Source organism: Triticum aestivum, chromosome 3A (genome assembly GCF_018294505.1).
Source record: "Triticum aestivum cultivar Chinese Spring chromosome 3A, IWGSC CS RefSeq v2.1, whole genome shotgun sequence".
Taxonomy (NCBI): Eukaryota; Viridiplantae; Streptophyta; class Magnoliopsida; order Poales; family Poaceae; genus Triticum; species Triticum aestivum.
Genome location: NC_057800.1, coordinates 648,262,444 through 648,334,532, shown reverse-complemented (window position 1 = coordinate 648,334,532; position 72,089 = coordinate 648,262,444). Strand labels below are relative to the sequence as shown.

Below are 72,089 nucleotides of genomic sequence, written 5' to 3'. Positions count from 1 at the left end.
ACGGGGACTCAGCAATCTCACACCCTCGCGATCAAGACTATTTAAGCTTATGGGAAGGAAATGGTAGTGAGGTGGAGCTACAGCAAGCACTAGCATATATGGTGGCTAACTTGAGCAAATGAGAGCGAGAAGAGGGGCAAAGCATGGTCGAGAAGCTATAAGATCAAGAAGTGATCCTAAAACTACTTGCGTTCAAGCATAACACGAGACCTAATAACCCACAAGTATAGGGGATCGCAACAGCTTTCGAGGGTAGAGTATTCAACCCAAATTTATTGATTCGACACAAGGGGAGCCAAAGAATATTCTCAAGTATTAGCAGCTGAGTTGTCAATTCAACCACACCTGGAAACTTAGTATCTGCAGCAAAGTGTTTAGTAGCAAAGTAATACGATAGTGGTGGTAGCGGCAACAAAAGTAAAGACAGCAAAAGTAATATTTTTGGGTATTTTGTAGTGATTGTAACAGTAGCAGCGGGAAAGTAAATAAGCGAGAACCAGTATATGGAAAACTCGTAGGCACCGGATCAGTGATGGATAATTGTGCCGGATGCGGTTCATCATGTAACAGTCATAACATAGGGTGACACATAACTAGCTCCAATTCATCAATGTAATGTAGGCATGTATTCCGTATATAGTCATACGTGCTTATGGAAAAGAACTTGCATGACATCTTTTGTCCTACCCTCCCGTGGCAGCGGGGTCCTATTGGAAACTAAGGGATATTAAGGCCTCCTTTTAATAGAGAACCGGAACAAAGCATTAGCACATAGTGAATACATAAACTCCTCAAACTATGGTCATCGTCGGGAGTGGTCCCGATTATTGTCACTTCGGGGTTGCCGGATCATAACGCATAGTAGGTGACTATAGACTTGCAAGATAGGATCAAGAACTCACATATATTCATGGAAACATAGTAGGTTCAGATCTGAAATCATGGCACTCGGGCCCTAGTGACAAGCATTAAGCATAGCAAAGTCATAGCAACATCAATCTTAGAACATAGTGGATACTAGGGATCAAACCCTAACAAAACTAACTCGATTACATGATAAATCTCATCCAACCCATCACCGTCCATCAAGCCTACGATGGAATTACTCACGCACGGCGGTGAGCATCATGAAATTGGTGATGGAGGATGGTTGATGATGACGACGGCGACGAATCCCCCTCTCCGGAGCCCTGAACGGATCCAGATCAGCCCTCCCGAGAGGTTTTTGGGCTTGGCGGTGGCTCTGTATCGTAAAACGCAATGATTTCTTCTCCCTGATTTTTTTCTCTCCGAAAGCAAATATATAGAGTTGGAGTTGGCGTCGGAGGGCATCTAGGGGGCCCACAAGGTAGGGGGCGCGCCCTAGGGGGGCGCCCCCCACCCTCGTGTGAAGGGTGTGGGCCCCCTGGTCTTCATCTTTGGCGAGGATTTTTTATTATTTTTTCGAAGATGTTACGTAGAGTTTCAGGTCATTCCGATTATATTTGTTTTCTGCACATAAAACAACACCATGGCAATTCTGCTGAAAACAGCGTCAGTCCGGGTTAGTTCCATTCAAATCATACAAGTTAGAGTCCAAAACAAGGGCAAAAGTGTTTGGAAAAGTAGATACGACGGAGACGTATCAAGACCGTATTCTCTTCCTGGACTCCGCCGAAAAGAGACCATCACGGCTACACACGCTGTTGATTCATTTTAAATAAGTTAAGTTTCAAGTTTTCTACAACCGGACATTAACAAATTCCCATCTGCCCATAACCGCGGGCACGGCTTTCGAAAGTTCAAAACCCTGCAGGGGTGTCCCAACTTAGCCCATCACATGCTCTCACGGTCAACGAAGGATATTCCTTCTTCCAGGAAGACCCGGTCAGACTCGGAATCCCGGTTACAAGACATCTCGACAATGGCAAAACAAGACCAGCAAAGCCGCCCGATGTGCCGACAAATCCCGATAGGACTCGCATGTATCTCGTTCTCAGGGCACACCGGATGAGACATCCTACGAGTAAAACCAAACCTCAAGTTGCCCTGAGGTGGCCCCGCAGTCTACTCGTTTCGGACCAACACTCACAGGAGCACTGGCCCGGGGGGGGGGGGTTAAAATAAAGATGACCCTTGAGTCCGCGGAACCCAAGGGAAAAAGGCTTAGGTGGAAAATGGTAAAACCAAGGTTGGGCCTTGTTGGAGGAGTTTTATTCGAGGCGAACTGTCAAGGGGTTCCCATTATAACCCAACTGCGTAAGGAACGCAAAATCAAGGAACATAACACCGGTATGACGGAAACTAGGGCGGCAAGAGTGGAACAAAACACCAGGCATAAGGCCGAGCCTTCCACCATTTACCAAGTATATAGGTGCATTAAAGTAAACAAGATATAATAATGATATCCCAACAAAAAGCATGTTCCAACAAGGAACAAACTCCAATCTTCACCTGCAACTAGCAACGCTATAAGAGGGGCTGAGGAAAGCGGTAACATAGCCAAACAACGGTTTGCTAGGACAAGGTGGGTTAGAGGTTGACATGGCAATATGGGAGGCATGATAAAGCATGTGGTAGGTATCGCGACATAGGCATAGCAATAGAGAGAGCAACTAGCAAGCAAAGATAGAAGTGATTTCGAGGGTATGGTCATCTTGCCTGCAAAGTTCTCCGAGTTGACGTAAGCTTGATCCTCGTAAGCATACTCAACGGGTTCCTCGATCACGTTCTCGTCTCCCGGCTCTACCCAAAGCAAGAACACAAGCAAAGGAAACCACAATCAACCATGGTGCGATGCGCAAGCAACATGATGCAAAACATGGCATGATATGTGAGATGTAATATGCAATGCATATGCGAGCTCCGGAAGGAAAAGATTGAACCAGGCCTCAACTTGGCAAACCAAGTGCGCCGCTGGAAAGATGAGTTGATTTCAGTCGAAATCGATATAAAGATCACCGGAATCGGATGCAGGGTTTGCAAAATGGCAAGCAAAACAATAATGGCACGATTCTGCGATTAACAGCATGATGCCATCTAAAATGCAACAAGAAACTAAGCTAATGCACTCTAACATAGCAACAAAGCACATGGTTGTAATCTACTCAATATGATAGACAAAAGATGAACACTGAGCTATAGCTAAATCACACAATAGCATGTTCAAACAAGCATGACAAAAGTGCAAAAGATATCAGCTTCACAGACTTGGTAAAAATAACAACATGTTAGGATTTAACATCAGGAAGCAATGTTTAGAGCAAGATAACAACATGCTACAGGATCAGATCATAGAAACACAAGGCATGGCATGAAACTACTCAAAGCATATAACAAAAGTCCCTTACTAACCATAAGCCAAAAGGGCACAGAAAACATGATGGCACACATGTAAACATAGCAAGTTTCGTTAACAGATTCAGACTTAGCAGAAAATTGGACATGGCATAAACAGAGTTACGTAGGCATGTTTGCAAGCTCGATGCACTCACCACAAGGCATTGCATGACAAACTAAGCATACACCCAGCAAGAAGACATGATCAAAAAGCTAAACATGGCAAGAACAATCTCATAGCATGCATAGATCAACTACAACAACCTTGGCAAAATTGAATAACATGTAAACAATCTGCCAGGAACATTTTATAGCAAAAGTAGAGCAAGATTGAGTCATGCTAGGGTACACCATAAATGAAAACAAGGACATGGATGGATAGAGCATAAACATATGCTCAAATAATCCTTACTGAACATACTCAAAAGAGGCATGGATCACTCTGTAGCAACATGAATACATGGCATAAAAATAACATCAGGGAAATGACTTAGAAGAATTCTAAGTCCCTGAAATCAGCAACATCACGAGAGCTACTTTGCATGCTTGTGCTAGTCACCACATTGATCACAAAAATACATGGCATACACGCCTGTAAATATGGCATGGCATAACCCAAAACACATGTAGGGCTCAAGTTCATAGGAGGCACACAATAATCATGGCAAAAAAGACAAATGCTCATAAACTGATAAGAATCAGGAACTAACATTTTATAGCACTCTTGCAACAGCATTTTAGGCATCAAGATGGACCCAAACAAGCATGGTGCAATGGAACAAAATGAAGAGCACATCCTAACGAACAATTTGATATATTACACGCCCAAAACAAAGCTACGGATGCAGAGTTATGATGCGATGAACATGGCTAAAAAATAACATAAAAGGACTTGAAGTATTTCGAGTCAACCCTAAACTCCAGATCTAGATCTGGCGCGCGAACCGAGGTTCATCGGGGTAGATCACCGGAGTAGAAGATGAGGCGATGGCCGGAGATGGAGAGGAGGTGGCCGGAGCTTGGGGACCTGCCGGAACCGGAGAGGAAGACGGCGCGGGCGATGGCCGGCGCCGGTGGAGGCGAACAGCGGCGCCGCGATCGCCGACGGCGAGGCGAGGCACAGGCGGCGTGGGGCGCGGGCCCGGTCGGCGGGAGCGGGAGGGCCGACCGTGGGCTTGCGGACCGGCGCGGTGGGTGGAGGCGGCGGTGACACGTGGCAGGCGGCGATAGGTCGGGCGCGGCGGCGGACGCGTCCGGCCAGATCCGGACGTGTCTGGCGGCGCGAGGAGAGGAGCTAGGGTTTATCCGCGAATTTCGGAGGGGGAGGTGTATTTATAGATTCTGGGAGCTAGGAGAGTCCAAATGAGGTGCGATTTTTAGCCACACGATCGTGATCGAACGGCCGAGAGGATGGAGGAGGTTTGGATGGGTTTTGGGCCACTTTGGAGGGGTGTTGGGCTGCAATACACACGAGGCCTTTACGGTTCCTCGGTTAACCGTTGGAGTATCAAACGAACTCCAAATGGCACGAAACTTGACAGGCGGTCTACCGGTAGCGTACCAAGGCCGCTTGGCAAGTCTCAGTCCAATCCAAGAACGTTTAACACCCGCTCACCAAAAGAGGCAAAAGGGGACGCCGGAGGACATAGGAGTGTCGGATCACAAAACGGACAACGGGGAAAATGCTCGGATGCATGAGACGAACACGTATGCAAATGTGATGCACATGATGACATGATATGAGATGCATGACATGGACAAAATGCATAACGAAGACAAAACCCAACCACGAGGGAATATCATAACTTAGAGCCGAAAATGGCAAGAGTTGGAATACAAATATGGCAAGTTACATACGGGGCGTTACACTCCCTCTTCCCCTTCCTTCTTCTCCTACTCCAACTAGGGAAGGGGGGAAACCTACTCCTACTAGGAGTAGGAATCCCCCTTGGGGAGCGCCATAGAGAGGGTCAGCCCTCCCCTCCTTCACTCCTTTATATACGGGGGAGGGGGCACACCATAGACACACAAGTTGACAGTTGTCTTAGCCGTGTGCGGTTCCCTCCTCCACAGATTTCCAACTCGGTCATATCGTTGTAGTGCTTAGACGAAGACCTGCGTCGGTAACTTCATCATCACCGTCATCACACCATCATGCTGACGAAACTCTCCCTCGGCCTCAGCTGGTTCAAGAGTACGAGGGACGTCACCGAGCTGAACGTGTGCAGATTGCGGAGGTGTCGTGCGTTCGGTACTTGGATCGGTTGGATCGTGAAGACGTTCGACTATATCAACCGCGTTACTAAACGCTTCCGCTTTCGGTCTAGGAGGGTACGTGGACACACTCTCCCCGCTCATTGTTATGCATCACCTAGATGGATCTTGCGTGTGCGTAGGATTTTTTTTGAAATTACTGCATTCCCCAACAAGAACATATGCACTTTCGATGGTACCTCCGTCTTCCAAAGGGTCTTCCACGAGCTGAAGTCTGCTTGTCCTGTTGAGGATCCCGAAGCACCATCCAGCCAGGCTTCTCTCCTTTGCCTCGTCGCCACAAGCATGTTGTAGGCCGATCGCACCGTGAATTGACCAGTTCGTTCATGTGCCCAACTCCATAAATCCTCCATGGGTGTCGTGCACAGCGGTATGCTGAGAATCACCTTGGCGTCAAAAGCGAGAAATGCAGCATCGATCTTTAGTCTATTCCATGTTGCACTGGTATGATCCATTGATTCCGCTAATGTGATTGGAGGTATATTGGCAATACAACCATACAGTCTCATCATTTCCGAACTGGTAATACCACGTCTTCTGCAACCGGAGGAGATCTTGGGTTTGATCCCTTGCTAACCGCGGTTTATTTAGGTCTACAGGCTCACGTTACAATCCACTTTTGTTGATGGTCGCAAGTGGGCCAGCCCAATCGGATATCCGCTTATGAGTGCGGCCAACGATCTGCCACAAAGAGCGGCAATGGAGCTCCCCTAGTTTTTTTAGGCAACCTCGCAAGACATTTTATTAAACCGTCACACCATTTACATGGACGAAAGGAATCTCATCCGGCTGGCCTAACCAAACATGGCGCCCAACCGACAATGAAAGTGCGTGTCTTGCTAGGTTGTGAGCATCTACATTAGATCTCCTAGATTCATATGCTATATTACATGAGGTAAAAGCTGTAGACTGCTGCTTGATTTCTTGGATGATTGCGCCATAAGATGATCCGCTCCCCACGTTTACTTCTTTCACAACTCCCTTGCAATCCGAAGCCCCCTGAACTTGATTCAGATTCAAGTCCATGCAAAGGGCTAGCCCTTCTCTGATTGCTAAAGCCTCCAAAGTAGCTGGATCTCCTATTCTGAGCACAAGAGCAGAAGCACCCAAGAAGATTCCTGTATGGTCCCTACGTACAACTCCAACAGCACCATAGCGGCCTCCACGCCCCACTGCTGCATCTACATTGAGCTTGGCATAGTTTGCTGGCGGTGCTATCCATCTCGCTGGCTGAAGTGTAGACGGAGGCCTCCCTGTAGGTTCCTCGCTGTGTGCGGGTTTTGCCATCATTTCTATCTCAGAGAGGAACGAGTTAATAAAACTGTGAATGGCATAAGGGCTCTTGTGGATATCCTCATAGATTGTTTTCCTGCGAGCACCCCACATCGCCCATAGCGACACAACAAATCTTACAAACTCATTTGTCGCAAGAGCTTTTTTCATTGCAAAAATCCACTTCTTCGGGCATTCTTCCGTATTGGCACTCAATTGGTCCAAAATTGCTTCCGAAGACAGTGCCCATGTGCTCCTGGATACTGCGCACCCCAAGAGTGCGTGCTTCCATGTGTCGTGGGCTCTGCATAAGTGGCATGTTGCCATGGTCGACATGTTTCGGTGGTTCAGCAGCTCACCCACTAGTATTGAATCCCTAGCCAATCGCCAAATAAATATTCTGATCTTCGGCGGCACCTGCAGCTTCCATATGGACTTCCATTCATCGTTGTCAAGTGTTGTGTCAGATGCTTCTTGGCGCCCCTCAAGCCAACTTTCACGGTTGTACTTGGTTCGAACCAACATGCGATATGCCGAGCTGATACTGAAGTTTCCACGTGGTTCCTCACTCCAAGCCCAGAAATCATCGATTCGCCTTGTGCATAAAGGTATATTCAGGATTGCCTCCGCATCCAGAGGTATAAACACAGTCCGGATCAGATCCTCATTCCACAAAGCGGTGGCTGTGTTGATCAATTCAGAAACCATCTGGGTGGGTTTTGGATCAAACTGTGTATCGGTCTCCGGAAGCTATCTCTAGGTAACCAGTTGTGCTCCCATATATGGGTAAGTTCACCATGCCCAACTCTCCGAATAATACCTTGAGCCATCACATCTCTGCCATCTAGCATAGCCCTCCAAATTTGAGAAGGATTAGAACCCAGCTCGGCATGTAGCAATGTGCATGATGGGTAATATATTGCCTTCAGTATCCTCGCACTCAAGGAGCCCGGCTCTTGCAGTAGCCTCCATGCTTGCCTGGCAAGGAGTGCAAGATTAAAAAGTTCTAGGTCTCGGAAACCTAGGCCCCTCATATATTTTGGTTGAGTCATAACATCCCATGCTACCCATGCTGGCTTGCGCTTCCCCCTCTTACTCCCCCACCAAAACTGTCTGATAATCGATGAAACACTTTCACATAGGCCTCTGGGAAGTCTAAAGCAAGACATAGAGTAAACAGGTATTGCCTGAGCCACACTCTTGATAAGAACCTCTTTCCCTGCTGCAGACAAAAGTTTTTCCATCCAACCTTTCACTTTCTCCCATACTCTATCTTGCAAGTATTTGAATGTGCCATTTTTTGAGTGTCCCACGTCCGTTGGCATGCCCAAATACTTATCACTGAGGGATTCATTCTGTACCTGGAGCATGTCTTTTACCTCTGTTTTTATAGTTCCGTCACATCCTTTACTGAAAAAGATGGTTGATTTTGCTGTATTCACTCGCTGACCCGATGCATTGCAATAAGTCTCCAACAGGTTTGAAACTTGCTCAACACCCTCTACACTGGCCTTGAAAAGCAACAGGTTGTCATCTGCAAACAAAAGATGGTTAACGGCCGGGGCCGTTGGTGCCACCTTAATACCTGCCAATGATGATGACTGAGAACTGGATTTTAGGAGGCACGATAGGCCCTCTGCCGCAATCAAGAAAATGTAAGGGGAAAGGGGATCTCCCTAACCTGGAAGGGTCAAAAGATTCAAGCTTTTCTCCATTAAAAAGCACTGAAAAAGAGACAGACGAAACCATGGCCATGATTGTATTTACCCATGACTCAGCAAACCCAAGTTTCTCCATAATTCCCTTCAGGTAAGGCCATTCAAGTCTGTCGTATGCCTTCATCATGTCTAGCTTTAGAGTGCAGTAACTATTGTTCCTCGATCTGTTGCGCTTCATAAAGTGGAAGCATTCACAAGCACATATAATGTTGTCCGTTATTAATCTCCCTGGCACAAAAGCCGACCATTCCTCTGATATTATATCTAGCAACACCTGTTTTAATCTGTTTGCAACCACCTTTGACGCGATCTTATATAAAACATTGCACAGACTAATCGGTCTAAACTGAGACATGTGAGTTGGATTGGTTACCTTTGGTATTAAGACAAGGATCATATCATTAGTGCATTTTGGGCTCTCTTCACCTCGGACAATTCTAAGCACGATGTTTGTGACATCCTCCCCACACACGTCCCAGTGTTTTTGATAAAACTGGGCTGGAAATCCATCGGGACCCGGCGCCTTCATGGGATACATCTGAAAAAGGGACGTTTTCACCTCCTCCCGTGTATATGGTGCACATAGATCCCTATTCATTTCCTTTGTAACTCTGATCGGTACATGCTGGAGTACTTCTGCTATGCCCTGTACTCCCTCCGGCGCATAAAGTTGTTGGTAGAAACTGTTTGCCATGGCCTTCAACTCATTTTTGTCCTCTACCATTATGCCCAATGTGTTTTGCAACGCCCGTATCATATTTTTATTCCTCCTCATACTCGCTCGGAGGTGGAAGAATTTCGTGTTTTTGTCACCTGATGACAGCCACTCGATTCTCGACCGTTGCCTCCACATTATCTCTTCCCGGTGGTATAGCTCCACCAGTCTTTCGTTGACCTTCAGTTCCACATGGCTCGGTGCTACTCTCAGTGGGTTGCCTTTCAGCTCATCCAGCTTCTTCTTTAGCTCCCTTATTTCCCGTCGCACGCTCCCGAACGACTGTCTATTCCATTTGATTAAACCCCTGGAGACTCCCGCCAGTTTTTCATGCAGCTGTTGTAACGTAACACACGGTCCTGTCGCTGCCCATTCAGTTTCTACTGTCCCCCTGAACTCTTCATGCTTCTCCCACATTGCCTCGTACCGGAAGGAACGGCTTGGTACCGTGTCTAGTGCACGCCCGAAGTCCAGTAAGATGGGCCCATGATCCGAGGTTGCAGCAGCGAGATGATCCAGTGTTGCCATTGGGTAGCGTGCCATCCAATCAGTGTTAACCAGGGCGCGGTCTAGTCTACACCTCGTGTAAATGCCGCCTGCCACTCTTTTTTTGAACGTCCAAAAACGGCCCTTGAAGCCGATATCTAGCAACATGCACACATCTGTGGCTTCTCGAAACGCTTGCATCTGGGCATTGCTACGTCTCCCAATTCCCTCGTGTTCGTTTTGACGTAACACTTCATTAAAATCCCCCATGCACACCCACGGGAGATTACTCAAAGTGCTAATGTTCTTTAGAACACTCCATGTTTGGTGCCTCAAGTGAGTTTGTGCCTCTCCATACACAACTGTCAATCTCCACTTTTCATGTCCCTGTTCCTCTACAGACACATCAAGATGATAGCAAGAGTAACCCAAAATCTCCACATTTATTTCATTATTTCAGAAAATACCAAGTCCACCACTTCTACCTTGGCTATTCACCGCATAAGATCTATCATATCCCAAAGTACCAGATAAAGCTTCTACCCTAGATCCTTCTATTTGCGTTTCAACAATACACAAAAGGGTAGGGGCAAATTTCCTCGCGAAATCGCGAAGTTCTTGGATTGTCACGGGGTTACCCACACCGCGACAGTTCCAACATAAAGAACTCATTTGGCTGGGCGGCGGTCCTCGAAGGAGCCCGCCAAATTCTTTACAACCGTGCTTGGGATATCCTTTGCTTCATCTTCTAGCCTTGTCCTCTTCGGCTCCCTATGCAGTGGTGGGCTGACCATATTATTTCCCACAGCCACAATGGCCAAGTCAGTAGCACTCGGGTGCGCATTGGACTGCACACCATCTTCCACCCGGTTCAGTCCAGGAGACGATCTATCAGCATGCTTTTTTCTTGCCTCATCAGTTGCCATATCATCTGTGACATCCAGCTCCTCCCCCCAGTTTCCTGCTCCAAGATCCTCCTTTTCAGCATCCTGACTTCCTCCAGCTCTGCCTCCTCTTCTACCTCCGCGGCGTCCCCGGTTGCCTCTAGGGCCACGCCTCGGCCGCATGGTCCAGCTAGCCCTTAGGTCCTTGAAAACCAGAGACGATGGGGGATGGACTCCATCACCGTGTTCCTTGAAAACATGTCTCAGATGCCCACAAACTGCACACCAATCCGGCAAACGCTCATATTTCACCCGATAAATTTGCCTCTTCTGATTCCTGACTAGTGAAACTGTATTTTTTAGAGGTTTGTGAACATTGACTCTGACCCACACGCGATAGAAATTTCCAGTGAAGTCAAAAGAAGGCGCCTCCGACAATAGAACTTCCCCTACTTTTGCAGCCAATGACGAGACCAGATGTGCAAACAGAGTTGGAACGTCATGGATCTAAATCCATATATCTATCGTGTCAAGCTTCACCTTAGAAGGCTGCGTCACCCCATCATAGGGGGATATGATGACTGCATGACCTCTAAAATTCCAAGGTCCCTCCTGCGTAACTCTTTCCCAATCGGCAAGGCAGTGGAATTGCATCGTGTACAGGTTTGCTTCCAGGGGCTTGAAGTTCACAGTCTGCGCTAGATCCCAAGCTGATCTCATATTCCTGAAAAACCACCCCTGACTGTAGGGTTTGTCGATGTGAACACGTGCCACTGCCGTCCATCTAGCAGCATGTTGGGGGACAGCCTCTTCATCCACCACTACATCACCCATATCTTCCTCCTGGAGACCCAGCTCCGCCATGAGTTGCTCGATCTCTGTCGCAGAAGTGGAGCCGCCGGCAGACGCCGACCCCCCAGAACCTTCCGCAGCCATATCAAAAATCCTTACCCGATCTGAATCACCGGGTATTATTTAAGCCGAAAAACCCTAGCCCCTGCCTGGGCGACGGGGGAGCAAACACAGCCCCGGTGGCAATGAAGATCGCCTGAGAGGCCAAGTCGATCCCCTGCCCAGACCGCGAGGAGGGAAGAAAGAGGAAAAGTTGTCTCAACGACGGCTGGAGGCGCCGCCGAGAGGAGAAACCCTAACTCCGTAGGAGGAGAAGGAAAAGCCCTAACCCGTTCAGAGCTCCCGTAGTTAAAGGACAATCGTCGTCAACTGGCGACACCCTCCCTTCACCTTGGGCTTGGCCCATCTATTGTGTTTTCCTCTTTCACTTGTATAAATTTGAATTTGGCCGGTTTTTCTGCATGATTTTTTCTTTTGGTTTTTTCCCAGCAGGAGTTTTGCTTGGTTTGCTCATTTATATTTTTAGGTTTTTTCATCACATTTTCCCCTTTTTTCAAATGTGTGAACATTTTCCCAATTTCGTAAACTTTTTCCCAATTTTGTGATTTTTTTCAAATTTATGAACTTCTTTCAATCTTGTGAACTTTTTAAAAATTTAAGGACTTTTTTCCAAACCTGTGAACTAGTTTTTCAAACACACAAACTGTTTTTCTAATCCACAGACTTTTTCCAATTACAAACTTCTTTTATTTTTTGTGAACTTTTTCAAGTTCATGAACTGAAGTACGAACCTTTTATCAAAATCGTTGAACTTTTTTTCAAAGTCCCTGAAATGGCGATGATTCCCCATTACAAAGTCTCGTGGAAATCGAAGATCGCTGAAACACGTTGATGTGTTGTGAGAACTAGACATTCCAAAGAAAGCCAAATCCACAAAGGCATGCGATGTCACTGCTTCTAGTATGATGGTTGTCTCTTTAGTGTGCCCTTGATACATCCCGCGCAAACCTTTTGGGGAGTTCTTCAATTGCTAATGCATCAATCAATTGAACCGAGCATACTAAAAACATTTTACCTCTCCAATAGCAAACAACCTTTCTGTATCCTGCACATTTGATTCTCTCAGATACTCTGGTCCAAACAAGTCCACCATAGCGCGGGGAAACTTCACAATGGTCATTAGGCATGTGCTCTCCCTCATTCGGACCATCTCACCAATGACATCGATGGCGGTATCAAGTGTAAGCATTCTCATAGCAGTCATACATTTCTACTTAGCAGAGAATGTGAGATGTCCATAACAATCCATGGTGAGCTTTGAAGCAGGGATCGTGTGCCTCCAGTCCCTCCACCACCGGATTGGCGCATACGGAGGGGAGGAGTGTTTTAGCGGTGTTGCGGGCTCAGTATGGCGGCAGAACAAGGGTGGCAACAGAGATAGGGCGGGTCGACTCGGACAAGAGAGAAGTGAGGAGAGGAACAAGGTCGAATCGGCAAGATCGAAGAAATTTTGTGCAATTTGTGGTGGGGTCGGCCTGTCTGGTCCGACATGACAGACGCGTCCGGACGTGCCCGAGCCTCCCCTTATCCGTCCAGATTTGAGCTCGATATGAGGGGTGTCGGTTGGTATGTTCTGCCTACATAATAGCTATGTAGAAGATCATCCACGACTGCCCTTGCCCTTCCTGGCGCCCTTGCCGTCCTTCTCGCGGAAGTAGCGGTAAAAAAGGCAGTATGGATCGAGTCGGATCTGCTCATCGCCGGAGCTGCCCGACCCGTTGTTGTCCTTCTTCTCCTCCTTGGGGGCAGTCAGGCCATGGCACAGACCGCCCAATTCTTCTCTCGGGCGAGGATGCATGTGTTCCTCCACTGCCGCTTCTTTACAATGCGGGTGCGGATGGCTTCCTCCACTGCGGTAGCGCGTGTCGTCGCATCAGTTGTCGTCATGTCTGCAGCGAGGCGGGCCTCGGTCAGCCTCATCCACTTCCCACAAGGGGCACACCGGTCCCGGTAGCACTCATACTCCAACGAACCAGTGACGGGGGAAGATTGGAAGTTTCCTGGGAGGACCGTGAATGATCCGGCCTTGGAGAATCCGAGCGCCCGATGCATCGACGCAATGAACTCGCGTCGGACAGATCTTGTCATCGGTGGGGCACAATCCTCCCAGGAGCAGCGGAGTGCAACGCGGACGGTCATTGCCCCCTCCAACCCACACTGGACGACACCCCAGTTGACGGATCCGGATTGGTCAAAGTCAGATCTGTTGCCCACCATGTCAGAGATCGATGGACGGGACTTTGGGTCATGATGCACTCCATCAAGGACTGGTGGCTCAACATGTCGGCCTCCAGCATGCCCAACCGGAAGGCGATGACCTCTCTTACTATGCTGACCTGCTGGACCATCTGGGGCGAGAGAAATACACGGGTGTCTCGTCACAAGTCCACACTTCCGTCTGTATTGCTTTCAAACATCCAAAGCGACGTCAATCTTTGGGTAATTGCGAGTGCAAAGCACTTGGGTCAGATCATGTCGGAAGAGTAGTGACCTTGTAATATTTTCTTTCGCTTTTCTTGTAAAAGCAACTCCAAACTCCTTAATTAATGGATGAGGCAAAGCTTTTGCCTCCGTTTTGAAAATGAAATAAAAATCCCATGTATATACATTTTGGTTGGAGTACACACAACACGCGCGCACTAGACGAGCTCCCTTCTACTCTTGAGATCACCCTCAACCTTATACCAAGCTTACAGGCACGACTAATCAAGCAGCTAAAGCACAAGCAAAGCTAAGCACTTCGTAACCGCGTAGGCTTGCACGTATCATTCGTATGTACTGTACTTACTACACACACCAACGCACGCTCGGTCGGATCGACGGACGTCGTCGCGGCGAGGTTGATTTGATTACATGCCGCCGATGCAGGAGAAGATCCTGGCGCTCCTGCCCCTGCGCATGGCCCCGCTGGCCGGCCACTCCGGCGCCGCGGAGCCCACCTCGCCGGCCAGCTCCTCCAGCGACCGGTGCCGCCGGTGCCCCGCCTCCCTCCCCGCGCCGTCCGCCGCCGCGGCCCGCTGCTGCTTCTGCTGCTCCCAGTCGTCGTCCTCGTCCGCCACGGCGGCGCCGCACCTGGAGTAGCTCCGGGTGCGCCGCTCCTTGATGGCCTTGTAGACGAACGGGATGAGCCCCTCCATTATCGATCGGTCGGTGGTTGGCTGGCTTTGGAATCTATCGAGCTTGGGACAGGGAGAGAGGCCTAGTCTTATAGGGGGTGCAGCTCGGCCTGCGCCCGTGCTCCGGGCGACGGCTTCTTGTAGGTTTCAGCGGTCATGCTCGTCGACAGATTAATAAAGAAAAGCCATTTGACTCGGGATTTTACCTCGCGTGTGGTGGCGTGGTGGTGTTGCAATTGGGCTTTGGTTATGGTTGCTTGTGCCCGGCTGCCAGAAAACCTCCGATGTTGACGGCTTTGTCTGGCTTCTACCTGATCGTGCTAATCAATCGGTGACCGGCCATTAGCCAACTGCGGTTGTCTGGCCAGCCGACGGCTTTGGTCGGACGGCTGTTTTGCCTTCTTGGTTTCGTGGTTAGGCAGTCCGTTCGTTGCTCATGTCAAAGCACTTGCTGGTATATGCCGGACCATATTTAGGCAATAGGTTCGTGATCTTGTTCGGAAAAGCAAACTACTTTCCGTTGGACCGTTGCGATGGGTCAAAAAAAATAAGAGCATGGGACAACTGCAAAGATCAAAAAAAATTTAACACAGTACAGACGCAAGCGCTCATACATACCCGCATATACTCATCTTTATGAACGCACACACATACATCCATACCCCTACGAGCACCTTCAAGAAACTGAGCCGGCATATCATCTTAATCATCGTAGACGTTTCGTTGTCGACGGGAATGTCTCCTTCCATTAAAAGCGCATTGCCAAAAATCCTGAAATAAATTAATAAATAATACAAGCATCGGGACTTGAACCCTTTGTTGTGTCCTCTTGATTACTTGTTGAGACGGTTTTGATGCGTGGCGAGACGAGATAACGTCTGAAAGTCAGCTCGACGTTGCCCATATAGGTTTATTTGAGGTAGGCGTGTACTACTCCGGATTGGCGCTAGACATGAAAACTCCGTCTCTCTCTATATCTTTGGACAAGTTTGACCTGTATCTCTCAGCAAAAACATGAGGCCAATGAGCATTTATTTGATCTCCAATAAAATTCCGAATCCATACAAAAATGGTAGAACCAGGAGGTGGAAAAAGGAAGACTAATAATTTAGAAAAACACGCAATTGCTGATACCTGGCATCAATGGAAATCAATTTGTTAACTAATCGTTGTATACATCACATGTTCAAAAAACAAAATCGTTGTACAGCACAGCATGGATAGCAGCAGAAGACACTTCTTAATTGGCAACACGGACAACTAACACAGGCATGGTTCCGTTTAAGAATTGCACTCGCTCATTGAAGCTGCAGCTAGTAGCAATCACGCGAAAACCGAATCAAGTACAATCGACTTGATATTACGATGATACGGTCCCGCGAATTGAATTGAAGAAAACGAGCTCTGAAGCCTCCGACCATGTCGCTGGATAAGATTGAAACACTTGATCAGGTTTAATAATGGGTCAATTGGCTATCAGCCTGTGACGTGCTGCCGAGATGGAGCCCAAGGGAGGCTTGATTCGCCACGGCAAGCCTCTGCGGCAGACACGGCGACTCCACCATGCATGACGGTTTATCTGACAGTAACACGCGGGTCTTAGAAATAGTCTGAAACTCAGAAATTCCACGAGTTATACATGTCCAGGTTGGGTTGGTTTTACCTGAAACATGAGCTCTCTGTTGAAGTTTTCACCAAGATGCCGTCAAATTTCCTCGACCCCAGAAGAGGTAAAAGAGAAACTCTCATTCTGCAGCGTGTAAGACCCTTTCTTCAGGTAATATTTGGTTTGCTCCATGGCTCTACTTTTACCACCAATTAGCCGGATCTGAGGCACAAGAATAGCACTCAAAACTGCAGTTTGGCCACATGCCCACATGCCTTTTGTTTTCTTGACCCAGTGCTCCCCACATTATCCCCAAGAGTTCTGTTTATGTGGATGCAGACACGGATACCGGATGATCCTATCCCTTCATGCAGAAGCATGTTCTCATGGGTGGCTTCGCTCTCAACCTGTCGCCGTTTCGTCATAGACAACCTGACCTGACAGGATACCTAACCCGTTGTTACCGAGAAAAACTAGTAGAGCGGCGTGCTTCCGTCGTCCTCAAATGATGAACTTTGTCTTGGGATGATGAGGACTTTTTCTTGACGAAGAGGTCAAGGTGCAAGGCCGCTCTCTCTCCGTGTGGTGTCTATCAGGAAACAGTTACAGTGATGCTAGCAAAGCGAGTTATCCTCTATGATAATCTTCATTTTTCCCAAGTGCAGTTTGCATCACTTTCCCTTGATCAACACACTTTAGTTTTCGACTGATCGGTGCAACTTGCAAAGTACCCCTCTGTAAACAAATATAAGACTTTTTGGATCACTGCTAGAGGCGGCATCATCGGATCAACCTTCCCCGGCTGTAGGCTTCGGTGGCCTTCACTGAGTAGTCTGAAGACAGGGCTGGCAGCGAGGCTTCTACCAACCAAGGTCGACCGGATAATAGGCCGAGAAGTAACCTCGTTATTATCTCGGCGACGAAGCTGCCCCTCACAGAAACAAAAATCTCGGCCATGAAGCTGCCTGGTAGATGGCCGCCCGTAACAGAACGCACGGGAATTCAATGGCAGCCCGCCGTTGCCATCCAGCAGGCGTCCGCGCTTGGTCCAACTGACCTAGATTTTCGGCTCACGCCTCTATCCGTAGCCGGTAGCCGAAGGAATACGCATACTTTTCTCATGGTTCAGTGGCCTCCTCCCGTATTTTACAAAACATTTGGGAATTTGGATGCTCTCGGTCACGATCGAGCTGGCATGCCGCCGCGCGATAGACCGGCCACCTAACACGAGCAGCTAGCAGCTAGCAGCTCATGAGACGACTAAGCCCAAGCTTGCGCCTGCATCGGCAGTTCAGCGTGTTTGCGCGGCGCAATTTTTATTGGTATCTTGACGACGAGGGACCAGCCGTCGTAGAAAGGCGCTACTGTACTGGGAACTTTGGAAGAGAATTTGCGTGCGTGGTCTGGTCTCCACTATCGAGAAGACGATCGATATTGACCGGCGGGGGGAGGAATCCGCGGTTGCCGCCGTTGTTTCGCCGCCGGCTGGTTTAGACTTAGAGCAATCCAACGCGTCGACCCAAACGGACAGTAATTTTATCAGTTTGAATCAGCCCGGCGCACACCCACATTCATTTTTGTGTTTGGGTCGGCGCATGCGCCCAATGTTAGCCCGATCCATTTTTACAGCGTGCGAAAAAATAGAACACAAAAATGAAAAAATGAAAAAATATTAATTAAATATTAATGCCGGTCATAATGGCCGGCGAGAGTTAACGCGTCCACATTTACATTAACCAGAACATTAACTAAACGTAAACAACCACAAGGCGTGCTACCCTAGGCGTCCTCCTTGTCGATGTCGGGGTCGATGAGGTCGATCAGCGTCGGCGCCGGCCCGGCCCAGGGAAATGTCGTGTTCCAGACTCTGGCGATGTCGTCCGTCGGGGGGCTGTGCCGCCGCCAGCTGGGCACGACGCGCCTCCTCCTCTGCATCGCGCTCCAGCTGCTCGAGGTACTTACCCTCGCGGCGCTCCTCGGCCAGCCTTCGCTGGCGCCATTGCTCGAGGTAGGCCGCCTCCTGCACCTTCGTCGCCCCCATCCAGATCGCCGGCGCGCTGACCCACTCACGCACCACTCCGATCCAGGAGCAGCGCTCGATGGGGGTTGACTCCGGCTCGGCCTTGGCTGAAGAGCGGGGCCAGCGGCGACACTACGCAGTCGTCGGCTGCGGATAGCGCCATGGCCTCCGCCATGCGCGCCTCGTACGACTCCTCCTCCTCCTCGCTCTTCCAAAGGATAGCCGCCAAGGCCGCCTGGTCCTCATGGCGAACAACGAGGGGCGTCGACGGGGAGCCATGTGAGACGTTGCGGACGCTGCGTTGCTTGGCCTCCTCGTGCTTGAAGGCGAACCAACGCGCCTAATAGGGCGAGTCGACGTCGTAGGCGGAGTCGCGGCTCGGCTCAGCAGGGCACGCCGGCGCCGCACCTCCTCCGTGTGTGCCCTCGCCGACCGCGGCGCCGCCGGCACTGGGATCCTCTCCGGATCCAAGTGTGAGTCGTGTGGCAGGGTGACGTCAGGGTAGGGGAGAAGGACGCAGTTCTCCCAGTGCCGCTTCGCCTGATGCACTGGGACTCTCACGTGCTGCCTTGATCGGCGGGAAGACGTCGGCGGAGGCGGGGGAGGGGGGAGAGAGGTGGTGGGGTCCTTGCCCTTGTCTTTGCTGGAGAAGAAATCCATCCTTCCGGTGGCTAGGGTTGCCGCCGACGGGGAAGCAGAGGGTGGCGAGATGAGGAAGAGGCCTTTTGGAGCGGATGAGGACCCCTCCCCCCCTCCCCGGCACGCCCGGATTGGAAAAACCGACCGTCGTCACTGACGCGTGGGTCTGAGATAGGCAGTCGTCATAAATTAAGCTGGCCGTGGTAGTTGGATGACCATCCAGTGGGGACGCGAAGCGGACGCGTTTTGCGAATGGGTAGACGCGTTGGGTCTTTATTTTTGTCCGTGCCAATTCGAACGGACGTCGAAGTACCTGCTTTGGAGTTGCTCTTTAGTATTGCGGGCTGCGACCTGCGAGTGCTCGGTAAGAAGTCAGGCTGCAAGTGGGAGTGGGACTAAGTTTTTTTTTTTGAGGGAGGGGAGTGGGACTAAGTGGGATTAGCCATCCCATCCCCACTTAAACTGTTCTAATGGGCTCCTATTGGACAAGAAGAAAATTGGGTGGGCTAGCCCTATTAGCCCATTGGAGTCCCACTTAATCCCGTCGCCAATGGTAGTGATGAGCAACAAATTCTGCTCTTCTAAAAAGAAAGCAAGAGCTTCTCGAGGCCAATGGCAGCCGCGATCTCCACCGCAGCAGTTTCGGCGTTGATCTTGTAGGCCTACCCAGTCTCGTCGGCGGCCACGGTTGGCTTGACTGGGATGTGGCCGGACGCGATGATCGGGTGGAGCACAGAGAGGTGTATGCGCGTCACCTCGCCGACGAACCCGCGGACTGCGGCGTAAGGGGAGGGGCGCGCGTCCTTGCCACAAAGGCCGACGGCGGTGACGCCGGCGAGGCTGATGAGGGAGACGAGCTGCTTTGTTGATGTTGACCTTGCTGACCAGCACCTTCACAAACGACCTCCATGGTGAGAGTGTCGATGACGCGGAGGCCGTTGCGGAACTGCGGCTCGACGCCGATGTGTTGCAGCCAGGAGTTGATCTCCAGACCGCCAACGTGCACGAGCACATGGCGCAGGCCGACGCAGGAGAGGAGGACAAGGTTGCGGATCATCGACGCCTGCAGCTCCGGCGACTTCATGGCCGCGCCGCCGTACTTCACCACCACCGTCTTGCTCTTGAACCGCTGGATGAAGGCGAGGGCCTCCGGCAGGACGTCCACGTAGTTCAGCACCGCGGCCGCGAGATGGGACGCGGACACGCGCCGCGCTGGCGCAGCGCCAGGGAGGAGGCTGAGACGCAATGTAGCTGTTGTTCTGAATACAATGTCCTGTGTTTTTATTCTTTTAGTGGGATCCCACTTCTACCCGCTTAATCCATGTGGGCAACCCAATACTTCCCACCAATTCATAGTGGGATCAGGTGGACTGAGGTGGGATGCCCACGGGCAGTCCCACCTGCAGCCTGACTGAGAAGGAAATGCGTTGTGCGTTCGCGTCGGCACGTCCGAGTGTCGGGTGTTCGGCTCGACGTGGTAGGCTCTTCTCGGACTCTCACGCTCGCAGCTTTTCTTCTTCTTTTTTTTTTTTTGAGAACTCACGCTCGCAGCTGGTTCCCTTGCAAACAGAGCACCAGCTTGCCAGGGTAGTCGGCAGGCAGTGGCCATACCGGAATGGCACGCCTCAAAGTTTCTCACACCAACCCTGCACGAAAGCAGTAAAAAAAGAAGACTGGGCGTATTGCTCTTTTTTTTTTAGAAACACTTTTTTTTAGACAAACTCGCCCGCTTTATTCATTGTTCATAATGTTTACAGGAAGAAAATCCAGGTCTCCTGGTTGGCCCAACCACACATGACGGCCATATCCTAATGACAAAGTATATTTAGCGAGATTGTGAGCCTCGAAATTCGAGCTCCTATACTATGAACTACTTTACATGAAATAAAAGACTCCACATGATGTAGGATTTCATGCACGATAGCTCCATATCCAGCTCCTGAGTTTCTCTGGACATCGCCAACCACCTTCTTGCAATCCGATGCAATCTGAACTGTTTGAGCATAAAGATCCTCAGCCAAAGCTTGGGCCTCACGTATGGCAATCGCTTCCAAGGTGCTCGCATCCGTAATGAACTTGAGTTTTAGGGCTGAGGCCTCCAAAAAGCTGCCATCATGATCACGACATACCACCCCCACAGCACCATAGTCCTCTTCCCTGGACACTGCTGCATCCGCATTCAGTTTCACATGTCCTTCAGGCGGAGCCACCCACACAGTTGGTCTGATAATGCGTCGTTGCTTCAAAGCTCCTCCATCTCTCGTTTCAGCCATCTCCAACCCCCTCAGGTACCGGTTTATAAACGAGCTAGTTGAGAAAGGACTGTCAAATATATCTTCATGTATTGCTCTTCTTCTTGATCGCCAGACCGCCCACAGGGTCACCACCATCCGTGTGAATTCCGTGTGTGACAACGAATCATGCATAGTGAAGATCCAGTTCTTTGCATCAAAGGACAAGTTGTCAAGCATTACCTCCACTATTTCCTCTGAGCAAAGTGACCATACACTTCTAGCCATTACACAATCCATTAACGCATGCTTCCAATCATCTTGCGCCGAACAGAACGCACACACACTTGAAGTTGCCATATTCCGGTGGTGTAAAACACCAGCTATTGGGATCGACTCATGGCATAACCTCCATAAGAACACTTTAAGTTTTGAGGGGACCTTGATGTGCCACAAGGCAGTCCAAGCTGCCTCTTCTATTGCCTCATTTGAGTGTCCTCCCACCGGCTGCAGCAACGCCTCCCCTTGTAATTTCAGTTTCAACAGTAATTTATACACTGACCTTACTGAAAAACTCCTCGTTCATCTTCTCCCCAAGCCCAATAATCATCAATTTTTGTAGTGCAGAGTGGTATTTTTAGTATTATGATGGCGTTCACAGGCAGAAAAACAGTACGCACCTTCTCTTCTATCCACCTTGCCTCAGTTGCATCAAGTAGCTCAGTCACATGTAGCGGTTTGTCAACAACCAAGCTCGCCATAGGTCTCATTAGGCCCGAACGTGGTAGCCAATTATGATCGCATATGTTGGTTTCTTCTCCAGTTCCAATCCTCCGTATCAGGCCTTGTTCAAGTGCTCATCTCCCCTCAATGATAGCTCTCCATATCTGAGATGGTTTGCCCCCCAATTCTGCCTCAAGGAAAGACGTAGTTGCAAAATACTTTGCTTGTAGGATTCTGGCACTTAAGGTGTTGGGTGACTGAATTAAGCGCCATGCTTGCCTTGCTAAAAGTGAGAGGTTAAAGAGATCAATATCTCTAAAACCAAGTCCTCCCAAACACTTGGACGCGTTGCAGGCTGTAGTACCTCGCCCGCATAGGCCGGCCCACAAACGCGGGTGCTGGCCTCCTAAAGAGAGCCCATGTATCGCTCAAGAAACTCAGCCTATTGACATGCACAGCCTGGCTTTCCATTCCCCTGAAAAATACGATATTTAGAAAATACTCCCTCCGTCCCAAAATATAAGAACTTTTTTTATATTATGCTAGTGTAAAAAACGTTCTTATATTTTGGGACAGAGGGAGTATTTATTTTGGTAATTTGTTATAATCATTTAATTCGTAATTAGTAAAAATAAAACAAAATGCATGGGCTGACAAAAAATATTCAAGTGTGTCAACCTAGATGGTTATGTATTTCATAAAAGCATTCATGTATTTTTTTTATGTTTTGGTATGTGCAAAAATGTCATGAGTTGCAGAAAAAAAATGCTTCTTGTATTTGATTTCGAGGGTTTCGGTAAAATACCTGCGCCACTCGTTTTGTCCTAGGTTTAGAACTCACATATGCGGAATTTATATCTGTGTCTATCAAAATAAATGTTTATGTGTTTTAGAAGAAAAAACGTGCCGGTAAAACTAATATTCATATATCTTTAAGCCAAAGGTCCATGAGTTTTTAGGCCCATATGTTCCGAAACAAATGTTCTTCTGTCTTGTAACAAAATCATGTATCTACTCCTCAACACATAAATAATAAACCTGTGAAATGGAAATGCAAAAGTTGATAGGTGAAATACGAAACAATGAAAGAGATGCAACAACAGAAGATAATAAAAACAAAAACATAAAATACCGACATAAAAATAAAAGAACAAAGTATAATAAAAGACAACTTAATGTTACTGGGCAGCGGCCCATGCATGATATTTTTAGGGAAATGCATGAAAGTACATAGGCGAGAGCTTTGTGCAACTCACAGTAAGCGAGATATAGGGTTAGCAATGCATGAGCTGGTCCATTGCACAATGGATTCATGAATGGAATTTAGTATGGGATAACTCACTGTCTCAAATCCTATATACTTAAGAAGTTCATCCTCACTACTTGATTTATCTCAACATGCAGCATATACACATCAGCATCTATTGCCCAGCATGCATTCAGTTACCAAACAATGCATGCATTATCTCTTTAAAATATGGCATGTTCTCACGTTTTTCTGGGCATAGCACCCAATTCCGTTGTGTTGCCTCTGACTCTTCGTGCGCGTGGGATGCCCAAACCAAGTCTGTGGGCTCCATAGCTGCTCCCCGTTGCCCACCCAGCATCTGCTCAGCGTTTCCACTTCGCCTCTTCATTTCCTTAAAAAAAAATTGCCTCTTAGTCGCAACAAATCAACCAAATCATCTTCTCCCCATCGACCCTTCCTCTTCATATTCTTTTCTTCCCCACGTTCGATCTTCTTCCTATCCTCAGTCTGGACTAATCTCATTTTGATGGCGTGTTGCTGCAATTTCGGTCTGATTTTTTTCTTATTTCCTCAACTAATTTTTGCTATTCATGTCTGCGCAGGTACAAATGTGATATGATTGTGTACATCGCAATTGAATATCGATGTGGCTTTGTTTGCACCCGACAAATCGGCGATGCTTACATGGGTCAAGTTTAACTACGCTGCCCGTCAGGCCATAATCTTTGTCTTCGTCCTCTCTTTGGTCTTTGGGTTCGCATGAGATCAGGGGCGAAATCAGGCCTGGGGCAATTGGGGCTATAGCCCCAGGCATGGCCCAGCTAGTACACATGCATCTATTTTGTATTTTTTTCAAAATTTGGTGTTATAGAGGCCCAGCCCCAGGCCTGCTAATCCAACCCCAAGCAAGAGCGCATGGACGTGCATTTGCTTAGCCCATTCTATCCATACCAATTGTTAAACGAAATAGAATAGCCCAACGATAAGTCCAGCTCGCCTAATCGATGAAAATCTCATCTGATTGGAAACGAATCCTGAATCACAGTTGCGTCGCATCCCCTCGTCAAAGCGGCTCGGCGCTCATCGCAGAGCAGCCCTGCGCGCCTGAGCCCTAACAATCTGATTGGCTACCTCATGTTCTGTAATTCTCAGCTGCCCACTACCAAACCCAGGTAATCATCCAACAATTTATCTTTTCTAGTATATATTTTTTAGTAAATCTGTTCCTAGTATATATCATCCAACTTATTTCTACTACGTAATTACCCAATGCCCTGAACAGGTAATTCCAAAAACGCTCCCTCGGTTTCATAAGTTTTGTCGTGGTTTTAGTTAAAAGAACTGAGGGACTGCCATCTAACTTACTTTCCCTGGTTCTTCTGTATCATGGACGAAATCAATTACTTGGTATTGTTAAATTGTACGACTTAAGTGAATTTAATTTTGTTAAACAGTACAACTTCAGTCAATTTTCTTTCATTGTCAACAGGAAATTAGAAATACAAAACGAAGCAGACTTGGTCAATTACATCCCATGTTACTACACACTTCGAGATAATGGTATATTATGTTATTATTTTCAAAAGTTATGAACAATTGACTTAGCCTATGTCCACTGTCTTGTGTAACTGAATTTTACCTTGATAGCTCCAGGTCCTTCTAGTTTTGATGAAGAAACAGTGGGATCAACTTAATCAAGCCTTCATTAATTTAGTACCAGCTTGTGCAGCAATGCACTTTGTTAAACTATTTACATATTTATATGAAATTTCTCTTGTTTTAATAATGGAGTTCATATTTCCTACGAAATACGAATATGTAGTGTATTTCTAGCATGCATTGATATATGTGGTATACTAATCTTAACTTTTTTTAGCCGCTTACTTATAGCCCTAGGCTTTGAAAAATCCTGGCTCCGCCTCTGCATGAGATTCTTCCTTCATTGGGTGTCTGATCACCGGAGAGTGTGGACTTCTCTCTGTCTGGTTAGGATGGTTCATAATGGAATAAATTTCTTTCTCCAGGTCTAATCTTCATTCATGCTGGAATTTGGTTTCCACGTACGTTTACCCAAGGTTCTATGTGTACGTTTTTTACTTAGAAGCCCCTTCAAGATTTAGGGTATTGTAGATTGACTACAAGAATTACAATAGATCCACGTTTTGCCTTATTATTATTATTTGCATTTGTGGAAAGCTGGAGTCTTTTTAGGCGAACTCATACTCCAAGGAAAATCAGACGTTGCATATGTCAACGCAGGTTTCCCTTGGCAATCCATGTCTAAAGTGAACTTGAAAATCTTTTTTTTGTCATGTTCGTATATTCCCTCTCCTTTTACTTTTACTGTTTACTCCTATTTCAATTTGAAGGTGCACCTACAATTTCTTCAAGAGCACCAAGCACAACCCAAGTACTTAATAGGTACTCTCTCCATCTCAAAATTCTTGTCTTAGATTTATCTAGATACGGATATATCTAGATACATCCATATCTCAAAATTCTTGTCTTAGATTTGTCTAGATACGGATGTATCGACCGGAATTTTGGGACGGAGGAAGTATTGTTTTTAAGCTATTGTAAACCTAAAGTGCAAGCCCCATGTTGTCATCATAATTGTAGATTAGCTATCTGTATGCAGAATACATACCAAGTTCCATAGTTTGTAAATTCTGATTTATAAATGTTGCTCTCTATATAATAGAAAAGATAAGTAAGTATCTGACAACACATCCTATAGGCAAGATACAACCTAGTGACATATATAATTTCTTTGCATCACGCTTCCTTTGAAACTTTAAGACGTAAATAGCTGGGCTGTCTACTAATGATGTCTTCGGATGCTTAAAGCATATCAGATGTTTGCACATGTCTCTCTCTTGGTGGCCTGATGCTTAGGTTTTAGTTGTGTTTTTCCTCTCCTAACGTTTCTTATCTTACATAATCATAGGAGTTGTGACACCCCCGATTCAATCGTACACTAAACATACACGCAAACGTGTACGATCAAGAACAGGGACTCACGGGAAGATATCACAACACAACTCTATAAATAAAATAAGTCATACAAGCATCATATTACAAGCCAGGGGCCTCGAGGGCTCGAATACAAGAGCTCGATTATAGACGAGTCAAAGAAAGCAACAATATCTGAGTACAGACATAAGTTAAACAAGTTTGCCTTAAGAAGGCTAACACAAACTGGGATACAAATCGAAAGAGGCGCATGCCTCCTACCTGGGATCATCCTAAACTACTCCTGGTCGTCGTCAGCAGGCTGCACGTAGTAGTAGGCACCTCCTGAGTATTATGATGACCCACAAGTATAGGGAATCTATCGTAGTCCTTTCGATAAGTAAGAGTGTCGAACCCAACGAGGAGCGGAAGGAAATGATAAGCGGTTTTCAGCAAGGTATTCTCTGCAAGTACTGAAATAAATGGTAACAGATAGTTTTGTGATAAGATAGGTTGTAACGAGCAACAAGTAACAAAAGCAAATAAAGTGCAGCAAGGTGGCCCAATCCTTTTGTAGCAAAGGACAAGCCGGAACAAACTCTTATAATAGGAAAAGCGCTCCCGAGGACACATGGGAATATCGTCAAGCTAGTTTTCATCACGTTCATATGATTCGCGTTCGATACTTTGATAATTTGATATGTGGGTGGACCGGTGCTTGGGTGATGTACTTACTTGAACAAGCATCCCACTTATGATTAACCTCTATTGCAAGCATCCGCAACTATAACAAAAGTATTAAGGTAAACCTAACCGTAGCATGAAACATATGGATCCAAATCAGCCCCTTACGAAGCAACGCATAAACTATGGTTTAAGCTTCTTTCACTCTAGCAACCCATCATTTACTTATTACTTCCCAATGCCTTCCTCTAGGCTCAAATAATGGTGAAGCGTTATGTAGTAGACGTTCACATAACACCACTAGAGGCTAGACAACATACATCTTATCAAAATATCAAATGAATACCAAATTCGCATGACTACTCATAGCAAGACTTCTCCCTTGTCCTCGGGAACGAATGTAATTACTCACAAAGCATATTCATGTTCATAATCAGAGGGGTAATAATATGCATATAGGATCTGAACATATGATCTTCCACCAATTAAACCAACTAGCATCAACTACAAGGAGTAATCAACACTACTAGCAACCTACTAGCACCAATCCCGGACTTTGAGACAAGAATTGGATGCAAGAGATGAACTAGGGTTTGGAGATGAGATGGTGCTGGTGAAGATGTTCATGGAGATTGCCCTCTCCCGATGATAGGAGCATTGGTGATGACGATGGTGATGATTTCCCCCTCCCGGAGGGAAGTATCCCCAGCAGAACAGCTCTGCCGGAGCTCTAGATTGGATCCGCCAAGGTTCTGCCTCGTGGCGGCGGAGTCTCGTCCCGAAAAGTTTCTTCTTATTTTTTTGTCATCGAAAGACCTCATATAGGAGAAGATGGGCGTCGGAGAGCCACCAGGGGGCCCATGAGGTAGGGGGCGTGCCCTAGGGGGGGCGCCCCCACCCTCGTGAGCAGGGTGTGGGCCCCTAGCCTTCATCTTTGACGAGGATTTTTCTTTATTTATTTTAAGACGTTCCATGGAGTTTCAGGACTTTTGGAGTTGCGCAGAATAGGTCTCTAATAGTTGCTCCTTTTCCAGCCCAGAATTCTAGCTGCCAGCATTCTCCCTCCTTATGTAAACCTTGTAAAATAAGAGAGAATAGCCATAAGTATTGTGACATAAAGTGAAATAACAGTCCATAATGCGATAAATATCGATATAAAAGCATGATGCAAAATGGACGTATCAACTCCCCCAAGCTTAGACCTCGCTTGTCCTCAAGCGAAAAGCCGATAACAATAAATATGTCCTCATGTTTAGAGGTAGAGGCGTCGATAAAAATAAAATACAGACATGAAGGCATCATGATTATTCTCATAACAGCAACATATATAGATTTTGTCATATGATTACTTACGTTCAAGTGATGAATTATTCACAATGCAAAAGTATAAATCATAAACCTTATTGGGCTCCGACAAACTATAATCTCAGTCATTGAAGCAATTGCAATTTATCATAACATCGGAAAGAGTCTATGTCAGAGCTAAAAAGCAAGTCCACATACTCAGCTATCATTTAGTCCTCCATAATTGCTAACACTCACGCGATACTTGTGGTTACGGAGTTTTAATCGGACACAGAGAAAGATAAGGGCTTATAGTTTTGCCCCACAACCTTTTACCTCAAGGGTAATGTCAACAATAATGGTTCATGCTCCCCTACATCCAATTAGATATATATATCATGTTCTTTCCAACATGCTGAGCTTGCCAAAGGATAAAATGAAAAAGAAAAGGTGAAGATCACCATGACTCTTGCATAAGGTAGAAGATAATAATAAAGGATAGGCCCTTCGCAGAGGTAAGCAGAGGTTGCCATGCGCTTTTAGGGTTGGATATATAAAATCTTAATGCGAAAGAATGTCACTTTATATTGCCCCTTGTGATATGAACCTTTATTATGCAGTCCGTCGCTTTTATTAGCCAAGCATTGTTGTCACCATTGTTGTCACCATTAGCCAAGCATCGTTGTCACCATTGTTGGAGGAGGGAGACGACATGATGCCTAGCCTGGAAAACCATGACAGAAAACAGCTCGAAACAAGAATAGAGGAGGTTTGCGTGATACGGGAGTCAAAACCTTTGGAAGAATATATAATGAATTTTTACCGACCAAAATACGTAACGTGCAAGAAAATGGAGTCCGGAAGGCACACGAGGTGCTCACGAGGTAGGGGCGCGCCCAGGGGGGTAGGGCGCGTCCACCACCCTCGTGGGGCCCTCGTGTCCTTCCCGGACTGCTACTTATTTTTCTATTTTTCTAAATATTCCAAAATGGAGAAATATTGCCTTAAAAATTGTTTTGGAGTCGGTTTACTTACCGTACCACATACCTATTCCTTTTCGTAGTCTGAAACGTTCCGGAAAGTGTCTCTTATGTATTCCTCTGGGGTTACGGTTTCAATAATATTGGTTTCAACATTTATGGGGTTACCTGAGATATAATGTTTGATTCTTTGACCGTTTACCACGGATTTGTGCCTTCGAAGTTGTTGATCTTTATGGCACCGGAACGATAGAACTCTTCGATAACATAGGGGCCTTCCCATTTAGAGAGAAGTTTTCCTGCAAAAAATCTTAAACGAGAGTTGTATAGCAATACATAATCACCTACATTAAACTGACACTTTTGTATCCTTTTGTCATGCCATCTTTTAACTTTTTCTTTAAACAACTTGGCATTTTCATAAGCTTGGGTTCTCCATTCATCAAGTGAGCTAATATCAAATAACCTATTTTCACCGGCAAGTTTAAAATCATAGTTGAGCTCATTAATAGCCCAATATGCCTTATGTTCTAGTTCGAGAGGTAAGTGACATGCTTTTTCATAAAACATTTTATACGGAGACATACCCATAGGATTTTTGTATGCAGTTCTATAAGTCCATAATGCATCATCAAGTTTTTGGACCAATTCTTTCTAGACCTATTAACAGTCTTTTGCAAAATTAATTTGAGCTCTCTATTGCTCAACTCTACTTGACCACTAGACCGTGGGTGATAAGGAGATGCAATTCTATGATTAACATCATATTTAGCAAGCATTTTACAAAAAGCACCATGAATAAAGTGTGAACCACCATCAGTCATTAAATATCTAGGGACTCCAAACCTCGGGAAAATAACTTCCTTAAGCATTTTAATAGAAGTGTTATGATCAGCACTACTAGTTGGAATAGCTTCTACCCACTTAGTAACGTAATCAACAGCAACTAAAATATGTGTGTATCCATTAAAGGCAGGAAAAGGTCCCATATAATCAAAGCCCCAAACATCAAATGGTTCAATAACAAGTGAATAATTCATAGGCATTTCTTGACGTCTACTAATATTACCAATTCTTTGACATTCATCACAAGACAAGACAAACTTACGGGCATCCTTGAAGAGAGTAGGCCAATAAAAACCAGATTGCAATACCTTATGTGCAATTCTATCTCCAGCGTGGTGTCCTCCATAAGACTCGGAGTGACACTTGCGCAGGATCTGTTCCTGTTCATGCTCAGGTACACAACGTCTAATAACACCATCTACTCCTTCTTTATAAAGATGTGGGTCATCCCAAAAGTAATGTCTTAAATCATAGAAAAACTTTTTCTTTTGCTGGTATGTGAAGCTAGGTGGTATGAACTTAGCAACAATATAATTAGCATAATCAGCATACCATGGAGTACTACGAGAAGTACTTATAACATTTAATTGTTCATCGGAAAAGTTATCATTAATAGGTAGTGGGTCATCAAGAATATTTTCTAACCTAGACAAGTTATCTGCAATGGGGTTCTCAGCTCCCTTTCTATCAACAATATGCAAATCAAATTCTTGTAGCAAGAGAACCCATCTAATAAGTCTAGGTTTAGCATCTTTCTTTTCCATAAGATATTTAATAGCAGCATGATCAGTTTGAATAGTTACTTTAGAATCAACAATATAAGATCTGAACTTATCACAAGCAAATACAACTGCTAAGAGTTCTTTTTCAGTAGTAGCATAATTTCTTTGAGCATTGTCTAGAGTCTTACTAGCAGAATGAATAACATTTAATTTCTTATCAACTCTTTGCCCTAGAACAACACCTATAGCATAATCACTAGCATCACACATAATTTCAAAGGGTAGGTTCCAATCAGGTGGTTGAACAACAGGTGCAGAGACTAATGCTTTCTTAAGTATTTCAAATGCTTCTACACAATCATCATCAAAGACAAATGGTATATCTTTTTGCAATAAATTAGTCAGAGGCCGAGAAATTTTGGAGAAGTCCTTAATGAACCTCCTGTAAAATCCGGCGTGACCAAGGAAAATTCTTATACCTTTGATGTCCTTGGGACATGGCTTCTTTTCAATCGCATCAACCTTGGCTTTATCAACTTCAATACCTCTTTCAGAAACTTTGTGCCCCAAGACAATACCTTCATTAACCATAAAGTGGCACTTTTCCCAATTCAAGACAAGATTAGTTTCTTCACATCTCTGCAAAACTCGATCAAGATTGCTCAAGCAATCATGAAAAGAGGAACCATAGATGGAAAAGTCATCCATGAAAACCTCACAAATCTTTTCACAAAAGTCAGAGAATATAGCCATCATGCATCTTTGAAAGGTAGCAGGTGCATTACATAAACCAAAAGGCATACGTCTATAAGCAAAAGTACCAAACGGGCATGTAAAAGTAGTCTTTAATTGATCTCTAGTCGACACAGGTATTTGAGAGAAACCAGAATAACCATCTAGAAAGCAATAGTGTGTATGTTTGCATAATCTTTCTAGCATTTGATCAATAAAAGGTAAGGGGTAATGATCTTTCTTAGTAGCTTTATTTAATTTGCGGAAATCAATTACCATCCTATAACCTGTGATAACTCTTTGTGGAATCAATTCATCTTTATCATTAGGAACAACAGCAATACCTCCCTTCTTAGGGACACAATGGACATGACTTACCCACTCACTATCAGCAACGGGATAGATTATACCTGCCTCCAGAAGCTTTAGTATTTCTTTTCTTACCACTTCTTTCATTTTAGGATTCAGACGTCATTGAGGATCACGAACTGGTTTGGCATCTGCTTCCAAATTTCTTTTATGTTGACATAGTGGGACTAATGCCCTTAAGACAATCAAGAGTATATCCAATAGCAGCATGATGCTTTTTCAGAGTTTTCAATAATCTTTCTTCTTCATGCTCTGAAAGGTTAGCACTAATAATAACAGGATATATCTTCTTTTCATCAAGATAAGCATATTTAAGATTATCAGGCAAAGGTTTAAGCTCAAACGCGGGATCACCCTTGGGTGGTGGAGGATCCCCTAAGATTTCAATAGGCAAGTTGTGATGCAAAATAGGTTCCTGTTTAAAGAATACTTCATCTATTTCCCTTCTTTCATTCATGAACATATCATTTTCATGGTCTAGCAAATAGTGTTCTAAAGGATCACTAGGAGGTACGGCAATAGAAGCAAGACCAATAATTTCATCCTTACTAGGTAATTCTTCCTCACGATTTTGTTTACTAAATTTAGAGAAATTAAACTCATGAACCATATCATCCAAACCAACAGTAACAACATTCTTTGTGCAATCTATGGTAGCATTGACAGTATTTAAGAAGGGTCTACCAAATATAATGGGACAAAAGCTATCTTGTGGAGAAGTAAGAACAAGAAAATCAGCAGGATATTTAGTTTTCCCACACAAGACTTCAACATCTCTAACAATTCCAATTGGTGAAATGGTATCTCTATTGGCAAGTTTAATTGTGACATCAATACCTTCTAACTCAGCAGGTGCAATTTCATTCTTAATTTCTTCGTATAAAGTATGCGGTATAACACTAGCACTTGCACCCATATCACATAAGCCATGATAACAATGATCTCCTATTTTAACAGAAATAACAGGCATGCCTACCACAGGTCTATGTTTATCTTTAGCACAAGGTTTAGCAATTCTAGCAGTTTCACCTTCGAACTGAATAACATGCCCATCAATATTATCAGACAAGAGATCTTTAACAATAGCAATATTAGGTTCTACTTTAACTTGCTCAGGAGGTGTATAAGTTCTAATATTGCTTTTACGAACAACAGTTGAAGCTTTAGCATGATCCTTTATTCTAACAGGGAAATGTGGTTTCTCAATATAAGAAGTAGGAACAATAGGATCATTATAAGTGACAGTATTTTATTCAACTTTAATAGGTGCAGCTACTTTTACTTCTATGGGAGGATGATATTTAAACCACTTCTCCTTAGGGAGATCAACATAAGTAGCAAAAGATTCACAGAAAGAAGCTACTATCTCAGAGTCAAGTCCATATTTAGTGCTAAACTTATGGAAAATATCGGTATCCATAAAAGATTTAACACAATCAAACTTAGGTGTCATACCTAACTCCTTACCTTCGTCGAGGTCCCAATCTTCAGAGTTGCGTTTAATTCTATCTAATAAATTCCATCTGAATTCAGTAGTCTTCATCATAAAAGAGCCAGCACAAGAAGTATCGAGCATGGTGCGATTGTTATCAGAAAGCCGAGCATATAAATTTTGAATAATCATTTCTCTTGAGAGCTCATGATTGGGGCATGAATATAACATTGATTTAAGCCTCCCCCAAGATTGAGCGATGCTTTCTCCTTCGTGAGGCCAGAAATTATATATATAATTTCGATCACGATGAACAAGATGCATAGGGTAATACTTTCGATGAAATTCCAGCTTCAATCTTTTATAGTCCCATGATCTCATATCATCACATAGCCTATACCATATCAATGCATCTCCCCTCAAAGATAAAGGGAAGACCTTCTTCTTAGCAACATCATCGGGTATACCTGCAAGCTTAAATAATCCACAAACTTCATCCACATATATTAAGTGCTCATCAGGATGCTTTGTTCCATCTCCTATAAAAGGGTTATCTAGCAGTTTTTCCATCATACCCGAAGGAAATTCAAAAGGAGTTTCATTTTCAATAGGTTCAGTAGGTTGAGGAGCAACTCTTTGCTCTACTGGACGGGGTGAAGATACCCCGAACAAGCCCCTCAGAGAATTACTTTCCATAGTAACAAGTGACAGTAAATTTCAGCACACTATATAAATTTTTCCTTACCAAATTCCACCTACCAAAGGCGCTACACTCCCCGGCAACGGCGCCAGAGAAGAGTCTTGATGACCCACAAGTATAGGGGAATCTATCATAGTCCTTTCGATAAGTAAGAGTGTTGAACCCAACGACGAGCAGAAGGAAATGATAAGCGGTTTTCAGCAAGGTATTCTCTGCAAGTACTGATATAAGTGGTAACAGATAGTTTTGTGATAAGATAGGTTGGAGCAACAAGTAACAAAAGTAAATAAAGTGCAGAAAGGTGGCCCAATCCTTTTGTAGCAAAGGACAAGCCGGAACAAACTCTTATAATAGGAAAAGCTCTCCCGAGGACACATGGGAATATCGTCAAGCTAGTTTTCATCACGTTCATATGATTCGCGTTCGATACTTTGATAATTTGATATGTGGGTGGACCGGTGCTTGGGTGCTGTTCTTACTTGAACAAGCATCCCACTTATGATTAACCTCTATTGCAAGCATCCGCAACTACAACAAAAGTATTAAGGTAAACCTAACCATAGCATGAAACATATGGATCCAAATCAGCCCCTTACGAAGCAACGCATAAACTATGGTTTAAGCTTCTGTCACTCTAGCAACCCATCATCTACTTATTACTTCCCAATGCCTTCCTCTAGGCCCAAATAATGGTGAAGTGTTATGTAGTCGACGTTCACATAACACCACTAGAGGCTAGACAACATACATCTTATCAAAATATCAAATGAATACCAAATTCACATGACTACTCATAGCAAGACTTCTCCCTTGTCCTCAGGAACGAACGTAATTACTCACAAAGCATATTCATGTTCATAGTCAGAGGGGTAATAATATGCATATAGGATTTGAACATATGATCTTCCACCAATTAAACCAACTAGCATCAACTACAAGGAGTAATCAACACTACTAGCAACCTACTAGCACCAATCCCGGACTTTGAGACAAGAATTGGATGCAAGAGGTGAACTAGGGTTTGGAGATGAGATGGTGCTGGTGAAGATGTTGATGGAGATTGCCCTCTCCTGATGAGAGGAGCGTTGGTGATGACGATGGTGATGATTCCCCCCCCCCCCCGGGAGGGAAGTATCCCCGTCAGAACAGCTCTGTCGGAGCTCTAGATTGGATCCGCCAAGGTTCCGCCTCGTGGCGGCGGAGTCTCGTCCCGAAAAGTTTCTTCTTATTTTTTTCTCATCGAAAGACCTCATATAGGAGAAGATGGGCGTCGGAGAGCCACCAGGGGGCCCATGAGGTAGGGGGGCGCATCCTAGGGGGGGCGCCCCCACCCTCGTGAGTAGGGTGTGGGCCCCCTGGCCTTCATCTTTGACGAGGATTTTTCTTTCTTTATTTTAAGACGTTCCGTGGAGTTTCAGGACTTTTGGAGTTGCGCAAAATAGGTCTCTAATAGTTGCTCCTTTTCCAGCCTAGAATTCCAGCTGCCGGCATTCTCCCTCCTTATGTAAACCTTGTAAAATAAGAGAGAATAGCCATAAGTATTGTGGCATAAAGTGAAATAATAGTCCATAATGCGATAAATATCGATATAAAAGCATGATGCAAAATGGACGTATCATAGTAGTAGTCGTCATCGACAGTGGCGTCTAGCTCCTGGGCTCCATCGTATGGTCGCAACAATCGAGTGTAGAAAGGGGGGAAAAGGGGGAGCAAAGCAACCGTGAGTACTCATCCAAAGTACTCGTAAGCAAGGAGCTACACTACATATGTATGCATTGGTATCAAATGGAATGAGGGTATCATATGTGGACTGAACTGTAGAATGCCGGAATAAGAGGGGGATAGCTAGTCCTATCGAAGACTACGCTTCTGGACACCTCCATCTTGCAGCATGTAGAAGAGAGTAGATGGTAAGTTCGCCAAGTATCATCGCATAGCATAATCCTAACCGATGATCCTCCCCTCGTCACCCTGTGAGAGAGCGATCGCCGGTTGTATCTGGCACTTGGAAGGGTGTGTTTTAATAAGTATCCGGTTCTAATTGTCATAAGGTCAAGGTACAACTCCAAGTCGTCCTGTTACCGAAGATCACGACTATTCGAATAGATTAACTTCCCTGCAGGGGTGCACCACATTTCCCAACACGCCCGATCCCCTTTGTTCGGACACACTTGTCGGCGTCATGCCCGGCCTCAGAAGATCAACACGTCGCAGCCCTACCTAGGCACAACAGAGAGGTCAGCACGCCGGTCTAAATCCTATGGCGCAGGGGTCTGGGCCCATCGCCCATTGCACACATGCACGTTGCGTACGTGGCCGGTGAGCAGACCTAGCAACCTCCATTACAAAGGAGTTACGTTACGCGGTCCAACCCGACGCGCGTCGCTCAGTTGCTGACGTCACGAAGGCTTCGGCTGATACCACGACGTCGAGTGCCCATAACTGTTCCCGCGTAGTTGGTTAGTGCGTATAGGCCAGTAGCCAGACTCAGATCAAATACCAAGATCTCGTTAAGCGTGTTATCTTGAAGTCACCACGAACGCCGACCAGGGCCAGGCCCACCTCTCATCTGGGTGGTCTCAACCTGCCCTGTCGCTCCGCCACAAAGATCCACACAGAGGGCCGTCGGGAAAGTATGTCCTTCCAGCCCCCAATTCGTGAATCAACCGCGGGTACTCAACGAGCCGACCCGACTTTAGTCACAACATATATATGTGTAGTAGGTACGATATATACACGTGATCAACACCCGACGTGATCACAGCCCGATAGTATAGCATGGCAGACAAATAAGAATGTAGGGCCACTGATGATAATCTAGCATCCTATACTAAGCATTTAGGATTGCAGGTAAGGTATCAACAGTTGTAGCAACAATGACAAGCTATGCATCAGAATAGGATTAACAGAAAGAAGTAACAGGCTACACTACTCTAATGCAAGCAGTATAGAGGAGAGTAGGCAATATCTGGTGATCAAGGGGGGGCTTGCCTGGTTGCTCTGGCAAGAGAGAGGGGTCGTCAACACCGTAGTCGTACTGGGTAGCAGCGGCGTCGGTCTCGGTGTCTAGCGAGAGAAGAGGGGGGAAGAAACAATAAATATTAAGCAAACAGATGCATAGCGATGCATGACATGACAAGTAGCGGTGCTAGGGGTGCCCTAACGCGGTAAGAGGTGGTACCAGTGAAGGGGGGAAACATCCGGGAAAATATCCCCGGTATTTCACGTTTTCAGATAGATGAACCAGAGGGGAAAGTTGTGTGTTCGCTATGCTAGGGATGTGTGGCGAATGAACGGGCTGCATATCCGGATTCGTCTCGTCGTTCTGAGCAACTTTCATGTACAAAGTTTTTTCATCCAAGTTATGGTTTATTTTATATTAATTTTTTAAATATTTAAATCATTTTAAGGATTTATTTAATTATTTAAATCAACATTATCCAGAATAGTGTTTGCTGACGTCAGCATGATGTCAGCATGACATCAGCAGTTGACCTGGTCAACCTGACAGGTGGGTCCCACCCGTCATAGACTGTTTAGTTAATTAACATTAGTTAATTAGGTTAATTAGTCATTAGGTTAATTAATCATAATTAGTTAATTTAATCAAAATTAATTAAGTTAATTAATTAATTAATTAATTAATTAATTTTATTATTTATTTATTTATTTTATTTTTATTTATCATTTTCGTTCTGGGGCACGGGCCCACTAGTCAGTGGCTCTAGGGGCTTAGCAGGCGCCGGGTTCGCGAACGGGCGCGGGTGCCAGGAGCGGGCGCCCGACAGGGGCGAGATCGGGCGCGGCGGGGGCTAGTCCGGCCGCCGGCAGTGAAGCAGCAGCAACGCTGGCGAGGCGGGGCAGCGCGCGCGGGGCGAGCGGTGGTGGCGGTTGGAGCCGGCGGACGCGGGAGTAGGGGAGCGGAGCGGGGTGCGCTGCAGCAGGGAGGTGGCGGTGCAGCGCGGGGTTGGCGGCGGCCGAACGCGGCCACGGCGGGCGTGCGCGCAGATGAGGCGGGACAGCGGGGCGGGCGCCGCGGCGGGCGTAGCCGGGCGCGGCCACCGTGCGGTGGAGCGGCGCGAGCGGCCGGCGAGGCAAGCGAAGCAGGTTCGGGCGGGCACGGCGTCGGGGAAGGGGGGCGCATGCGGGGAGGCAACTCCAGCGGGCGCGGGCGCTAGGCGACAGGGGAGTGGCGAGCAGGGAAGGCGCGGTGGAGGAGAAGAACGGGGGCTCACAGGGGTGATACGTCTCCAACGTATCTATAATTTTTGATTGCTCCATGCTATATTATCTACTGTTTTGAACTATATTGGGCTTTATTTTCCACTTTTATATTATTTTTGGGACTAACCTATTAACCGGAGGCCCAGCTCAGAATTGTTGTTGTTTTTTGCATGTTTTAGGGTTTCGAAGAAAAGGAATATCAAACGGAGTCCAAACGGAATGAAACCTTCGGAAACGTGATTTTCTCATAAGATAAGTGTTGGGTTTCGTAGTAATTTCAAAAAAATTCATATGCACACGCAAGATCATGTGATGCATAGCAACGAGAGGGGAGAGTGTTGTCTACGTACCCACGCAGACCGACTGCGGAAGCGTTGACGCAACGTAGAGGAAGTAGTCGTACGTCTTCACGATCCAACCGATCAAGCACCGAAACTATGGCACCTCCGAGTTCGAGCACACGTTCAGCTCGATGACGATCCCCGGACTCCAATCCAGCAAAGTGTCGGGGAAGAGTTCCGTCAGCACGACGGCGTGGTGACGATCTTGATGCACTACAGCAGCAGGGCTTCGCCTAAACTCCGCTACAGTATTATCGAGGACTATGGTGGCTGGGGGCACCGCACACGGCTAAGGAATATATCACGTGGATCAACTTGTGTGTTTTAGGGTGCCTCTACCTCAGTATATAAAGGACCAAAGGGGGGAGGCTGGCCGGCCACAAGGGGCGCGCCAGGAGAGTCCTACTCCCTCCGGGAGTAGGATTCCCCCCCCCCAATCCTAGTTGGAATAGGATTCCTCGGGGGGGGGAAGAGAGAGAGGGGGCCGGCCACCTCTCCTAGTCCTAATAGGACTAGGGAGGGGGGAGGCGCGCAGCCCACCTTGGGCTGCCCCTTTCTCCTTTCCACTAAAGCCCACTAAGGCCCATATGGTTCCCGGGGGGTTCCGGTAACCTCCCGGTACTCCGGTAAAATCCCGATTTCACCCGGAACACTTCCGATATCCAAACATAGGCTTCCAATATATCAATCTTTATGTCTCGACCATTTCGAGACTCCTCGTCATGTCCGTGATCACATCCGGGACTCCGAACTAACTTCGGTACATCAAAATGCATAAACTCATAATATAACTGTCATCGTAACCTTAAGCGTGCGGACCCTACGGGTTCGAGAACAATGTAGACATGACCGAGACATGTCTCCGGTCAATAACCAATAGCGGGACCTGGATGCCCATATTGGCTCCTACATATTCTACGAAGATCTTTATCGGTCAGACCGCATAACAACATACGTTGTTCCCTTTGTCATCGGTATGTTACTTGCCCGAGATTCGATCGTCGGTATCCAATACCTAGTTCAATCTCGTTACCGGCAAGTCTCTTTACTCGTTCTGTAATACATCATCCCGCAACTAACTCATTAGTTGCAATGCTTGCAAGGCTTATGTGATGTGCATTACCGAGAGGGCCCAGAGATACCTCTCCGACAATCGGAGTGACAAAACCTAATCTCGAAATACGCCAACCCAACATGTACCTTTGGAGACACCTGTAATGCTCCTTTATAATCACCCAGTTACGTTGTGACGTTTGGTAGCACCCAAAGTGTTCCTCCGGCAAACGGGAGTTGCATAATCTCATAGTTATAGGAACATGTATAAGTCATGAAGAAAGCAATAGCAACATACTAAACGATCGGGTGCTAAGCTAATGGAATGGGTCATGTCAATCAGATCATTCAACTAATGATGTGACCTCGTTAATCAAATAACAACTCATTGTTCATGGTTAGGAAACATAACCATCTTTGATTAACGAGCTAGTCAAGTAGAGGCATACTAGTGACACTTTGTTTGTCTATGTATTCACACATGTATTATGTTTCCGGTTAATACAATTCTAGCATGAATAATAAACATTTATCATGATTATAAGGAAATAAATAATAACTTTATTATTGCCTCTAGGGCATATTTCCTTCAGTCTCCCACTTGCACTAGAGTCAATAATCTAGATTACACTGTAATGATTCTAACACCCATGGAGCCTTGGTGCTGATCATGTTTTGCTCGTGGAAGAGGCTTAGTCAATGGGTCTGCAACATTCAGATCCGTATGTATCTTGCAAATCTCTATGTCTCCCACCTGGACTAGATCCCGGATGGAATTGAAGCGTCTCTTGATGTGCTTGGTTCTCTTGTGAAATCTGGATTCCTTTGCCAAGGCAATTGCACCAGTATTGTCACAAAAGATTTTCATTGGACCCGATGCACTAGGTATGACACCTAGATCGGATATGAACTCCTTCATCCAGACTCCTTCGTTCGCTGCTTCCGAAGCAGCTATGTACTCCGCTTCACATGTAGATCCCGCTACGACGCTTTGTTTAGAACTGCACCAACTGACAGCTCCACGGTTTAATGTAAACACGTATCCGGTCTGCGATTTAGAATCGTCCGGATCAGTGTCAAAGCTTGCATCAACGTAACCTTTTACGTTGAGCTCTTTGTCACCTCCATATACGAGAAACATATCCTTAGTCCTTTTCAGGTATTTCAGGATGTTCTTGACCGCTGTCCAGTGATCCACTCCTGGATTACTTTGGTACCTCCCTGCTAAACTTATAGCAAGGCACACATCAGGTCTGGTACACAGCATTGCATACATGATAGAGCCTATGGCTGAAGCATAGGGAACATCTTTCATTTTCTCTCTATCTTCTGCAGTGGTCGGGCATTGAGTCTGACTCAACTTCACACCTTGTAACACAGGCAAGAACCCTTTCTTTGCTTGATCCATTTTGAACTTCTTCAAAATCTTGTCAAGGTATGTACTTTGTGAAAGTCCAATTAAGCGTCTTGATCTATCTCTATAGATTTTATGCCTAATATGTAAGCAGCTTCACCGAGGTCTTTCATTGAAAAACTCTTATTCAAGTATCCCTTTATGCTATCCAGAAATTCTATATCATTTCCAATCAGTAATATGTCATCCACATATAATATCAGAAATGCTACAGAGCTCCCACTCACTTTCTTGTAAATACAGGCTTCTCCGAAAGTCTGTATAAAACCAAATGCTTTGATCACACTATCAAAGCGTTTATTCCAACTCCGAGAGGCTTGCACCAGTCCATAAATGGATCGCTGGAGTTTGCACACTTTGTTAGCTCCCTTTGGATCGACAAAACCTTCCGGTTGCATCATATACAACTCTTCTTCCAGAAATCCATTCAGGAATGCAGTTTTGACATCCATCTGCCAAATTTCATAATCATAAAATGCGGCTATTGCTAACATGATTCGGACAGACTTAAGCATCGCTACGGGTGAGAAGGTCTCATCGTAGTCAACCCCTTGAACTTGTCGAAAACCTTTTGCGACAAGTCGAGCTTTGTAGACAGTAACATTACCATCAGCGTCAGTCTTCTTCTTGAAGATCCATTTATTCTCAATTGCTTGCCGATCATCGGGCAAGTCAACCAAAGTCCATACTTTGTTCTCATACATGGATCCCATCTCAGATTTCATGGCTTCAAGCCACTTTGCGGAATCTGGGCTCACCATCGCTTCTTCATAGTTCGTAGGTTCATCATGATCTAGTAGCATGACTTCCAGAACAGGATTACCGTACCACTCTGGTGCGGATCTCGCTCTGGTCGATCTACGAGGTTCAGTAGTATCTTGACCTGAAGTTTCATGATCAACATCATTAGCTTCCTCACTAATTGGTATAGATGTCGCAGAAACAGTTTTCTGTGATGTACTATTTTCCAATAAGGGAGCAGGTACAGTTACCTCGTCAAGTTCTACTTTCCTCCCACTCACTTCTTTCGAGAGAAACTCCTTCTCTAGAAAGGATCCATTCTTAGCAACGAATGTCTTGCCTTCGGATCTGTGATAGAAGGTGTACCCAACAGTCTCCTTTGGGTATCCTATGAAGACACATTTCTCCGATTTGGGTTCGAGCTTATCAGGTTGAAGCTTTTTCACATAAGCATCGCAGCCCCAAACTTTAAGAAACGACAACTTTGGTTTCTTGCCAAACCATAGTTCATAAGGCGTCGTCTCAACGGATTTTGATGGTGCCCTATTTAACGTGAATGCGGCCGTCTCTAAAGCATAACCCCAAAACGATAGCGGTAAATCAGTAAGAGACATCATAGATCGCACCATATCTAGTAAAGTACGATTACGACGTTCGGACACACCATTACGCTGTGGTGTTCCGGGTGGCGTGAGTTGCGAAACTATTCCACAATTTTTCAAATGTACACCAAACTCGTAACTCAAATATTCTCCTCCACGATCAGATCGTAGAAACTTTATTTTCTTGTTACGATGATTTTCCACTTCACTCTGAAATTCTTTGAACTTTTCAAATGTTTCAGACTTATGTTTCATTAAGTAGATATATCCATATCTGCTTAAGTCATCTGTGAAGGTGAGAAAATAACGATATCCGCCACGAGCCTCAATATTCATCGGACCACATACATCGGTATGTATGATTTCCAACAAATCTGTTGCTCTCTCCATAGTACCGGAGAACGGTGTTTTGGTCATCTTGCCCATGAGGCACGGTTCGCAAGTACCAAGTGATTCATAATCAAGTGGTTCCAAAAGTCCATCAGTATGGAGTTTCTTCATGCGCTTTACACCGATATGACCTAAACGACAGTGCCACAAATAAGTTGCACTTTCATTATCAACTCTGCATCTTTTGGCTTCAACATTATGAATATGTGTATCACTACTGTCGAGATTCATCAAAAATAGACCACTCTTCAAAGGTGCATGACCATAAAAGATATTACTCATATAAATAGAACAACCATTATTCTCTGATTTAAATGAATAACCGTCTCGCATCAAACAAGATCCAGATATAATGTTCATGCTCAACGCTGGCACCAAATAACAATTATTTAGGTCTAATATTAATCCCGAAGGTAGATGTAGAGGTAGCGTGCCGACCGCGATCACATCGACTTTGGAACCGTTTCCCACGCGCATCGTCACCTCGTCCTTTGCTAGTGTCCGCTTATTCCGTAGTCCCTGTTTCGAGTTGCAAATATTAGCAACAGAACCAGTATCAAATACCCAGGTGCTACTGCGAGCTCTAGTAAGGTACACATCAATAACATGTATATCACATATACCTTTGTTCACCTTGCCATCCTTCTTATCCGCCAAATACTTGGGGCAGTTCCGCTTCCAGTGACCAGTCTGCTTGCAGTAGAAGCACTCAGTTTCAGGCTTAGGTCCAGACTTGGGTTTCTTCTCCTGAGCAGCAACTTGCTTGCCGTTCTTCTTGAAGTTCCCCTTCTTCTTCCCTTTGCCCTTTTTCTTGAAACTAGTGGTCTTGTTAACCATCAACACTTGATGCTCCTTCTTGATTTCTACCTCCGCAGCTTTCAGCATCGCGAAGAGCTCGGGAATAGTCTTGTTCATCCCTTGCATATTATAGTTCATCACGAAGCTCTTGTAGCTTGGTGGCAGTGATTGGAGAATTCTGTCAATGACGCAATCATCTGGAAGATTAACTCCCATCTGAATCAAGTGATTATTATACCCAGACATTTTGAGTATATGCTCACTGACAGAACTGTTCTCCTCCATCTTGCAGCTATAGAACTTATTGGAGACTTCATATCTCTCAATCCGGGCATTTGCTTGAAATATTAACTTCAACTCCTGGAACATCTCATATGCTCCATGACGTTCAAAACGTCGTTGAAGTCCCGATTCTAAGCCGTAAAGCATGGCACACTGAACTATCGAGTAGTCATCAGCTTTGCTCTGCCAGACGTTCATAACATCTGGTGTTGCTCCAGCAGCAGGCCTGGCACCCAGCGGTGCTTCCAGGACGTAATTCTTCTGAGCAGCAATGAGGATAATCCTCAAATTACGGACCCAGTCCGTGTAATTGCTACCATCATCTTTCAACTTTGCTTTCTCAAGGAACGCATTAAAATTCAACGGAACAACAGCACGAGCCATCTATCTACAATCAACATAAACAAGCAAGATACTATCAGGTACTAAGTTCATGATAAGTTTAAGTTCAATTAATCAAATTACTTAAGAACTCCCACTTAGATAGACATCCCTCTAATCCTCTAAGTGATCACGTGATCCAAATCAACTAAACCATAACCGATCATCACGTGAGATGGAGTAGTTTTCAATGGTGAACATCGTTATGTTGATCATATCTACTATATGATTCACGTTCGACCTTTCGGTCTCCGTGTTCCGAGGCCATATCTGCATATGCTAGGCTCGTCAAGTTTAACCTGAGTATTCTGCGTGTGCAAAACTGGCTTGCACCCGTTGTAGATGGACGTAGAGCTTATCACACCCGATCATCACGTGGTGTCTGGGCACGACGAACTTTGGCAACGGTGCATACTCAGGGAGAACACTTCTTGATAATTTAGTGAGAGATCATCTTATAATGCTACCGTCAATCAAAGCAAGATAAGATGCATAAAAGGATAAACATCACATGCAATCAATATAAGTGATATGATATGGCCATCATCATCTTGTGCTTGTGATCTCCATCTTCGAAGCACCGTCATGATCACCATCGTCACCGGCGCGACACCTTGATCTCCATCGCAGCATCGTTGTCGTCTCGCCAATCTTATGCTTCCACGACTATCACTACCGCTTAGTAATAAAGTAAAGCATTACATCGCGATTTCATTGCATACAATAAAGCGACAACCATATGGCTCCTGCCAGTTGCCGATAACTCGGTTACAAAACATGATCATCTCATACAATAAAATTCAGCATCATGTCTTGACCATATCACATCACAACATGCCCTGCAAAAACAAGTTAGACGTCCTCTACTTTGTTGTTGCAAGTTTTACGTGGCTGCTACGGGCTTAAGTAAGAACCAATCTCACCTACGCATCAAAACAACAACGATAGTTTATCAAATAGACTCCGTTTTAACCTTCGCAAGGACCGGGCGTAGCCATACTTGGTTCAACTAAAGTTGGAGAGACAGTCGCCCGCAAGCCACCTATGTGCAAAGCACGTCGGGGGAACCGGTCTCGCGTAAGCGTACGCGTAATGTTGGTCCGGGTCGTCTCGTCCAACAATGCCGCCGAACCAAAGTATGACATGCTGGTAGGCAGTATGACTTATATCGCCCACAACTCACTTGTGTTCTACTCGTGCATATAACATCAACATAAATAACCTAGGCTCGGATGCCACTGTTGGGTTTCGTAGTAATTTCAAAAAAATTCCTACGCACACGCAAGATCATGTGATGCATAGCAACGAGAGGGGAGAGTGTTGTCTACGTACCCACGCAGACCGACTGCGGAAGCGTTGACGCAACGTACAGGAAGTAGTCGTACATCTTCCCGATCCAACCGATCAAGCACCGAAACTACGGCACCTCCGAGTTCGAGCACACGTTCAGCTCGATGACGATCCCCGGACTCCGATCCAGCAAAGTGTCGGGGAAGAGTTCCGTCAGCATGACGGCGTGGTGACGATCTTGATGTACTACAGCAGCAGGGCTTCGCATAAACTCCGCTACAGTATTATCGAGGACTATGGTGGCTGGGGGCACCGCACACGGCTAAGGAATAGATCACGTGGATCAACTTGTGTGTTCTAGGGTGCCTCTACCTCAGTATATAAAGGACCAAAGGGGGGAGGCTGGCCGGCCACAAGGGGCGCGCCAGGAGAGTCCTACTCCCTCCGGGAGTAGGATTCCCCCCCCCCCAATCCTAGTTGGAATAGGATTCCTCGGGGGGTAAGAGAGAGAGGGGGCTGGCCACCTCTCCTAGTCCTAATAGGACTAGGGGAGGGGGGAGGCGCGCAGCCCACCTTGGGCTGCCCCTTTCTCCTTTCCACTAAGCCCACTAAGGCCCATATGGTTCCCGGGGGGTTCCGGTAACCTCCCGGTACTCCGGTAAAATCCCGATTTCACCCGGAACACTGCCGATATCCAAACATAGGCTTCCAATATATCAATCTTTATGTCTCGACCATTTCGAGACTCCTCGTCATGTCCGTGATCACATCCGGGACTCCGAACTAACTTCGGTACATCAAAATGCATAAACTCATAATATAACTGTCATCGTAACCTTAAGCGTGCGGACCCTACGGGTTCGAGAACAATGTAGACATGACCGAGACATGTCTCCGGTCAATAACCAATAGCGGGACCTGGATGCCCATATTGGCTCCTACATATTCTACGAAGATCTTTATCGGTCAGACCGCATAACAACATACGTTGTTCCCTTTGTCATCGGTATGTTACTTGCCCGAGATTCGATCGTCGGTATCCAATACCTAGTTCAATCTCGTTACCGGCAAGTCTCTTTACTCGTTCTGTAATACATCATCCCGCAACTAACTCATTAGTTGCAATGCTTGCAAGGCTTATGTGATGTGCATTACCGAGAGGGCCCAGAGATACCTCTCCGACAATCGGAGTGACAAAACCTAATCTCGAAATACGCCAACCCAACATGTACCTTTGGAGACACCTGTAGTACTCCTTTATAATCACCCAGTTACGTTGTGACGTTTGGTAGTACCCAAAGTGTTCCTCCGGTAAACGGGAGTTGCATAATCTCATAGTTATAGGAACATGTATAAGTCATGAAGAAAGCAATAGCAACATACTAAACGATCGGGTGCTAAGCTAATGGAATGGGTCATGTCAATCAGATCATTCAACTAATGATGTGACCTCGTTAATCAAATAACAACTCATTGTTCATGGTTAGGAAACATAACCATCTTTGATTAACGAGCTAGTCAAGTAGAGGCATACTAGTGACACTTTGTTTGTCTATGTATTCACACATGTATTATGTTTCCGGTTAATACAATTCTAGCATGAATAATAAACCTTTATCATGATTATAAGGAAATAAATAATAACTTTATTATTGCCTCTAGGGCATATTTCCTTCAATAAGATCCAGGAGACTTGGACACTCCATCAAGAAAGCCACGAGGTGGTCACGAGGGTGGAGGGCGCGCCCCACCTAGGGCGCGCCCCCTGCCTCGTGGGCCCCTCGAAGCTCCACCGACGTACTTCTTCCTCCTATATATATCCACGTACCCCCAAACGATTGGGGATGGAGCCAAAAACCTAATTCCACTGCCGCAACTTTCTGTATCCACGAGATCCCATCTTGGGGCCTGTTCCGGAGCTCCGCCGGAGGGGGCATCGATCACGGAGGGCTTCTACATCATCATCCAAGCCCCTCCGATGAAGTGTGAGTAGTTTACTTCAGACCTACGGGTCCATAGTTAGTAGCTAGATGGCTTCTTCTCTCTTTTTGGATCTCAATACAATGTTCTCCCCCTCTCTCGTGGAGATCTATTCGATGTAATCTTCTTTTTGCGGTGTGTTTGTTGAGAACGATGAATTGTGGGTTTATGATCAAGTCTATCTATGAATAATATTTGAATCTTCTCTGAATTCTTTTATGTATGATTGGTTATCTTTACAAGTCTCTTCAAATTATAAGTTTGGTTTGGCCTACTAGATTGGTTTTTCTTGCCATGGGAGAAGTGCTTAGCTTTGGGTTCGATCTTGCGGTGTCCTTTCCGAGTGACAGAAGGGGCAGCAAGGCACGTATTGTATCGTTGCCATCGAGGATAACAAGATGGGGTTTTTATCATATTGCATGAAACTATCCCTCTACATCATGTCATCTTGCTTAAGGCGTTACTCTGTTTTTTAACTTAATACTCTAGATGCATGCTGGATAGCGGTCGATGAGTGGAGTAATAGTACTAGATGTAGAATCGTTTCGGTCTACTTGTCTCGGACGTGATGCCTATATACATGATCATACCTAGATATTCTCATAACTATGCTCAATTCTGTCAATTGCTCAACAGTAATTTGTTCACCCACCGTAGAATACTTATGCTCTTGAGAGAAGCCACTAGTGAAACCTATGGCCCCCGGGTCTATTCTCATCATATCAATCTCCATCACTTTATTATTGCTTTGCTTTTACTTTATTTACTTTGCATCTCTATACCAAAAATACCAAAAATATTATTTATCATCTCTATCAGATCTCACTTTCGTAAGTGACCGTGAAGGGATTGACAACCCCTAAGCGCGTTGGTTGCGTTGAGTTATTGTTTTTGTGTAGGTACGAGGGACTCGAGCGTAGCCTCCTACTGGATTGATACCTTGGTTCTCAAAAATTGAGGGAAATACTTACGCTACTTTGCTGCATCATCCCTTCCTCTTCGGGGAAATCCAACACAGTGCTCAAGAGGTAGCAAGAAGAATTTCTGGCGCCGTTGCCGGGGAATCTGCGCAAAAGTCAACATACCAAGTACCCATCACAATCCCTATGTAATGCCCCGAGACTGACGCTTCAGTTGCCCTTCTATTTATTTTAGTTGTTGACGTGTGTTTATTATGTTTGTTGCATTATCATAATTGTTTTGCATATTTCATTCATATATGTTTATGCCATGATCATGTTGAGTGCCTTGTCATTTTTGCTTCTTGCATCATGTTCATCTTTTATTATATTGCATTGTGCCATCCTTGTTTGTTTGCCATGGTCATCTCACTTGCTTTGATTCATGCTTCATGATGTGATATGGCCTTTGTCGTTTTTGTTGCATTTGCATCATGATCATCATTGTAGTGTACATATTTCTCATGTGCTTGTTATCTTTGTGGACTCCTTCTCCTCATCTTCTTTGTTGTTCCATCTTGCCCTCACATCTTAATCATCATCAAGTGCAACACCCAATCACTAGCTTCTTCCTTTCAATTCTCACACATTTATTGCAAGTGACATTATTCCCTCATTCATTAATGTTCATTTATTTCCTGATGATCATACTCCTTGCCTTATACCTCTCTGTCAAATTTCATTCATTTTGGAGTTGTTTTGGTAGGGTTCAAAAATGGCTCAAGTGTGAATTAAATTCACACTTGAATTATTTTTCTGTCCTTAAAAATTCCCAAAGCAATTTATTCAATTTTTGCACAAATCCTGGACTCCATTTATATGTTCATATCTCTCACAACCATCTCCAATTCCTCTGTGTTTTTGCTCTTTTATTTCTGTTTGAAGAAATAGAAAAAGAGCAGCAGCGCAGCCCAGCGACTAGTAGCTTCAGCAACCTAGCAGCCCAGCCGATCCAGCCCAACTCTCTCTCCCTAGTAAAATTTCCCATATGCACCCAGTCGCCCCCACCTGTCATCCCCTCTACACCTTTTCTTCCACCTCCATCACATATCTATCTCACGGTAACTCTGGGAGAGCAGGGCACATGGCCACTGTGGCCACGGCACCGCGTCTCCCCTCCTATAAAGCCTCGCGGCGACCCCCTAGGGTTCCCTCAGACCCCCTCTTTCCTCCTCCGCCGCCGCCAGCCAGGAGGGCAGCCCCACGCGGCTCCTCCCGAGACACCCGACTCCATGACCGAGGAGAGCTCAAGCTCTTCTCCGGCTTAATCCTTGCCGTAGCCGTCTTTGTCTTCTTCCTCGACCCTGCAGCAAGTCCCTGGAGCCCTGGATCGGCCTCCTCCATGGCGATTACCTCCCCTGCTTCTTCGTCTTCACAGACAGCGTGCACCATCGCCGATCAGCGCCTACCCACACCGCCTGCGTAGTCTTCTTCGTCTTCAATCAAGGCCAGGAGCCGGAAGGATCCAAGGCCGGAGACGCCAAGTTCCTCGACGTCCTCTTCCTCTGCTTCATCTTCTTCACGGTTCAGAGGAACGCCAAGTTCCTCGTCGTCGTCTTCATCTTCTTCATCTACGGAAGGTGCTCGTCGCCGGTCAACTTCGTCGCGACCCCTCGTCCCTAAGCTCGATCGACTCCAGCAGCACCCCCTCTGTGAGCGGCCGCACCTCCTCACCTCTTTCCGCCGTCATTTCCATCATCGCAGTCACTGATCCGCGCGACCTCGAGTCGTTCCGCCACGGACGGGGTCGAGTTCGAGCTTGTGCTCGTGCATCCCGCTGCACACCGCTCATGTCCTTGCACGCAGACCACGCTCCTCTTCGCCCTTGCACAGAGGCAGGGCCCCGCAGCTTGCCTGGCCGTGCTTCGCCGCCATGGCCTTTGATCTCTGAATTTTTGCGCACGCAAGAACCTACACTCAGCTCCTCCACACATGCACGCTGCCTCCCACGAGACACCAACGCGACGCCCGCGTCTCCCTGTTTCTTGCACCACATCACTCACGCGCACACCCCCAGGTCCTCGCCCGCGCTTCCTGCCTTGCCTTGCCTTGCGTGTGGCTTCTTCCCTGCCTTGTCGCGCCATGCCATGGCCCCGAGCCGAGCAACGCTCAAGCTCGAGCGCCTCTGCACCCCTCCTCGTGGGTGAGCCTCGCAGCAGCCTATCCCACACACCCACCGTTGCCTCCTAGACCCCGCCGTTTCACCGTTGCCTGCCGGTGCAGGTCGGTGTCTTCTCTGTTGCAGAGGAGAAGAAACCCCATCCGCCGTGGGGCTAGTTCAAAAGAAGCCGTGCCCAATACCTGCAGCAATAGTTGCAGCAGCGCAGTGGATCGATCATTGGAGTTCTACCCGGGAGACCCCGGTTCGAATCCCCTTGGGAACATATTTAGAACCACAATTTTTGCTTCTGCTGCTTCTATGACAGTGGACCCCATTTGTCACCCTCTCTGCACACATACCCTCTCCACACCCACACACCGCCACCTCAGCACCACAGCCCCCCTCGTCATTGACAGTGGCTGGCCCAACTCGTGTTCCCTGTCGTTTAATTTTCTCTTGCATTTTCACAGAAATGCCATTATTTTGGTTTGTTAATAACTAAAAATACATACATCCAAATGAAACATGTCATATATGCATCTTTCTTAGTTTTTCATGTAGTTTCTATATTTCCAGCTTTTATCCATGTTTAAAATGTTAAACTTATTGTTTGATTAATTTTTTGCTCAAATAACATGTTAAATGGTTTATTTCATAACTAAATAACCATAGCTCCGATTTAGATAAACTTTATATGTAAATGGGGTAGAATAATGCCTAGTTTAACAAGGTGGCCTTACTTTGCATGTTTAATAACTCTAAAATATGGTTTAGGGCAGAACAGTACCAAATCCATAATTATGCTTATGAGGAGTTTCCAGCTTTTTATCCATGTTTAAAATGTTAAACTTATTGTTTGATTAATTTTTTGCTCAAATAACATGTTAAATGGTTTATTTCATAACTAAAACCATAGCTCCGATTTAGATAAACTTTATATGTAAATGGGGTAGAATAATGCCTAGTTTAACAAGGTGGCCTTACTTTGCATCCCGGTTCGAATCCCCTTGGGAACATATTTAGAACCGCAATTTGCTGCTTCTATGACAGTGGACCCCATTTGTCACCCTCTCTGCACACATACCCTCTCCACACCCACACACCGCCACCTCAGCACCACGGCCCCCCTCGTCATTGACAGTGGCTGGCCCAGCTCGTGTTCCCTGTCATTTAATTTTCTCTTGCATTTTCACAGAAATGCCATTATTTTGGTTTGTCAATAACTAAAAATACATACATCCAAATGAAACATGTCATATATGCATCTTTCTTAGTTTTTCATGTAGTTTCTATATTTCCAGCTTTTATCCATGTTTAAAATGTTAAACTTATTGTTTGATTAATTTTTTGCTCAAATAACATGTTAAATGGTTTATTTCATAACTAAATAACCATAGCTCCGATTTAGATAAACTTTATATGTAAATGGGGTAGAATAATGCCTAGTTTAACAAGGTGGCCTTACTTTGCATGTTTAATAACTCTAAAATATGGTTTAGGGCAGAACAGTACCAAATCCATAATTATGCTTATGAGGAGTTTCCAGCTTTTATCCATGTTTAAACTGTTAAACTTATTGTTTGATTAATTTTTTGCTCAAATAACATGTTAAATGGTTTATTTCATAACTAAATAACCATAGCTCCGATTTAGATAAACTTTATATGTAAATGGGGTAGAATAATGCCTAGTTTAACAAGGTGGCCTTACTTTGCATCCCGGTTCGAATCCCCTTGGGAACATATTTAGAACCGCAATTTGCTGCTTCTATGACAGTGGACCCCATTTGTCACCCTCTCTGCACACATACCCTCTCCACACCCACACACCGCCACCTCAGCACCACGGCCCCCCTCGTCATTGACAATGGCTAGCCCAGCTCGTGTTCCCTGTCGTTTAATTTTCTCTTGCATTTTCACAGAAATGCCATTATTTTGGTTTGTTAATAACTAAAAATACATACATCCAAATGAAACATGTCATATATGCATCTTTCTTAGTTTTTCATGTAGTTTCTATATTTCCAGCTTTTATCCATGTTTAAAATGTTAAACTTATTGTTTGATTAATTTTTTTCTCAAATAACATGTTAAATGGTTTATTTCATAACTAAATAACCATAGCTCCAATTTAGATAAACTTTATATGTAAATGGGGTAGAATAATGCCTAATTTAACAAGGTGGCCTTACTTTGCATGTTTAATAACTCTAAAATATGGTTTAGGGCAGAACAGTACCAAATCCATAATTATGCTTATGAGGAGTTTCCGGACTTGTTGTTTTGTTGTTCCGGCCTCATTTAAACTTGCCTAGTTAGGTAGTTTTATTATGCTTCACCCTCTTGCCATGTTAATCAACATTTAATATTGTTGGGTACATAAACGAGATCGAATTAAATAACTTGAATGTGGTGTTCCGTCAATATGCAACTCGTTGCATATTGAGCTCCACTTAACTTGTGGTATTGTTTGTGCACTTTGCCATGCCATGCCTCTTTAAACCGGACATGCATCATACTTGGTTGTGCATCATGCCATGTTCATGTGTTGGTTGTTTACTATGTTGTGTGCTTCTTTCCGGTGTTGCTTCTTCGGGTTGGTTCTGATAACGTCGCGTTTGTGAGGATTCGTTCGACTTCGTCCGCTTGTCTTCTTCATGGACTCGTTCTTCTTCCTTGCGGGATCTCAGGCAAGATGACCATACCCTCGAAATCACTTCTATCTTTGCTTGCTTGTTGTTCCCTCTTTTGCTATGCCGCGATACCTACCACTTGCTTTATCATGCCTCCCATATTGCCATGTCAAGCCTCTAACCCACCTTTCCTAGCAAACCGTTGTTTGGCTATGTTACCGCTTTGCTCAGCCCCTCTTATAGCATTGCTAGTTGCAGGTGAAGATGAAGTTTGTTCCATGTTGGAACATGTATTATTGTTGGGATATCACAATATCTCTTATTTAACTAATGCATCTATATACTTGGTAAAGCGTGGAAGGCTCGGCCTTATGCCCGGTGTTTTGTTCCACTCTTGCCGCCCTAGTTTCCGTCATACCGGTGTTATGTTCCTTGATTTTGTGTTCCTTACACGGTTGGGTGTTATGGGGACCCCTTGACACTTCGCTTTGAATAAAACTCCTCCAACAAGGCCCAACCTTGGTTTTACCTTTTGCCTCACCACCACCTACTTTTCCCTTGGGAGTCGCTCTCCCGAGGGTCATCTTTATTTTAACCCCCCCCTGGCCAGTGCTTGTCTAAGTGTTGGTCCGAACCGGGCAGCCTGCGGGGCCACCTCGGGGAGACTCGAGGGCTGGTTTTACTCATAGCTTGACCCTATCCGGTGTTGCCCTGAGAACGAGATATGTGCATCTCCTATCGGGATGTCGGTGCATCGGGCGGCTTTGCTGGTCTTGTTTTACCATTGTCGAAATGTCTTGTAACTGGGATTCCGAGACTGATCGGGTCTTCCCGCTAGAAGGAATATCCTTCGTTGACCGTGAGAGCTTATGATGGGCTAAGTTGGGACACCCCTGCAGGGTTTTGAACTTTCGAAAGCCGTGCCCGCGGTTATGGGCAGATGGGAATTTGTTAATGTCCGGTTGTAGAAAACTTGACACTTAACTTAATTAAAATGCATCAGCCACGTGTGTAGCCGTGATGGTCTCTTCTCGGCGGGGCCCGAGAAGTGAACACGGCTTTGGAGTTATGTTTGAACGTAAGTAGTTTCAGGATCACTTCTTGATCACTTCTAGTTCATGACCGTGCTTTGCTTCTCTTCTCGCTCTTATTTGCGTAAGTTAGCCACCATATATGCTAGTGCTTGCTGCAGCTCCACCTCACTACCTTTTCCTACCCATAAGCGTAAATAGTCTTGATCGTGAGGGTGTGAGATTGCTGAGTCCCCGTGGCTCACAGATTACTTCCAAAACCAGTTGCAGGTGCCGCTGTTACCAGTCCAGATGACGCAGCTGAGCTCAAGTGGGAGCTTGATGAAGATCGTGTTTGTGTTGTTTTGTTTCCAATTGATCAGTAGTGAGCCCAGTCGGGGCGGTCGGGGATCTATTGCATTAGGGGTTGTCTTTATTTTGGTTCTGCAGTCGGACCTTGTTTGTATCTGGATGATGTAATGCTATATTTATGTATTGTGTGATGTGGCGGTTGTAAGCCAACTCTTTATCCCTTTCTTATTCAGTACATGGGATGTGTAAAGATTACCCCTCTTGAGACATGCCTACAATGCGGTTATGCCTCTAAGTCGTGCTCCGACACGTGGGAGATATAGCCGCATCGTGGGTGTGACAAGTTGGTATCGAAGCCTTCCCCGACTTAGGAGCCCCCTGCTTGGTCGAATCGCTTGCGTTGTTGAGTTTAGAAAAATGTTTTGAGTCTTATAGGATTATATATATCGGGGAGTAGGATTCTTTTTACTCCTCAGTCCCTTCATCGCTCTGGTGAGGCCTCCTGGCGTAGAGTTTTGACTTTCTCTCCTCAAATTTCATGAATTTTTTTTTAGGATCACGCGGGTATCTTGGAATCATTTCAATGGTTTTGTGACGAGAACATTGTTCTTCGTGCCTCCTGACATTTAGGGGTTACGGCAGTGTACCGGAGAGTTGAGCTCCGAGGTGTTGTCGTCACAATTTTATCGTTGCAGTTCTGGAATACCTGAGCTCGCCGACATCAAAAATCTCTTTTATGCAGTTGTTGGTGAGATAACCTCGACGCCACCCAGTACTGGGGCGTGCTACGTCTTGAGCTTGCGTTGGTTTTCCCCGAAGAGGAAGGGATGATGCAGCAGAGTAGCGTAAGTATTTCCCTCAGTTTTTGAGAACCAAGGTATCAATCCAGTAGGAGCCCATGCTCAAGTCCCTCGTACCTGCACAAAGCGATAGCTACTCGCAACCAACGCGATTAGGGGTTGTCAAGCCCTTCATGGTCACTTACAAGAGTGAGATCTGATAGATATAATATTTTTGGTATTTTTGGTATAAAGATGCAAAGTAAAAAGTAAAAGCAAAGTAAAAATCAAAACAAGATTAAAGTGATGGAGATTGATATGATGAGAATAGACCCGGGGGCCATAGGTTTCACTAGTGGCTTCTCTCAAGAGCATAAGTATCCTACGGTGGGTGAACAAATTACTATTGAGCAATTGACAGAATTGAACATAGTTATGAGAATATCTAGGCATGATCATGTATATAGGCATCACGTCCATGACAAGTAGATCGAAACGATTCTGCATCTACTACTATTACTCCACTCATCGACCGCTATCCAGCATGCATCTAGAGTATTAAGTTAAAAACAGAGTAACGCCTTAAGCAAGATGACATGATGTAGAGAGATAAATTCATGCAATATGAAATAAACCCCATCTTATTATCCTCGATGGCAACGATACAATACGTGCCTTGCTGCCCCTTCTATCACTGGGTAAGGACATCGCAAGATCGAACCCAAAGCTAAGCACTTCTCCCGCGGAAAGAACTACCAATCTAGTTGGCCAAACCAATGGATAATTCGAAGAAACTTGCAAAGATAACCAATCATACATAAAAGAACTCAGAGAAGATTCAAATATTATTCATAGATAGACTTGATCATAACCCCACAATTCATCGGTCTCAACAAACACACCGCAAAAAAGAAGATTACATCGAATAGATCTCCACAAGAGAGGGGGAGAACTTTGTATTGAGATTCAAAGAGAGAGAAGAAGCCATCTAGCTACTAACTATGGACCCGAAGGTCTGAGGTAAATTACTCACACTTTATCGGAGGGGCTAGGATGATGTAGAAGCCCTCCGTGATGACGGCCCTCTTCCGGCGGAGCTCCGGAACAGGCCCCAAGATGGGATCTCGTGGATACAGAAAGTTGCGGCGGTGGAATTAGGTTTTTGGCTCCTGTTCTGATCGTTTGGGGGTACATGTGTATATATAGGAGGAAGAAGTACGGCGGAGGGGTACATGAGGCAGGGGGGCGCGCCCTAGGGGGGCGCCCCACTCTCGTGACCGCCTCTTTTGTTCCTTGGAGCAGGGTCCAAGTCTCCTAGATCACGTTCGGTGAGAAAATCACGTTCCCGAAGATTTTATTCCGTTTGGACTCCGTTTGATATTCCGTTTCTTCGAAGCACTGAAATAGGCAAAAAAACAGCAATTCTGGGTTGGGCCTCCGGTTAATAGGTTAGTCCCAAAAATAATATAAAAGTGGAAAATAAAGCCCAATATAGTCCAAAACAGTAGATAATATAGCATGGAGCAATCAAAAATTATAGATACGTTGGAGACGTATCAGGCATCCCCAAGCTTAATTCCTGCTCGTCCTCGAGTAGGTAAATGATAAAAAGAGAATTTTTGATGCGGAGTGCTACTTGGTATAATTTCAATGCAAATCTTCTTAATTGTGGTATGAATATTCAGATTAGAAAGATTCAAGACAAAAGTTTATATTGACATAAAAAATAATAATACTTCAAGCATACTAACAAAGCAATTATGTCTTCTCAAAATAACATGGCCAAAGAAAGTTATCCCTACAAAATCATATAGTCTGGCTATGCTCCATTTCACCACACAAAGTATTTAAATCATGCACAACCCCGATGACAAGCCAAGCAATTGTTTCATACTCTAACTCTTTCAAAACTTTTTCAATATTCACGCAATACATGAGTGTGAGCCATGGATATAGCGCTATAGGTGGAATAGAATGGTGGTTGTGGAGAAGACAAAAAGGAGGGGAAGATAGTCTCACATCAACTAGGCGTATCAACGGGCTATGGAGATGCCCATCAATAGATATCAATGTGAGTGAGTAGGGATTGCCATGCAACGGATGCACTAGAGATATAAATGTATGAAATCTCAACAAAAGAAACTAGTGGGTGTGCATCGAACTTGCTTGCTCACGAAGACCTAGGGCAATTTGAGGAAGCCCATTATCGGAATATACAAGCCAAGTTCTATAATGTAAAATTCCCACTAGTATATGAAAGTGACAACATATGAGACTCTCTATATGAAGAACATGGTGCTACTTTGAAGCATAATATATGAGACTCGCTATATCATGGTGCTACTTTGAAGCACAAGTGTGGAAAAAAGGATAGTAGCATTGCCCCTTTTTTGGGGCCTTCTTTTTTTTCTTTGGCCTTTCTCTCTTTTTTTTATTGGGACAATGCTCTATTGAATGATGATCATCACACTTTTATTTATTTACAACTCAATGATTACAACTCGATTCTAAAACAAAGTATGACTCTATATGGATCCTCCGGCGGTGTACCAGGATATGCAATGAATCAAGAGTGACAAGTATGAAGAAATTATGAACGGTGGCTTTGCCACAAATACGTATGTCAACTACATGATCATGCTAAGCAATATGACAATGATGAATGTGTCATGATGAACTAGATGGTGGAAAGTTGCATGGCAATATATCTTGGAATGGCTATGGAAATGCCATAATAGGTAGGTATGGTGGCTGTTTTGAGGAAGGTATATGGTAGATGTATGATACCGGCGAAAAGTGCGCGGTATTAGAGAGGCTAGCAAAGGTGAAAGGGTGAGAGTGCGTATAATCCATGGACTCAACATTAGTCATAAAGAACTCATATACTTATTGCAAAAATCTAGAAGTTATCAAAGCAAAGTATTACGCGCATGCTCCTAGGGGGATAGATTGGTAGGAAAAGACCATCGCTCGTCCCCGACCGCCACTCATAAGGAAGACAATCAATAAACAAATCATGCTCCGACTTCGTTACATAACGGTTCACCATACGTGCATGCTACGGGAATCACAAACCTTAACACAAGTATTCTTTAAATTCACAACTACTCAACTAGCATGACTTTAATATTATCACCTCCATATCTCAAAACAATTATCATGCTTCAATCTTTTCTTAGTATTCAACACACTCAAAAGAAAGTTTCACAAATCTTGAATACCAAGCATATTATTATTAAGCAAATTACCATGCTATTAAGAGACTCTCAAAATAATTTAAGTGAAGCATGAGAGATCAATAGTTTCTTTAAAACAAATCCACCACCATTCTCTAAAATATCTATGCGAGGCACATAGAGCAAAATTATAACGCTCAAAAGATATAAGTGAAGCACATAGAGCAAAACTACTTAGCTCAAAAGATATAAGTGAAGCACATAGAGTATTCTATCAAATTTTAATTCATATATGGATCTCTCAAAAGGTGTGTACAGCAAGGATGATTGTGGCATACTAAGACACAAAGACACAAATAATACAAGACGCTCCAAGCAAAACACATATCATGTTGGTGAATAAAAATATAGCTCCAAGTAAATTACCGATGGAAGTGGACGGAAGAGGGGATGCCTTCCGGGGCATCCCCAAGCTTTGACTTTTTGGTGTCCTTGGATTATCTTGGGGGTGCCATGGGAATCCCTAATCTTAGGCTCTTTCCACTCCTTGTTCCATGATCCATCAAAAGAATTCACCCAAAACTTGAAAACTTCACAACACAAAACTCAAAATAGAAAACTCGTGAGCTCCGTTAGCGAAAGAAAACAAAAGACCACTTCAAGGTACTGTAATGAACTCATTATTTATTTATATTGGTGTTAAACCTACTGTATTCCAACTTCTCTATGGATTATAAACTATTTTACTAGCCATAGATTCATCAAAATAAGCAAACAACACACGAAAAACAGAATCTGTCAAAAACAGAACAGTCTGTAGTAATCTGTAGCTAGCGCAAGATCTGGAACCCCAAAAATTCTAAAATAAATTGCTGACGTGAGGAATTTATCTATTAATCATCTGCAAAAATAATTAACTAAATATCACTCTTCAAATAAAAATGACAGCAGTTCTCGTGAGCGCTAAAGTTTCTGTTTTTTACAGCAAGTTCAACAAGACTTTCCCCAAGTCTTCCCAACGGTTCTACTTGGCACAAACACTAATTAAACACAAAAAACACAACCAAAACAGAGGCTAAACAATTTATTTATTACTAAGCATGAACAAAAAGCAAGGAATAAAAATAAAATTGGGTTGCCTCCCAACAAGCGCTATCGTTTAACGCCCCTAGCTAGGCATAAAAGCGAGGATAGATCTAGGTATTGCCATCTTTGGTAGGCAATCCATAAGTGGCTCTCATGATAGTTTCATATGGTAATTTTATTTTATTTCTTGGAAAGTGTTCCATGCCCTTTTTTAGTGGAAATTGAAATCTAATATTCCCTTCCTTCATATCAATAATCGCACCAACCGTTCTAAGGAAAGGTCTACCAAGAATAATAGGGCAAGAAGGATTGCAATCTATATCAAGAACAATGAAATCTACGGGCACATAATTCCTATTTGCAACAATAAGAACATCATTAATCCTTCCCATAGGTTTCTTAATAGTGGAATCCGCAAGATGCAAGTTTAGAGAGCAATCATCAAAGTTACGGAAATCTAGTAAATCACACAAAGTCTTGGGAATAGTAGAGACACTAGCACCCAAATCACACAAAGCATAAAACTCATGATCTTTAATTTTAATTTTAATAGTTGGTTCCCACTCATCATAGAGTTTTCTAGGGATAGAAACTTTCAACTCAAGTTTTTCTTCATAAGATTGCATCAAGGCATCAACAATATGTTCGGTGAAGGCTTTATTTTGACTATAAGCATGTGGAGAATTTAGCACGGATTGCAACAAGGAAATACAATCAATTAAAGAGCAACTTTCATAATTAAATTCCTTGAAATCCAATATAGTGGGTTTAGCAACATCTAGATTTTTATTTCTTTCAATCCCACTTTCATCAATTTCATCATTAAGATCTAAATACTCCGAATTTTTAGAACGCCTTCTAGGTAAAGGAAGATCATATTCAGTTTCATCAAGATTAATATTGAAAAATAAAGATTTAATAGGGGACACATCGATAACTTTTAGATCTTCATCTTGATTTCCATAGGAATTGGAGGAACATGCTTTAATAAAGGCATCTTTGGAAGCACGCACCCTAGCGGTTCTTTCCTTACACTAATCAATTGAAATTCTCATGGCTTTTATAGACTCATTGATATCATGCTTAGGTGGAATAGATCTAAATTTCAAACAATCAACATCAAGAGCAATTCTATCAACTTTCCTAGCCAAATCATCAATCTTAAGCAATTTTTCTTCAATCATAGCATTAAAATTCTTTTGCGAAGAAATAAATTCTTTAATATTAGATTCAAAATCAGAGGGCATCTTATTATAATTTCCATAAGAGTTATTGTAGGATTTCCCAGAATTATTAGAAGGATTACTAGGATATGGCCTAGGATTAAAATTCCCTCTATAAGCGTTGTTGCTAAAATTATCCCTACCAACAAAATTCACATCCATAGATTCATTGTTATTCTAAATCAAAGTAGACAAAGGCATATCATTAGGATCAGAAGAAACACTCTTAGTAGCAAATAATTTCATAAGTTCATCCATCTTTCCACTCAACACATTAATTTCTTCTATCGCATGCACTTTTTTATTAGAAGATCTTTCAGTATGCCATTGAGAATAATTAATCATAATATTATCTAGGAGTTTAGTAGCATCTCCTAAAGTGATTTCCATAAAAGTGCCTCCCGCGGCCGAATCTAAAAGATTTCTAGAAGCAAAATTCAATCCGGCATAAAATTTTTGTATAATCATCCACAAATTCAAACCATGAGTAGGGAAATTACGTATCATTAATTTCATTCTCTCCCAAGCTTGTGCAACATGTTCATGATCAAGTTGTTTAAAGTTCATAATATCGTTTCTAAGAGAGATGATCTTAGCGGGAGGAAAATACTTAGAGATAAAAGCATCTTTGCACTTGTTCCATGAATCAATACTATTCTTAGGCAAAGACGAAAACCAAGCTTTAGCATGATCTCTAAGCGAAAAAGGAAATAGCTTCAATTTAACGACATCATTATTGACATCTTTTTTCTTTTGCATATCACATGAATCAACGAAGCTATTCAGATGAGTAGCGGCATCTTCACTAGGAAGGCCGGCGAATTAATCTTTCATAACAAGATTCAACAAAGCAGTATTAATTTCACAAGATTCAGCATTGATAAGAGGAGCAATCAGAGTGCTAAGGAAATCATTATTATTGGTATTGGTGAAGTCACACTATTTAGTAGTATCTTGAGCCATCACGACAAGCAAGCAATCTAACACACGAGCAAACAAAAGCAAACGGGCAAAAAGAGGCAAATAGAGAGGGAGGATAGGGAGAGAGAGGGCGAATAAAATGGCAAGGGTGAATTGGGGGGAGAGGAAAATGAGAGGCAAATGGCAAATAATGTAATGCGAGAGATAGGGATTGCGATGGGTACTTCGTATGTTGACTTTTTGCATAGACTCCCCCGCAACGGCGCCAGAAATCCTTCTTGCTACGTCTTGAGCTTGCGTTGGTTTTCCCCGAAGAGGAAGGGATGATGCAGCAGAGTAGCGTAAGTATTTCCCTCAGTTTTTGAGAACCAAGGTATCAATCCAGTAGGAGCCCACGCTCAAGTCCATCGTACCTGCACAAAGCGATAGCTACTCGCAACTAACGCGATTAGGGGTTGTCAAGCCCTTCACAGTCACTTACAAGAGTGAGATCTGATAGATATCATATTTTTGGAATTTTTGGTATAAAGATGCAAAGTAAGAAGTAAAAGCAAAGTAAAAAGCAAAACAAGATTAAAGTGATGGAGATTGATATGATGAGAATAGACCCGGGGGCCATAGGTTTCACTAGTGGCTTCTCTCAAGAGCATAAGTATTCTACGGAGGGTGAACAAATTACTATTGAGCAATTGATATAATTGAGCATAGTTATGAGAATATCTAGGCATGATCATGTATATAGGCATCACGTCCGTGACAAGTAGATCGAAACGATTCTGCATCTACTACTATTACTCCACTCATCGACCGCTATCCAGCATGCATCTAGAGTATTAAGTTAAAACAGAGTAACGCCTTAAGCAAGATGACATGATGTAGAGAGATAAATTCATGCAATATGAAATAAACCCCATCTTGTTATCCTCGATGGCAACGATACAATACGTGCCTTGCTGCCCCTTCTGTCACTGGGTAAGGACACCGCAAGATCAAACCCAAAGCTAAGCACTTCTCCCATGGCAAGAACTACCAATCTAGTTGGCCAAAACAAACGGATAATTCGAAGAGACTTGCAAAGATAACCAATCATACATAAAAGAATTCAGAGAAGATTCAAATATTATTCATAGATAGACTTGATCATAAACCCACAATTCATCGATCTCAATAAACACACCACAAAAAAGAAGATTACATCGAATAGATCTCCACAAGAGAGGGGGAGAACTTTGTATTGAGATTCAAAGAGAGAGAAGAAGCCATCTAGCTACTAACTATGGACCCGAAGGTCTGAGGTAAATTACTCACACTTCATCGGAGGGGCTAGGATGATGTAGAAGCCCTCCGTGATGATGGCCCTCTTCCGGCGGAGCTCCGGAACAGGCCCCAAGATGGTATCTCGTGGATATAGAAAGTTGCGGCGGTGGAATTAGGTTTTTGGCTCCTGTTCTGATCGTTTGGGGGTATGTGTGTATATATAGGAGGAAGAAGTACGCTGGAGGAGCAACGAGGGGCCCACGAGGCAGGGGGCGCGCCCTAGGGGGGGCGCCCTAGGGGGCGCGCGCCCCCCCCCCTCGTGATCGCCTCTTTTGTTTCTTGGAGCAGGGTCCAAGTCTCCTGGACCACGTTCGGTGAGAAAATCACGTTCCCGAAGATTTTATTCCGTTTGGACTTCATTTGATATTCCGTTTCTTTAAAACACTGAAATAGGCAAAAAAACAGCAATTCTGGGCTAGGCCTCTAGTTAATAGGTTAGTCCCAAAAATAATATAAAAGTGGAAAATAAAGCCCAACATAGTCCAAAACAGTAGATAATATAGGATGGAGCAATCAAAAATTATAGATACGTCGGAGACGTATCAGGGCGGTAGGTCGGGAGTATTGCCATAACTTGTATAACGGATGCTTTTCGGAGGTTGAGGTAAATGATCTCCGAAGGTTTCTTGGTTATGTGTTGAAGGATGGATACAACTAGATGTAGGAATTGTTAGTTTGGGTGAGATATTATGCTTCCCCTGTATCCCCAACACCCGATTGCATAACCAGAAAGTTTCGGGAGTTTATAAGTGGGAATTCAACTAGCACGTAGGATATCTTTCGAACAGACACATGATATGATATGGGGTCTATCATATGTTTGTTTCCGGCTTATTCTGCAAGCCAATCCTTTGTTTTTGTTTTTGTTTGTGGTATTCGAGTTGCTTAAATGTCAAATGTTGATTCCCTACCTTCCCTAAGCGGTGTTCTCATATTTCTATATGGATGCTAATCCTTCGTCATCATCGAGATTGTCATGTCATTTCTTTTTAACCGGTGTGCTTCTCTTCAAGTGGATCCGATCATTTCAACATCCGCAAGATCAAGTCTAAGTTTCTCAACGGTGTTTGTTTCATTCGTCCCAAGTTGCCTTTGTTTTCCCGCCCTCCCACCCTTTTTCTTCAAGGACTCAGATTTCTTAATCAAGTATCCATTTTATTCTTGTGAAGTCTCTTCAGTCTTTTTCAATGTTCGTATCCGATGATTCTCATGAAGATTCTTGGAGCTTCAAGTTCAGCATTCTTCGTTCTTTTCCTTCTCCGGTGGTTCCAACTCAAGCCTTTCAGGTTTGATCGTATTCGTTTCCTCGTTTCAAATGCTTTTCCATGTCGTTGAACCTCTTAATTTTTCACCTCTCGCTATTCATTTGTTCCGGAGTGTTGAAGATATCTCGGAAGGCTCGTCTTGTCATTCAAGATCCATTCAAGCTCTTTTCGAGGATGTTATCTCATTCAAGCCATTTAATTTAACCGGTGCAATCTCCTTTTCAAGTAATCGTTCAACGGTGCTTTTCTTTTGAGTGGGCCCTAACCCACAGGTCTTTTCCCAGGATCTTACCTGACTCTTCTAATTTTCTCGGAGCTATCCTCAAATTCTTTCAAAATTTGACGTAAGAATGAATTTTCATCAGTCAAATGCCTTTCTCCAAGATCTTTCAGAGTCTTTTCATCGTTGGTTCAACCTTGCTAATTTTTATTTTTTTTCTTTTTCATTCCGGAGTACCATCAATAATTCATGGTGGTGTTTCTCGTCGTAATTCTTAGATCTTGAAGACCGAAGAAGAGTTTCTCTTAAATCTTGGTCCGTTCTCTTGAAGTATTGTGATTCTAGCTTGTTGCCATCCTCTCATAATTGTTTTCGATTGCGAGAATCCTTTTCACCCTTCTAGAGCAATTCATGAGTCTTTTCAGTTTGATTCTATGGAGCCCATCATCTCAGAATTATTCATTTCAACTTTCAGCTCTCATCCTCCAAATCATACTGGTGCATCGTTCAAGTGTTCTCTATCAGCTCGTGATCTTTTCATTCTCATGTATCTAAATTCCCTCAAGTATCTTCATTCGTTCATTAATCCTTCCCGGTGTTTCTTTATTTACTTTGTTCATTTTCAATTCTTATGGTGGTTTGTTCAAGATTCCTCTTCCTATGTTCTCATATTAATTCATTTGTTCTTTCCAATCATATCGGCGGTTCGCTGAAGTCCTTCTCAAGTTTGCGCTATATCTCTCTTCATCCTTTCTACAAGAATAAGTAGTATGCCAAATCCGCTGCTTGTCATCAATTTAAATTGGTGAAGGATACACATAACATAATTCTTATTCTTGTTTCTTCCAAATGTTTAATTCCTTATTCCGGAGGCTCATCAAGTTCTCGGTTTTCAATTGTTTCATCTTTTCTTTCCCGGAGTTCCAAGCTCTCGCAATTATATCACCATGGAGATCCATCTAAATCATTATAAGGCTTCACCTTGTGTTGTCAACTTCCTTTTCTTTTTATCATCATTTTGTTACCGGAGTTGTTCATGGAGGCTCTACATGACGGCTCATCAAGGATTTAATTCCTTATCGAAGTGTTCATCGAGATTCTTTTCAAAGTAGCTCAAGTATCCTTCATCTTGCATACAGAAGTGCAATTCGTTCTACCTTATATTTTGAGGTGGCGTTACGTCATTTTTGTCAATTGCTTGGTGTTTCATGATTCACAAGTTGTCAGAGTGACATATTTAAATCCATCAATCTCTTCATTAGAGTTATCTTGGTATAGATTTCACCTAAAGATTTCCCTAAGGATGTTGCTATTGTGGTGCTTCTCAATGACCCATGCTTGCTCTTTATCCTCAAGTTTTCATCTCTTCATTGATCTCAAGCAAGCAATTGTTTTCGTTAGTGGCAGAAGTTCACCTCAAGTTTTGAGATGTCTCAATAAGCCCACGAGGATCATATCTTCGTTGTTGTTTTTCCAACAACACCGTGCAATCCTTCTCCTAAGGATGCCTTTTCAAGCTCTTTTGTGGCAGAAGCTGGCATTTTCTTCTCCATTCTTTTTTTTCAATTATCTATCTTCTATTTCTTTCTTCCGGAGGCATTGTGATGTTGCTCTCTTCGATCCATCATCTTGTTTTGTCAAGATCATGTTCAATTCCTTCCATTTATAGTCGGAGTGCTACCTAAATTATATCATTCTTATTCCTTCTCTATCTTGTTTAACGGAGTGTTGTGTCTATCATTCCTCTTCTAACCGGAGTCTCATCCAAGTGCTTTCATTTTGCCAAGTTCATATGATTGCCTTCCATTTCCAACCGAAGTGTTGTCGTAATTGATCTTTATCGTTCCTTGTACATCTCGTTTCAACCGGAGTGCTTGCATGTACTTCTTGTCCATTGCAATCCCTTTTTCTTATGTCTTTCAACCTACAGGGTTCTCGTGATGTTCCTTGTTCCTCTTTTCTAACAGAGTGTTTTCAACTTTGTTCATCTTCATTGCATCTTTCTTTCAATTTGTTCAACCTCTCAAGGTTCTTTGGTTTCACTCGTTTGACGAAGAAGCAACTTAGTTTTACATCTTCTCTTCCTCTTCCGTTTCTCTTTGGTGGCATCCTAGATCTCGGGACGAGATCCTCTCGTAGTGGTGGAGTGTTGTAATGCCCCGAGACCGACGCTTCAGTTGCCCTTCCATTTATTTTAGTTGTTGACGTGTGTTTATTATGTTTGTTGCATTATCATAATTGTTTTGCATATTTCATTCATATATGTTTATGCCATGATCATGTTGAGTGCCTTGTCATTTTTTCTTCTTGCATCATGTTCATCTTTTATTATATTGCATTGTGCCATCCTTGTTTGTTTGCCATGGCCATCTCACTTGCTTTGATTCATGCTTCATGATGTGATATGGCCTTTGCCGTTTTTGTTGCATTTGCATCATGATCATCATTGTAGTGTACATATTTCTCATGTGCTTGTTATCTTTGTGAACTCCTTCTCCTCATCTTCTTTGTTGTTCCATCTTGCCCTCCCATCTTAATCATCAACAAGTGCAACACCCAATCACTAGCTTCTTCCTTTCAATTCTCACACATTTATTGCAAGTGACATTATTCCCTCATTCATTAATGTTCATTTATTTCCTGATGATCATACTCCTTGCCTTATACCTCTCTGTCAAATTTCATTCATTTTGGAGTTGTTTTGGTAGGGTTCAAAAATGGCTCAAGTGTGAATTAAATTCACACTTGAATTATTTTTCTGTCCTTAAAAATGCCCAATGCAATTTATTCAATTTCTGCACAAATCCTGGACTCCATTGATATGTTCATATCTCTCACAACCATCTCCAATTCCTCCCTGATTTTGCTCTTTTATTTCTGTTTGAAGAAATAGGAAAAGAGCAGCAGCGCAGCCCAGCGACTAGTAGCTTCAGCAACCTAGCAGCCCAGCCGATCCATCCCAACTCTCTTTCCCTGGTAAAATTTCCCATATGCACCCAGTCGCCCCCACCTGTCATCCCCTCACTCTGCACCTTTTCTTCCACCTCCATCACATATCTATCTCACGGTAACTCTGGGAGAGCAGGGCACATGGCCACCGTGGCCACGGCACCGCGTCTCCCCTCCTATAAAGCCTCGCAGCGACCCCCCTAGGGTTCCCTCGGACCCCCTCTTTCCTCCTCCGCCGCCGCCAGCCAGGAGGGCAGCCCCACGCGCCTCCTCCCGAGACACCCGACTCCATGACCGAGGAGAGCTCAAGCTCTTCTCCGGCTTGATCCTTGCCGTAGCCGTCTTTGTCTTCTTCCTCGACCCCGCAGCAAGTCCCTGGAGCCCTAGATCGGCCTCCTCCATGGCGACTACCTCCCCTGCTTCTTCGTCTTCACGGACAGCGTGCACCATCGCCGATCAGCGCCTCCCCACGCCGCCTGCGTAGTCTTCTTCGTCTTCAATCAAGGCCAGGAGCCGGAAGGATCCAAGGCCGGAGACGCCAAGTTCCTCGATGTCCTCTTCCTCTGCTTCATCTTCTTCACGGTTCAGAGGAACGCCAAGTTCCTCGTCGTCGTCTTCATCTTCTTCATCTACGGCAGGTGCTCATCGCCGGTCAACTTCGTCGCGACCCCTCGTCCCCAAGCTCGATCGGCTCCAACAGCACCCCCTCTGTGAGCGGCCGCACCTCCTCACCTCTTTCCGCCGTCATTTCCATCATCGCAGTCACTAATCCGCGCGACCTCGAGTCATTCCGCCACGGACGGGTTCGAGTTCAAGCTTGTGCTTGTGCGCCCCGCTGCACACCGCTCATGTCCTTGCACACACACCATGCTCCACTTCGCCCTTGCTTAGAGGCAGGGCCCCGCAGCTTGCCTCGCCGTGCTTCGCCACCATGGCCTTTGATCTCTGAATTTTTGCGCACGCGAGAACCTACACTCAGCTCCTCCACACATGCACGCTGCCTCCCGCGAGACACCAACACGACGCCCGCGTCTCCCTGTTTCTTGCACCACATCACTCACGCGCACACCCCCAGGTCCTCGCCCACGCTTCCTGCCTTGCCTCGCCTTGCGTGTGGCTTCTTACCTGCCTTGCCGCGCCATGCCATGGCCCCGAGCCGAGCAACGCTCGAGCTCGAGCGCCTCTGCACCCCTCCTCGTGGCTGAGCCTCGCAGCAGCCTATCCCACACACACACCGTTGCCTCCTAGACCCCGCCGTTTCACCGTTGCCCGCCGGTGCAGGTCGGTGTCTTCTCTGTTGCGGAGGAGAAGAAACCCCATCCGTCGTGGGGCTAGTTCAAAAGAAGCCGTGCCCAATACCTGCAGCAATAGTTGCAGCAGCGCAGTGGATCGATCATTGCAGTTCTACCCGGGAGACCTCGGTTCGAATCCCCTTGGGAACATATTTAGAACCGCAATTTTTGCCTCTGCTGCTTCTATGACAGTGGGCCCCATTTGTCACCCTCTCTGCACACATACCCTCTCCACACCCACACACCGCCACCTCAGCACCACGGCCCCCCTCGTCATTGACAGTGGCTGGCCCAGCTCGTGTTCCCTGTCGTTTAATTTTCTCTTGCATTTTCACAGAAATGCCATTATTTTGGTTTGTTAATAACTAAAAATACATACGTCCAAATGAAACATGTCATATATGCATCTTTCTCAGTTTTTCATGTAGTTTCTATATTTCCAGCTTTTATCCATGTTTAAAATGTTAAACTTATTGTTTGATTAATTTTTTTCTCAAATAACATGTTAAATGGTTTATTTCATAACTAAATAACCGTAGCTCCGATTTACATAAACTTTATATGTAAATGGGGTAGAATAATGCCTAGTTTAACATGGTGGCCTTACTTTGCATGTTTAATAACTCTAAAATATGGTTTAGGGCAGAACAGTACCAAATCCATAATTATGCTTATGAGGAGTTTCCGGACTTGTTGTTTTGTTGTTCCGGCCTCATTTAAACTTGCCTAGTTAGGTAGTTTTATTATGCTTCACCCTCTTGCCATGTTAATCAACATTTAATATTGTTGGATACATAAATGAGATCGAATTAAATAACTTGAATGTGGTGTTCCGTCAATATGCAACTCGTTGCACATTGAGCTCCACTTAACTTGTGGTATTGTTTGTGCACTTTGCCATGCCATGCCTCTTTAAACCGGACATGCATCATACTTGGTTGTGCATCATGCCATGTTCATGTGTTGGTTGTTTACTATGTTGTGTGCTTCTTTCCGGTGTTGCTTCTTCGGGTTGGTTTCGATAATGTCGCGTTTGTGAGGATTCGTTCGACTTCGTCCGCTTGTCTTCTTCATGGACTCGTTCTTCTTCCTTGCGGGATCTCAGGCAAGATGACCATACCCTCGAAATCACTTCTATCTTTGCTTGCTAGTTGTTCGCTCTTTTGCTATGCCGCAATACCTACCACTTGCTTTATCATGCCTCCCATATTGCCATGTCAAGCCTCTAACCCACATTTCCCAGCAAACCATTGTTTGGCTATGTTACCTCTTTGCTCAGCCCCTCTTATAGCGTTGCTAGTTGCAGGTGAAGATGAAGTTTGTTCCATGTTGGAACATGTATTATTGTTGGGATATCACAATATCTCTTATTTAATTAATGCATCTATATACTTGGTAAAGGGTGGAAGGCTCGGCCTTATGCCCGGTGTTTTGTTCCACTCTTGCCGCCCTAGTTTCCGTCATACCGGTGTTATGTTCCTTGATTTTGTGTTCCTTACACGGTTGGGTGTTATGGGGACCCCTTGACACTTCGCTTTGAATAAAACTCCTCCAACAAGGCCCAACCTTGGTTTTACCTTTGCCTCACCACCACCTACTTTTCCCTTGGGAGTCGCTCTCCCGAGGGTCATCTTTATTTTAACCCCCCCGGGCCAGTGCTTGTCTAAGTGTTGGTCCGAACCGGGAAGCCTGCGGGGCCACCTCAGGGAGACTCGAGGGCTGGTTTTACTCGTAGCTTGACCCTATCCGGTGTTGCCCTGAGAACGAGATATGTGCATCTCCTATCGGGATGTCGGCGCATCGGGCGGCTTTGCTGGTCTTGTTTTACCATTGTCGAAATGTCTTGTAACCGGGATTCCGAGACTGATCGGGTCTTCCCGCTAGAAGGAATATCCCTCGTTAACCGTGAGAGCTTGTGATGGGCTAAGTTGGGACACCCGTGCAGGGTTTTGAACTTTCGAAAGCCGTGCCCGTGGTTATGGGCAGATGAGAATTTGTTAATGTCCGGTTGTAGAAAACTTGACACTTAACTTAATTAAAATGCATCAACCGCGTGTGTAGCCGTGATGGTCTCTTCTCGACGGGGCCCGGGAAGTGAACACGACTTTGGAGTTATGTTTGAACGTAAGTAGTTTCAGGATCACTTCTTGATCACTTCTAGTTCACGACCGTGCTTTGCTTTTCTTCTCGCTCTTATTTGCGTAAGTTAGCCACCATATATGCTAGTGCTTGCTGCAGCTCCACCTCACTACCTTTTCCTACCCATAAGCGTAAATAGTCTTGATCGCGAGGGTGTGAGATTGCTGAGTCCCCGTGGCTCACAGATTACTTCCAAAACCAGTTGCAGGTGCCGCTGTTACCAGTCTAGATGATGCAGCTGAGCTCAAGTGGGAGCTTGATGAAGATCGTGTTTGTGTTGTTTTGTTTCCAGTTGATCAGTAGTGAGCCCAGTCGGGGCGATCGGGGATCTATTGCATTAGGGGTTGTCTTTATTTTGGTTCTGCAGTCGGACCTTGTTTGTATCTGGATGATGTAATGCTATATTTATGTATTGTGTGAAGCGGCGATTGTAAGCCAACTCTTTATCCCCTTCTTATTCAGTACATGGGATGTGTAAAGATTACCCCTCTTACGACATGCCTACAATGCGGTTATGCCTCTAAGTCGTGCTCCGACACGTGGGAGATATAGCCACATCGTGGGTGTGACACCCTATCTCCCGCATTACATTATTTGCCATTTGCCTCCCGTTTTCCTCTCCCCCACTTAACCCTTGCCGTTTTATTCGCCCTCTGTCTCTATCCTCCCTCTCTCTCTCTCTATTTGCCTCTTTTTGCTCGTTTGCTTTTTGTTTGCTCGTGTGTTGGATTGCTTGTTTGTCGCTATGGCTCAAGATAATACTAAATTGTGTGACTTCACCAATACCAATAATAATGATTTCCTTAGCACTCCGATTGCTCCTCTTACCGATGCAGAATCTTATGAAATTAATATTGCTTTGTTGAATCTTGTCATGAAAGATCCATTCTCCGGCCTTCCTAGTGAAGATGCCGCTACCCATCTTAATAGCTTCGTTGATTTGTGTGACATGCAAAAGAAGAAAGATGTCGATAATGATATTGTTAAATTTAAGCTATTTCCTTTTTCGCTTAGAGATCGTGCTAAAGCTTGGTTTTCGTCTTTGCCTAAAAATGGTATTGATTCATGGAACAAGTGCAAAGATGCTTTTATCTCTAAGTATTTCCCTCCCGCTAAGATCATCTCTCTTATAAACGATATTATGAATTTTAAACAACTTGATCATGAACATGTTGCACAAGCTTGGGAGAGAATGAAATTAATGATACGTAATTGCCCTACTCATGGTTTGAATTTGTGGATGATTATACAAAATTTTTATGCCAGATTGAATTTTGCTTCTAGAAATCTTTTAGATTCGACCGCGGGAGGCACTTTTATGGAAATCACTTTAGGAGATGCTACTAAA

The 72,089-nt window shown here is 44.7% G+C and overlaps 2 protein-coding genes across 2 annotated transcripts; both read right to left on the bottom strand.

Annotated features, from left to right (window-relative positions):
* Nucleotides 1-14,122: 14,122 nt before the first annotated feature.
* Nucleotides 14,123-14,920, bottom strand: LOC123058925 (uncharacterized). Its single transcript, XM_044481591.1, has one exon. It carries the CDS (start codon nucleotides 14,714-14,716, stop codon nucleotides 14,429-14,431), a length of 288 nt encoding a protein of 95 aa, XP_044337526.1. The 5' UTR covers nucleotides 14,717-14,920; the 3' UTR covers nucleotides 14,123-14,428.
* Nucleotides 14,921-19,457: 4,537 nt separating this feature from the next.
* On the bottom strand, nucleotides 19,458-50,408 carry LOC123058924 (acetylglutamate kinase). Its single transcript, XM_044481590.1, has 6 exons — nucleotides 50,373-50,408; nucleotides 34,344-34,392; nucleotides 29,266-29,362; nucleotides 20,572-20,606; nucleotides 19,837-20,211; nucleotides 19,458-19,735 (listed from the first exon to the last, which is right to left on the bottom strand). Exons 1-6 carry the CDS (start codon nucleotides 50,406-50,408, stop codon nucleotides 19,623-19,625), a joined length of 705 nt encoding a protein of 234 aa, XP_044337525.1. The 3' UTR covers nucleotides 19,458-19,622.
* Between the last annotated feature and the right edge of the window lie 21,681 nt (nucleotides 50,409-72,089).

Bases quoted from the DNA above. Each gene is read 5' to 3' on its own strand.
- LOC123058925 (XM_044481591.1), bottom strand. From the start codon at position 14,716: ATGGAGGGGCTCATCCCGTTCGTCTACAAGGCCATCAAGGAGCGGCGC.
- LOC123058924 (XM_044481590.1), bottom strand. From the start codon at position 50,408: ATGGCATGGCGCGACAAGGCAGGGAAGAAGCCACAC. The intron at 20,607-29,265 runs GTAAACGGTCAA...GCTTTCGTGCAG, and splicing joins TTCGAAGGCACAAATCCGTG to GGTTGGTGTGAGAAACTTTG. The intron at 20,212-20,571 runs GTATGGCCACTG...TCAGAACAACAG, and splicing joins CTTTGAGGCGTGCCATTCCG to CTACATTGCGTCTCAGCCTC.